This window comes from Candoia aspera, chromosome 1 (assembly GCF_035149785.1).
Source record: "Candoia aspera isolate rCanAsp1 chromosome 1, rCanAsp1.hap2, whole genome shotgun sequence".
NCBI classification, from domain to species: Eukaryota; Metazoa; Chordata; class Lepidosauria; order Squamata; family Boidae; genus Candoia; species Candoia aspera.
Genome location: NC_086153.1, coordinates 17,065,155 through 17,137,243, shown reverse-complemented (window position 1 = coordinate 17,137,243; position 72,089 = coordinate 17,065,155). Strand labels below are relative to the sequence as shown.

The 72,089-nt window shown below is 42.0% G+C and overlaps 2 protein-coding genes across 4 annotated transcripts in view; both read right to left on the bottom strand.

Annotated features, from left to right (window-relative positions):
* The window catches only part of MMP28 (matrix metallopeptidase 28), a 31,050-nt gene extending 3,087 nt beyond the window's left edge, over positions 1–27,963 (bottom strand). Inside the window, exons 1-7 of one of the 2 annotated variants that reach the window (XM_063298333.1) lie at positions 27,797–27,963; positions 19,054–19,130; positions 18,292–18,479; positions 8,292–8,513; positions 7,021–7,266; positions 2,760–2,912; positions 892–1,059 (exon numbers count right to left, since the gene is read on the bottom strand). In XM_063298333.1, the coding sequence (XP_063154403.1) occupies positions 892–1,059; positions 2,760–2,912; positions 7,021–7,266; positions 8,292–8,513; positions 18,292–18,479; positions 19,054–19,130; positions 27,797–27,895 (1,153 nt within the window). In that variant the 5' untranslated portion in view covers positions 27,896–27,963. Of the gene's footprint in view, positions 1–891; positions 1,060–2,759; positions 2,913–7,020; positions 7,267–8,291; positions 8,514–18,291; positions 18,480–19,053; positions 19,131–19,491; positions 20,047–27,796 lie in introns of those variants that run through there. The other variant, XM_063298342.1, reaches the window with a different exon arrangement.
* Positions 27,964–40,003: 12,040 nt separating this feature from the next.
* On the bottom strand, positions 40,004–68,063 carry TAF15 (TATA-box binding protein associated factor 15). Of its 2 annotated transcripts, XM_063298315.1 has the most exons (16): positions 67,922–68,060; positions 63,221–63,257; positions 61,996–62,047; positions 60,074–60,164; positions 59,876–59,987; positions 55,050–55,402; positions 54,315–54,420; positions 48,610–48,644; positions 47,994–48,026; positions 45,918–46,027; positions 43,641–43,770; positions 43,140–43,235; positions 42,803–42,890; positions 41,093–41,181; positions 40,913–41,003; positions 40,004–40,408 (listed from the first exon to the last, which is right to left on the bottom strand). In XM_063298315.1, exons 1-16 carry the CDS (start codon positions 67,929–67,931, stop codon positions 40,369–40,371), a joined length of 1,473 nt encoding a protein of 490 aa, XP_063154385.1. In that variant the 5' UTR covers positions 67,932–68,060; the 3' UTR covers positions 40,004–40,368. The 2 variants fall into 2 exon arrangements, 1 of the variants encoding a protein (XP_063154385.1); XR_010067591.1 differs by lacking the exons at positions 40,004–40,408; positions 42,803–42,890 and having other exon boundaries at positions 67,922–68,063.
* Positions 68,064–72,089: the final 4,026 nt, after the last annotated feature.

Sequence of the window (72,089 nt, the reverse complement as noted above, 5' to 3'; positions counted from 1 at the left end):
CTGGTGTAGGCTTTCACAGCCAGTATCTGTTGGGCAGTGTTGGGCTTTAGACCGGGCTCCTGTCCAAAGACCAATTAGAGGTCAGGACACCTGGCTACAAAGACAGGAGCCAGTCAGTCTCTGCTCAGATGACTGCAGTTTACAGAGCAGACCACCTGGCCTCTGAAGATGCCCCCACAGTTGCTGGTGAAACATCAGGAAATCTGCTGCCTAGACCACGGTCATTAAACTCTGAAGCTCAACACTAACCAAAAGATGGGGCAACCCCTATAGCAGGGATGGAGAATACGTGCCTATCCAGCAGATGTAGCCAGCATGGACAAAGGTGAGAGAATTTCCTCATCATTGGGAGCTGAGTTTAATGACATCAATTTGCCAGCTCTGCTCTGTGTTAAAGATCAGGTCTGTTGTCTTCCACTGATCCTGTACCTGCCATTTTTAAAAAATCCTTCTTCTTCTCCTCCTCCTCCTCCACCACCACCACCACCACCATGACCATGACCAAGGCATGGCACAAATCTTGTATTGAATCTCTCTATGAAATCAGTTTAAACTGAAATCAACTCAGAGTTTAAAAGGACTTTAATTTGGATCAGTTGCAAATGTTGTCTTGTACTTGTGGGGATTGCAATCCCAGATTGCTCACCGAGATTGACCTTTGGGATTCTCCACTCTCATAAAAAATCAACACCATCTTCCATTTATAGAATGTTTTTGAAATATCCCAAGCACCGTCTCAGTAATTCTCAGGACCATTTGGAAAGGTGCATTACTATTTTTACAGCCAAACTGTACATGGAAAGGTGGAAGTTGAAAGGTTATGCTTTATCTATAGCCTCTGGGCAACTCTGCAACTGAAATAAGATCTGATCTATAATCAAACAAAACTACCTTTAAAAAAGTAGAATTTCCCATCTTTCTCTGAGAAGGCTGAGGCGTCAATGGCAGAAGGAAGGCCTGGCCATTTGGCTTGGAGAAGGTATGGACCAGCAGCGGGGTCTCCTTTGGATATAATCCAGTAATACTTGCCTTTAAAGATGTACAGATTGTCTTCCATATCTATATAAAATCAAGTGTATTAAACGCCTTGGATATTTCAGTCAAAGACTTAATAATTACTGATATGGTTGACCCATACAAATGTGCATTGACTAGAATTCTGCCATCTTTTGTAATTTTTTTAATTGAATGTACAACTTGCCATATTTCCCCAGAATGGCATTCAAGGTAACAATAACATAAAAACAAAGACACAACAGAATTATAACAAAACCAGGATTGTAACAAAACCCAATCAATGTTGGACCACAGCTGAAGAAATCCAGGTTTACACCCCCACCCAGCTGATTGGATGATATGAAGCTTTCAATCTAATCTCCCCCCACACACACCCATGTTGTGAAAATAAAAAATGAAAGGTGGGGAGCCACTGTGAGCTTCTGAGAGGAAAAAGAGAAATGCAAATGTATGAATAAGTAAAATCCATTTCTGTAAAACTTTGATAAATAACCATCATTCTATAATAATCATGTTAGTGTTCAGTAGTATAGTATTAAGAGTATTGTAGTCTTTTCACCTGGAAAAACTACAAAACAGCTCAGGAGAAGTGTAGAAGTAATTTATTTCTTTACTTCTGTGTTGCTCAATTCTATGTTGCTCAATTCCTGTAGGATGTGAGTGGCTTATAAAACACCAAAACATGTTAAAACATCTAATCAGGTAAAATGCTTCTAGCAACTTGCCCTAACAGGACCACCCACAGGGGCTGGACAAGCCTCCACATCCCCAAATTTTTCCTAAGGACCCAAATCTTTGTCGAGCCCTTCAGAAGCCCAGCAAGGCAGAAGAGAACCAGATATCTAGGGATAAGCAGTTCCATACATGGGGGGTAATCACTGAAAAGCCCCTCCTTCCCCAGAGTGCCTATAGGTACCATTTCTCAAAGAAGGAAGCCTTGGTAAGTCTTCTGTTCCTGATCTCATGATCAGATTCAGTCTGGAAAAGACAGACCCAAAGGCCTGAAGTCATGTAGGGCTTTAGATAACCAACAATTTGAATTGCACCTGGAGGCTAACTGGTAACCAGTACAGCTCCTGAAGTAATGATGTTACATGGACCAATTTCAGCATCCCCATTACTACTTGGGCAACTGCATGCTGTCCCAGTTGAAACATCAAAATGGCCTTCAAGGACAGCCCCTGTAGAACTAATTACAGTAGTCCAGCTGCAAGATGATGAGGGCATAAGTGACAATGCTCAAAGCTTCCTGATACCTTCTAAAGCAGGGATGGTCAACTTTTTTGGCCAAACATTTCATTTTTCCCTCCATTTTTCAGCTCTCCAAGGCCACAAACTATCCATCTAATGAAATAATGAAGTCACTGGATAGTCAGGGCCCAATGCCGTTTTGGCTTTTTTCTTTTTACTTTATTTCAGGTTCTGAGAGGGGCTTAAAGATTAAAAACAGGTCCATTGATACACATCTTTTTTGGGGGGGAAGCAAAACAATCACACTGCTGAAAATTTATGGCTTTGCTTCCAAAGTTCAGTGGCACAATTGGGGTGGGGGGAGACATATCTCTGCAGGCACCAAAATGGGGGCTGGGAGGCTCACCTGTCCTTCACCAAAAAAGAGTTTAAGAGATTTGTTCCAGCAGACCTGCAGCTAAAGACCAAACCTCTTCAAATATTTTTTTTAAATGCCTGATAGACCTTTCTAGAGAAACTGTGCTACAATACTGAAGTCCATTCATTCTTACCTACAGTTAAGGCATCAAAAAATGACAAGCAGTAATGGAAGTTGAAATTTGCCTCTTGATTCTGCTCCCTGCTTTCAAGGTACTGCTTACTGTCCTGGAAATGAGCAAATGACTTTCCTGGAAGCTGGACCACTGGGCCTTGGGATGGTTTTCCTGTTCAAAAGAAAACACAAAGTTCAAAAAATGAACCAAGAGCTATATTGGTGCTTAACTCACGGAGGAAAGCTCAGTCAACATCTTCATACTGTTATAGTTACACAGAGCCTGTATATTCTGAAGAATTCTAGCTATGTGCTTGAAACTCTACCCTTCTTAAAACAAAAACAGCGCCCTAATTCAGCAATTTGAACGTATTATGCAAGTAGGTTTATTTGGATGCCTTAAATCAAGTATATTGATACAATTCTTCTTTTTCGTAGTAATTTCATTAGATTTTAAACAAGACGAGAACAAAGTCAAAAATGCAGAAAGAAAATAAAGGAAAAAGAAATATAAAGAAATGACTTCCAATTTTCTTTTACAGCAGTTATAAGTATAAATTTAAATTAGCCTTTTACTCTAAACATAACGTTCAGTTTTTCTATTCTCTTTTGTTGTTTATTCGTTTAGTCGCTTCCGACTCTTCGTGACTTCATGGACCAGCCCACGCCAGAGCTTCCTGTTGGTCGTCAACACCCCCAGCTCCCCCAGGGACGAGTCTGTCACCTCTAGAGTATCATCCATCCACCTTGCTCTTCGTCGGCCCCTCTTCCTTTTGCCCTCCACTCTCCCTAGCATCAGCATCTTCTCCAGGGTGTCCTGTCTTCTCATTATGTGGCCAACGTATTTCCGTTTTGCCTTTAATATCATTCCCTCAAGTGAGCAGTCTGGCTTCATTTCCTGGAGGATGGACTGGTTTGATCTCCTTGCAGTCCAAGGCACTCTCGGAATTTTCCTCCAACACCACAGTTCAAAAGCATCGATCTTCCTTCGCTCAGCCTTCCTTATGGTCCAGCTCTCGCAGCCATATGTTACTACGGGGAACACCATTGCTTTAACTATGCGGGCCTTTGTTGTCAGTGTGCTGTCTCTGCTCTTGACTATTTTATTGAGATTTGTCATTGCTCTTCTCCCAAGGATTAAGTGTCTTCTGATTTCCTGACTGCAGTCAGCATCTGCAGTAATCTTCGCACCTAGAAATACAAAGTCTTTCACTGCTTCTACATTTTCTCCCTAGGGTGAGAGTATACAGCCCTGCCGTACTCCTTTCCCAATCTTAAACAAGTCCGTTGTTCCGTGGTCTGTTCTTAGTGTTGCTACTTGGTCATTATACAGATTCTTCAGGAGGCAGACAAGATGACTTGGTATCCCCATACCACTAAGAACTTGCCACAATTTGTTATGGTCCACACAGTCAAAGGCTTTAGAATAGTCAAAAAAACAGAAATAGATGTTTTTCTGAAACTCCCTGGCTTTTTCCATTATCCAGCGGATATTGGCAATTTGGTCCCTAGTTCCTCGGCCTTTTCTAAACCCAGCTTGTCCATCTGGCAATTCTCGCTCCATGAATTGCTGAAGTCTACCTTGCAGGATCTTAAGCATTACCTTACTGGCATGTGAAATGAGTGCCACTGTTTGATAATTTGAACATTCTTTAGTGTTTCCCTTTTTTGGTATGGGGATATAAGTTGATTTTCTCCAGTCGGATGGCCGTTCTTGTGTTTTCCAAATTTGCTGGCATATAGCATGCATTACCTTGACAGCATAGTCTCGCAAGATTTTGAACAGTTCAGCTGGGATACCATGGTCTCCTGCTGCCTTGTTATTAGCAATGCTTCTTAAGGCCCATTCAACTTCATTCTTCATGAGCTCTAGCTCACTGACCACACCGTCAAAGCTATCCCCGATATTGTTATCCTTCCTATACAGGTCTTCTGTATATTCTTGCCAGCTCTTCTTGATCTCTTCTTCTTCTGATAGGTCCTTGCCATCTTTGTTTTTGATCATACCCATTTTGGCCTGGAATTTACCTCCAATGTTTCTAATTTTCTGGAAGAGGTCTCTTGTCCTTCCTATTCTATTGTCTTCTTCCACTTCCATGCATTGTTTGTTTAAAAATAATTCCTTATCTCTTCTGGCTAACCTCTGGAATTTTGCATTTAATTGGGCATATCTCCCCCTATCACTGTTGCCTTTTGCTTTCCTTCTTTCTTGGGCTACTTCTAGTGTCTCAGCAGACAGTCAGTTTGCCTTCTTGGTTTTCGCTTTCTTTGGGATGTATTTTGTTGCCGCCTCCTGAACAATGTTGCGAACTTCTGTCCAGAGTTCTTCTGGGACCCTATCTACTAAGTCCAGTCCCTTAAATCTATTCTTCGCCTCCACTGCATATTCTTTAGGAATATTAGTGAGCTCATATCTAGCTGATCTGTAGGTCTTCCCTAATCTCTTTAGTCTGATCCTAAATTGTGCAAGAAGAAGTTCATGATCTGAACTACAGTCAGCTCCAGGTCTTGTTTTTACCGACTGTATAGATGTCCGCCACCTTTGGCTGCAAAGGATGTAGTCAACCTGATTTCGGTGTTGTCCATCTGGTGAAGTCCACGTATAAAGCCGTCTCTTAGGTTGTCGGAAGAGAGTGTTTGTTATGAACATTGAGTTGTCTTGGCAAAATTCTATCAGCCTATGTCTTGGTTTGTTTTGTTCTCCCAGGCCATGCTTACCTGTAATTCCAGGTCTCATTTGACTGCCCACCTTAGCATTCCAGTCTCCTGTGATGAAAACAACATCTCTTTTAGGCGTGTTGTCCAGTAGGTGCTGCAGATCCTCATAGAACTGCTCTACTTCAGCTTCTTCAGCATTTGTGGTTGGGGCATATATTTGGATCACTGTGATGTTAGATGGCTTGCCCTGAATTCGAATTGAGATCATTCTATCGTTTTTTGGATTGTATCCAAGCACTGCTTTAGCCACTTTACTATTAATTACGAAGGCTACTTCTATTCTCTAATTTTTTTTAATCAGCAAACCCATATAATATTTTTTTTCTGTTTCACGCAAAAAGTCCAAAAGGGGTTTCCAATTGGCATTACACTTAATCAGTGTCTTTTCTCTAATCTAAGCTGTCAATTTTGCCATCTCAGCAAGCTCCATCATCTTCACCATCCACTCTTCTATTGTGGGTAATATCAAATCTTTCCACCATTGTGCATATAAAAGTTTTGCTGGTGTTACCATGTAACGTCCTCTTTTTCTAACTGAAGTTTGTTATCTAGCCCTTACAGGTAAATGTTGCAATATTTCCAAAACAAATTCAGACTTTGAAAAATCCCTAGTAGCTGGCTTTGCCATCAAAATAGGCCTTGACGTTACCATTCCACTTGGTGGGATATGCAGGCAGGTCCTTCTGACACAGCTGTGCCCAGTTCCCCAACTGTGAAGTAATAGAAAGGCTAGAATTATCTGCCATCTAGTGGTTACTAGAATTTTTGCAGTACAAAAGCTGTACCGTAAGATAAGTCAATGGCTGTAATGGTATGTGGGAATGACCTTGGGAGACAGGGAGGAGCCGCAGCCATGGCAACAGTCAGATAAGGGGCAGCTGAGTCCACAAAAGGAATGGGGGCATGGCAAACATCTCAGAAGGGACCCTCCCTAGTTTCTTGGGCTGTAAAGGCAACCGGGGGTAGGGAGATATACTTTCATATTTGCAAGATTCTTTTTTTGTTTTGATATTAGTTTGTATTATCTTTTAGTATTGTTAAAATCCTTAATAAAAAGTATTTTTTAAAAAAGAAGCTGGACTGAAACCAAGAAGACTAAGGTTCACATCAGTTCCCATTTGAGCAGAGAGGTCTTGGGGCGACTCTGGGCCAGTCATTTTCCCATTGCATAAATAAAAGGAAGCGCAGGTGGAAAAGAACAAAACATAAGGTCCCTTTGGTTCTCTGAGGAATGGCATGATATATATACAATAAAAATAAAAAATAAAAATTTCCTAACTTCCCAGTGTGATGGACCTGAACAAGATGACCAAGCAGAACAGCTTTGTGTAAGTCACACATCCCTGAATATTGAGTAGTTGGGTGGGAAAACAGCAAGTAACATTTGTGAAGCAGACGTGAAGTTGCAACAGCGATTTCAACTAGAAAAGCAGCTACTCTGAAAGGGTTAAGCAATTCCTCTACTCCAACTGGTTCCAAAGCTGCAATCCATATTTGAAGATGTGGTCATGCAATCTTTACCTTGAGCAAGTTTTACTCTTGAGAAATTAAGTTCTGTTTACCGTATAAATTCTGGATGGCAAGAACATCATCCCAGTTCAGGACAAAACCCTTGCCCAGCTTCTTGTAGTAGGGTGACATGAGAGCACTGGGCACAGGGGAGTGTTCTAGGCCCAGTGTATGACCAATTTCATGTGCCATCACCACAAAGAGGTTGCGGCCTTTCCCACTGTCCAGTGACCACCTCTCATCATTGTCAAAATGGGCCTCGCCACGGCGTGGGAAGAAGGCATGTGCCAGAGCACCCCCTAAGGAGAGAGAAAGGGAAATCAGATCCCAGATCAGTTTGAACACTATTTGTATCAACTGCATCCATCAGAGCATTCCATACCACCAGTGCTTCTCTTTTCCAATCCTTCATTGCTGCCAACTTTGCAATTTTGAGAGCAGGAGAATCACTGCCTGGCCCTGAATTGCTGCAGGTCATGGAGAAACAAAAAAACCCCATCCTCACTCCATGCCAAAGAGACATAAAATAAATTGCTTTCACCCCCACTGTCATATTCTTACTTAATACTGTGTGCTTTTTTGGGGTCATATGGAAAAAAAAATCCAAATAATTATAATGGGAAGGAAGTGGAAAAGCCCCCAAGCCACCTTTCCCCTTAAAAGATCTGCTGGGGTGGTTGAAGCCCAGGAAGAAGCGGGGTGTGTGTGAGGCAGGAGTTCTTAAAAATAGGGAAATGACCTGCTACAGAACTTCAGCACTGCAAATGTTAAGATAATTTTTGAGAAATACATTACTCAGCTGCCAAACACAGATGAGGAGGAGGAATTCTGTACACAAGTGCAGAGCTCATTCTGAAGGGTGCACGGAGCCATGTTGAAGGATCTCAGAAGCTCCTCAAACTCTTTCACAGACTGCAGTTCCAAGATTAGGGATTCTGTAGACTAGGGTCAGAATCCCTAGTCTTCAACCAGGTCGACTATAAATATTTTATTTACAACATTGATCAAACACTCCAATAAGTGAGAGTCTGGGCAGCATACAGCAAAACCAGATTATCAAGGAAATGGTGTTTTCTACCTATTTGGAAAACTTCAGGATGGGCAAAGCTAACTTCTGCCCTACCAGCCTTCTCTCTGCCTCTCTCCAAGCCCAGGACTCTTGGCCACTTATTTATTTCTCTATAAAACCTGACTCGTTTGGGGATGACTTCAGAGACAATAGGAACTTGGACCATGGCAGAAGATGCATGAAATCACAGCCATGGGCCAATTGTGGTCCTACAGCCAAAGAGTGCTTATGAGAAAAGGCAGAACAAATCAGCACCTGGACCATCAAAGGCATTCTCAACTCCATCGTTGTGATCCCCATGGAAGAATGTCAGGCGAATGTCCGCAGGCTCTTCAACCACTTCCCAAAAAATCAAGGAAGAGACGTTGCTCCAGAGCTCAAAAGCTGCTTTCACTGCCAGGCGGACCTGCTGCTGTGGCAGGTACCAAGGCCAGTTGATTAGGCGGTAAGTCAAGTGTCGTTTGTACCACTTGCCACCTACAAAAATTAGTGGAGGAAAGATCAGAAAAAACCTTCCTGAATCAGACATAGGATTATTAAGTCCAGCACCCTATTCCTTGTTAAAAGCACATCAACAATAACAACAACAGTATATTCCCAGCAGCTTCCAACTGGATGTTTTAAAGAAACGCACAAGCAATAGCGTGCTCACCAGAGTCAAAGGAGGGCAGAAATTGAAGATTGGAAAGTGCAACTGAAATTCATTCTCCCACAACAGTAACTCGTGTGTGTGTGTGAATTGATTCTGAAATCCTGTGATGTTCTGCAGGAAACCACTGGGTGAAATTCAAGTGAAAATGAAAAATGTTATTAATTAGAGCCCACATCCATTTACAAAGAAGATGAAGTCACAAGGGACTAAGTGCATGAATTATGCTTATGGTCTTATTCATTAATATGGTGTTCATATGTGCAGTTTGGATAGTCAGAGACACCAAAATCCAAACTGTCCCCAAACCACAATTTCCTCACAAAGTTCCTACCACTCCAGCCCCCTACAGTCAAATAAATTTCTTCCGTAACATCAGGAAACCTTCCTTCTCTTTTGGAGAACCCACACCATCATTTTCACCACATATGACAGTCCAAAGGTCAGGCTGAGATGGGCTTGGTAACTTCCCCCTCCAATCCTCACTGAGACATGACAATATTCATGAATTATCACTGAATCAGCAGAGCAGTTAGTGTCACCTGTTCCCAGTAAAAGCCCTGAATATCATACTCCTGAGGAAATGTGAAGTCATCAATATATTGATTCTGAATTAATTCTTCAGATTTAATCTTGATAAGGTCTACTTTGAATTAAACTCAACTCCTAGCAATTTGATGGACATATCCATGTAGTTTCCTTGGCAAATATATAGAAGCGTTTCACCACATATGACACTGACTTAGAGCAGTGTTTCTCAACCTCAGCAACCTTAAGATGTCTGGACTTCATCTCCCAGAATTCCCTCAGCCACCATACTGACTGGGGGAATTCTGTGAGTTGACGTCCACACATCTTAAAGCTGCTGAGGATGAGAAACACTGGTTTAGAGAAAGTGAGGGGATGCAAAAAGCTTGCTTGTTCCCAGGAATCTAGTAGGATTCTAGAGCTCCAAGAGAGCGAACTTGACTTCAGATTGACATTCCCTATCACTCAAAGACCTCCAAATTCGGCAGCCAAGTACCCTACTTTGATTCTCACCGTACACAAAAGGACAAAGACTGCTTCCTTCAGCCATTAGACCAGTGCTTCTCAACCGTGGGAACTTTAAGATGTGTGAACTTCAACTTCCAGAATTCTCTAGCCAGCATGGCTGGCTGGAGAATTCTGGGAGTTGAAGTCCACACATCTTAAAGTTCCCAAGATCGAGAAACACTACATTAGACTTTCAGAAAGCATTTCCTTTGTAAGGAAAAAGACAGCTCCATTCCCCAAGGAGCTGCTTCCTGCTTTGGGCACAGGAAAAAAACAGTGAGCTTATCCTAATGATCAAGGGAGCCTTGCACACCATCTTTTGTGGGCCAAGATGTCTACTCTGGACCTGTTCCAGGAGGGAAGCAGTGTCGATCTTCCCCCCTCCAATTACTCTAATATATTATCCAGTACTACATCTGCCAAATACAACAAGCCCCTGGAGAGAAGATTAAATACTCTACAAACCGCAAAATGGCTTGGAATATAAATTTTGATCAGGGTAAAAAAGCAGTGTGGTTGGAAGAAATCTTTAACAAACTGCTTTGTTTTAGAATCTGCCTGTATGCCTATGAAAACACCCTTCCAAAATCTCATGCTGTCTGGAAGTTTGGGACTACAGCTCCTATCATCCCTTGCCAGCATTCAGGTAATGAGGGCTACAGACTAAGCTCCAACAATTCTTGTTCAACTAATGCCTCTACGAGACCATCTGCTCTCTCCCCCCCGCCCCGCCCAATTAAATTGAGCAGACTCCTTGTGGGTTCCCTCTCTTAACAAACATCATCTACAGGGTTCTCAGAGGTGGCTCTTTCTCCATTGGGCCACCACCCCCTCTCTGGAATAGCATCCCTCCCCCAGGAGGTTCATCTTGACCCAATTGACTGAGGAAAGCAATTAAAACCTCAGGTTATTTCCCTGGTTATTTCAACATTTGAGTGGGAGATGATTTGAGAGGGATTCCTCCTGTGGTCACATTTTTACCATAGATGGGCAACTTCAAAGCTCCTACTCTCCTTCCTTATAATTAATTATAAGAACTTGATTTGCTCCAGAAAGGCCTTCCTATCAATAAAGGATACCTACAGACAGAGGACAGCTCTGACCAGCCTTCAAACAGAGGATCATCCTCTGTAAATAGGGATACACAGCTGCCCTGCAGCCATTGCCATTCAGTTCTGGACCTGGACTTGCCAAAGCTGTACACTCTCCAAGATCCGACAGCCAGATTTGCTCTGGGGCAGCCACCAATTGCGTTTTCCATGGCAATCTTACTCTTAGGCTGTGTTCATATAAAACCTTTGGAACCTGGCTTGGAAGAAAACATGTCTTCACACAGCATGCTAAAAGTGGTTAGTTAAGCATGTTGGCTCATTTGTGGCTTAATGTGCTTTGAAACCAACTTGAATTGTGCAAATGCAGGAAATGGGTTATTTCAGCCATCAGGTTGAGTGGAAATACAGGCTTGGATAATTTAAGCATGGTTTACTTTATTCCAGTTTTCTAGACCTACAGAATACACTGAACCATAAACTAATCTCACAGATTGTTTCTAGACAAAATGTTAGGCTAAAATGGGATAGACGTGTTTGTGATTTGTGAAGAGAGCCACTCTTTCTGAGGCTCAAGTACAGAAGTTTCAAAAACTCTAACAAAAGCCTGTTCTAACAGGCGTCAACTGATAACTGGATCAACTGTTTTACAAGAGCCTAACTTCTGACATTCATCTCCTGGAAATGAAACACACCTCCCAGTTTCAACAGGCCTGAAGAAGCATGCCTAACTTTGGGATGGGTGCAAACCTGTTTGTTTCCCCACAAAGTGATAGCCACAAATGACAGCTGCAATTAAGATTCCATCCTTGATACATGACTCAGACCTTTTAGAGTGAGCCTCAGGGATCTCAGACTCAAATTACAGATATGTTCCTCAAAGGAAGGCAAAAACCATTTACACAGGGGCAAAGTTGTCTTGCAATATTGTTTTTCATGGCAAAAAGCAGCCACTGTTTAGAATCAGTCCCAACCCCAATTGCCACCATCTGTCTGTAAAACCTATCTAAGGCTTCCTACATCATTTTTTGTTTGCTTTTTGTTCATTAGATTGCTACCAAATCTGGTTCTTCTTAGCCCTACTGTCCAGTCTTCCATCGTTCTAAAGGGAGATTATTTCACAAAGTTTATTTAAACTACATTCCTTAGATTTTGAGATCTTTGTTAATAGTTTATAGCATCACCCAAACTGCCTGATGGTCTTTGTTTTACCTCCCATCTCCATGACGATGCCCTAATCTCATCCCCAATCCATGATTTATACAGCCTTATTCTGATGTCTTCAACCCCCAGTGATGCTGACGGAGGGAGATGTTTGTACAGCTACTTGCCCACTGGAGTGCAAAGAGATCAGAGACTTATATATCTCTTCTCAAGGGTTCTGACTTTAGGCTTCTTTCTCCTGCCCTTCCCAATTAATGGATACTTGGGAGGTCTTTGGTGGCCTTGAGATGTAGTTACATATCAACTGACTCTAAGGTGGGAACCGCTAGTTCCTGCCTCACCAGCCTCAGCTCTTGCACCAAGATAATTATGACATTTCCTTCCAAAACCAGAGCTATAAATCAGTCACCACACAGGTTTGTGAGCTTTCATAACATGTAAGAGGATACACTGGGTTTGGTTGCCTACAAAGTTTGAAAGTAAACATAAAACCCTCGAGCTAAGCTTGATACTTGGAAACTACATGGACGCATCCTTGTTGTTTTCTTAGAAATCATTATTCTGGGGGATTTCTTCAACTCTGCATGTTTGTCTATAGCCCTGGGATCTTCTGGGGGTCTCCCATCCAAGGACACCCCAAGCCCAACCCTACTTAGCTTCTTCAAGACCAGAGAAGCTGTCACCTGCTATGACTTAATAGAAGTGTCATTTTAAATAATAGAAAATGGTAGTTCCATTCTATTCTGCATTTGTTAGACCTCAGCATAACTACAGTGTCCAGTTCTGGTTACCACACCTTAAGAAGGATTCACTTTCTGACAAACTGGAGCAAAAGCAAAAGAAGGCAATGAGGATGATTGGGGGACTGAAAGCTAAGTCCTGTAAAGAGAGGTTGAAGGAGCTGGGTATGTGTCACTTGGGACAAGAAGATGGAGTAGAAATAGGACAGCCTCTTCAAACCACCAAAAAGAATCCCACGTGCAGACACAGAGAGGGAAAGAACGTACATTCTTCTTTGCTGCATTATCGTGTTTTCTCTGGATGTGCATTATCTTCTCTATTATTTCACTGTTCTTCATGTTTCTTTAAAGTGTAAGCTGCCCAGAGTCATTGGGAGTCAGGCATGTTGGTGTCGCATTATTCTAGGGAGTAAGCCACAATTTGTTGTTGTTTATTCATTTAGTTGCTTCCGACTCTTCGTGACTTCATGGACCAGCCCACGCCAGAACTTCCTGTCGGTCATCAACACCCCCAGCTCCCCCAGGGACGAGTCCGTCACCTCTAGAATATCATCCATCCATCTTGCCCTTGGTCGGCCCCTCTTCCTTTTGCCCTCCACTCTCCCCAGCATCAGCATCTTCTCCAGGGTGTCCTGTCTTCTCATTATGTGGCCAAAGTACTTCAGTTTTGCCTCTAATATCATTCCCTCAAGTGAGCAGTCTGGCTTCATTTCCTGGAGGATGGACTGGTTTGATCTTCTTGCAGTCCAAGGCACTCTCGGAATTTTCCTCCAACACCACAGTTCAAAAGCATCAATCTTCCTTCGCTCAGCCTTCCTTATGGTCCAGCTCTCGCAGCCATATGTTACTACGGGGAACACCATTGCTTTAACTATGCGGACCTTTGTTGACAGTGTGATGTCTCTGCTCTTGACTATTTTATCGAGATTTGTCATTGCTCTTCTCCCAAGGATTACGCGTCTTCTGATTTCCTGACTGCAGTCAGCATCTGCAGTAATCTTCGCACCTAGAAATACAAAGTCTTTCACTGCTTCTACATTTTCTCCCTCTATTTGCCAGTTATCAATCAGCTGGTTGCCATAATCTTGGTTTTTTTGAGGTTTAGCTGCAAGCCAGCTTTTGCACTTTCTTCTTTCACCTTCATCATAAGGCTCCTCAGTTCCTCTTCGCTTTCAGCCATCAAAGTGGTATCATCTGCATATCTGAGATTGTTAATGTTTCTTCCAGAGATTTTAACTCCAGCCTTGGATTCCTCAAGCCCAGCATGTCGCATGATGTGTTCTGCGTACAAGTTGAATAGGTAGGGTGAGAGTATACAGCCCTGCCGTACTCCTTTCCCAATCTTAAACCAGTCCGTTGTTCCGTGGTCTGTTCTTACTGTTGCTACTTGGTCGTTATACAGATTTCTCAGGAGGCAGACCAAATGACTTGGTATCCCCATACCACTAAGAACTTGCCACAATTTGTTACGGTCCACACAGTCAAAGGCTTTAGAATAGTCAATAAAACAGAAATAGATGTGTTTCTGAAACTCCCTGGCTTTTTCCATTATCCAGCGGATATTGGCAATTTGGTCCCTAGTTCCTCAGCCTTTTCTAAACCCAGCTTGTCCATCTGGCAATTCTCGCTCCATGAATTGCTGAAGTCTACCTTGCAGGATCTTGAGCATTACCTTACTGGCATGTGAAATGAGTGCCACTGTTCGATAGTTTGAACGTTCTTTAGTGTTTCCCTTTTTTGGTAGGGGATATAAGTTGATTTTTTTCCATCTGATGGCCATTCTTGTGTTTTCCAAATTTGCTGGCATATAGCATGCATTACCTTGACAGCATCATCTCGCAAGATTTTGAACAGTTCAGCTGGGATGCCGTCGTCTCCTGCTGCCTTGTTATTAGCCATTCAACCTCACTCTTCAGGATGTCTGGCTCTAGCTCACTGACCACACCGTCAAAGCTATCCCTGATATTGTAATCCTTCCTATACAGGTCTTCCGTATATTCTTGCCATCTTTTCTTGATCTCTTCTTCTTCTGATAGGTCCTTGCCATCTTTGTTTTTGATCATACCCATTTTTGCCTGGAATTTACCTCCAATGTTTCTAATTTTCTGGAAGAGGTCTCTTGCCCTTCCTATTCTATTGTCTTCTTCCACTTCCGCGCATTGCTTGTTTAAAAATAATTCCTTATCTCTTCTGGCTAACCTCTGGAATTTTGCATTTAATTGGGCATATCTCCCCCTATCACTGTTGCCTTTTGCTTTCCTTCTTTCTTGGGCTACTTCTAGTGTCACAGCAGACAGCCATTTTGCCTTCTTGGTTTTCTCTTTCTTTGGGATGTATTTTGTTGCTGCCTCCTGAACAATGTTGCGAACTTCTGTCCATAGTTCTTCCGGAACCCTATCTACTAAATCCAGTCCCTTAAATCGATCCTTAGGAATATTAGTGAGCTCATATCTAGCTGATCTGTGGGTCTTCCCTAATCTCTTTAGTCTGATCCTAAATTGTGCAAGAAGAAGTTCGTGATCTGAAATACAGTCAGCTCCAGGTCTTGTTTTTACCAACTGTATAGGTGTCTGTCACCTTTGGCTGCAAAGGATGTAGTCAATCTGATTTCGGTGTTGTCCATCTGGTGAAGTCCACGTATAAAGCTGTCTCTTAGGTTGTTGGAAGAGAGTGTTTGTTATGCAGAGTGAGTTGTCTTGGCAAAATTCTATCAGCCTATGTCCTGCTTCGTTTTGTTCTCCCAGGCCATGCTTACCTGTAATTCCAGGTCTCATTTGACTGCCCACCTTAGCATTCCAGTCTCCCGTGATGAAAATAACATCTCTTTTAGGTATGTTGTCCAGTAGGTGCTGCAGATCCTCATAGAACTGCTCTACTTCAGCTTCTTCAGCATCTGTGGTTGGGGCGTATATTTGGATCACTGTGATGTTAGATGGCTTGCCCTGAATTCGAATTGAGATCATTCCATCATTCTTTGGATTGTATCCAAGCACTGCTTTAGCCACTTTACTATTAATTATGAAGGCTACTCCATTTCTTCTGTGGTCCTCTTGTCCACAGTAGTAGATCTGGTGGTCATTTGATATGAAGTGGCCCGTTCCAGTCCACTTCAGTTCACTGACGCCCAAAATGTCTATCTTTAATCTTGACATCTCACCAATAACCACATCCAATTTGCCCTGGCTCATAGACCTTACATTCCAGGTTCCAATGGTCTGTTGATCCTTAGAACATCGGATTCACCGTTCACCACCGGCACCGTCGGCCGCTAGCCGTCCTTTCGGTTTTGAGCTAGTTGCATCATCACATCTGGGGCTAATTGAACTCATCCTCTGTTCCACCCCAGTAGCATTTTGACCATCTTCCAACCTGGGGGTCTCATCTTCCGATGGTCTACCGACATATCTCTGGTTGTACTGATCCATTTAGTTTTCACGGCAAGAATACTGGGGTGGGTTGCCATTACCTTCCCCAGGGATCGCATTTAGTCTGACCTCTCTGTCATGACCTTCCCGTCTTGGGTGGCCCTTCACGGTTTAGCTCATGGCATCATTGAGGTGCTCAAGCTCCAGCACCACGGCAGGTAACGATCCTTTGCTGAAGGTAAGCCACAAGGCACCAGGTAATTAGCACTGGCAGAGTCAAAAGGTCAGGCATCAATTGTTCTCAGGCTAAAATGTGAAGAGATCAAAAGGTTAAGTATTGGACGACCATATAAGGGAAGTTGCCTTTTGAAACTTGCTTGGTTGCTTGCATTTTGAAACCAGCCTGCCAGCCTGCTCAGCCATGACAGTGAGACTGTAACTATGCTTTTGTATATAGAAGATTTTTGAGCACTTCCAGAGATCTGGAAGAAGAATTGTTTATATTCTCTGTTTGCTTGAATACAGCTATATTTCCTCTAATGCCTGGTGTCATTACTCGTCTCTCGTGCCAAACGCTTTCTGGCACTCTGCACATGCACCAGAACACACACACCAACAAGGCAGCCTCCAAATTCCATAGATAGATAGATCCAGCTACATATCCTTGGGCACAAATGCAGGAGGCCAAGAAGACCAGGCATTTGTGCCAAAGGACAGGCCTGCTTCATGTCAGAGAAGACATGAAAACCTTAGTGGGGGTGTTTTTGGCCTCCTACCTGGTGCTCCGACTCAGATGCAGACCCAGTTAGAAACCTTGCCTGCATGAGCAATTACCTAATCCTTCCACTAAATCAGTTTCTCAACCTTGGCAACTTTAAGATATGTGGACTTCAGCTCCCAGAATTCGCCAGCCATGCTGGCTGGGGAATTCTGGAAGCTGAAGTCTACATATCTTAAAGTTGCCAAGGTTGAGAAACACTGCACTAAATATTTCCTGGGTTTTGCCTTCAAAACAGCTGCCCTCTCAGCTTTTCTGACTTCTGCTGTCTAGGAAAGCTATTAAGCCAATGGAGCTGGTAAGTAGACAAAGACAGCCTAATTCCTGGCACTTGACACTCCCAATATGAATAAGTGGTTCAGAGCTTATTTAGTCAGCACTATTTTTTTCCCAGCTTTCTGGAATGTGTCCAGCAAGGAGAGAGAGACTGGAAATTGTCCTAACTATCCCTCCTAACTGTCTCATCTCCAGGTGACCATGCTTTGGAAGACTGGGTGTTCAGGACTCTTGCCTATGTTATTCCTGAACTATGGGGGTGTCCAAGGGACTGGCCTCCATACTTCTCTAATTGCCAGATAGAAAATGTCTATTGCATTTTCCTCTACTGGTTCTTATTCACTCTGATGAAAGAACATTTGCTTTATAGAGAAAATAATTTCTAGTGGGTAGCGTTCTTTCACTTAATTAGGATGGAGCCAAGAATTCTGTATGTGTGTGTACAAGTAGTCCTTGCTTAACAACCATTCATTTAGCGATGGTTTGGACTTACAACGGTGCTGGAAAAACCAACTTACAGCTGGTCCTCACACTTACAACAGTTGCATCATCCCCATGGTCATGTGATCACAATTCGGGTGCTTGGCAACCAGTTCACATTTACAACTGTTGCAGCATCCTGCGGTATGTGATCACCAGCAAAATCAATTTTGCTTAATGACCACATGGTTCACTTAATAATCATGTGATCCGCTTAATGACCACGGCAAAAAAGGTCTTAAAATCGTTAAGTGAGGATTACCGCCCAGAGTCCCTCTTTGGGGGGAGATAGGCAGTGATGAAATTTGATAAATTACCTGCATGTTCATGACCGTCTTTCATTCTACATTCCACTCTCCTTTGGTCTGCAACCATCCTGGGCTTCCCCACATTTTCACTAAACCCCAAGAGAGGACCTCATGAAGGTACTCTTTCCATAGGACTTCAGGAGTAATGCTGCTAAGGAGGAGCCCTCTCCATCAGAAAAAGCCTCCTTCCCCTGGAGAAATTACCAATCCAATTATTCTTCCCAGAAATTTCCAAAGGCCCTTTGTGCCCAGATCTAACATCTGTACTAGCGGTAGAGTAGATGCTCAAAGACCCCACTGGGCTGCTGGACATCTCTCTGGGGTTCTTGAGTTCCCACCTTAAAAAAATGGTTGGAAATTACAACCTGGCCCTGAAGGAGGAAACATATTTCCAAACTCAAGCAGGCTTACTTTGATGCAAGTATCGTTTCCTGCGCCTCTTCCTGGCTTTCCCTCCTGAGAACAGGGCATCCATGCGCTCCTTCCATGCTGTGTGGCTCTCTGCATCGTTGACGCCACAGCGAGGGAGACTCATGTGACGGAGAGTGACAGTATCCAGGGTGCCACTGAGGGGCAGGTGAGAGATCCACTGAAATTCCCTGGAAGAGCAAAGGAAGTGGGGAGGACCCTGCATGATGCTCCTTGGTTTAAACCAGTGTTTTTCAACCTTGGCAACTTTAAGATGTATGGACCTCAACTCCCAGAATTCCGCAGCCTGCATGGCTGGCTGGGGAATTCTGGGAGTTGCGGTCCATACGTCTTAATGTTACCGAGGTTGAGAAACAGTGATCTAGGCCTTGGTTTTGCATGCAAGCATCTCCCACTATAGCCCTATGAAACTTGATGCTGGTAGCAGGGGAAGGAAATAAAGGATTTTAAAAAGAAAGCAACCCAGAGGGAGTGCTGGAAGATGGCCCAAGGCCAGAAGGCAGCAATGGCATTTGAGGAATCTACCAGCTGGGCCAAAACTGCTGCATTTGTAGAGTTCTTATTCTCCAAAGGAAACCAGGTCCATACAAGGGAAACCACTGAGGGGAACCCAGTGCCAATGAAAGCTGGCCAGCTGCATGGTCTAAGCTAGCAACAGATTGAATAGAAATGCATGGGATTTAGGGATCAACTAGATACTGAGTGGAGATGGAAGGCTGGAAAAGAAGAGAGTCACAGACTTACTTTATGGCATCTGAGAATCCTGCTGGGTCTGGTCCTTGGTGCGCAGACTCAAAATAGCCATATTTCTCCAGAAACCTCTAAAATCAAATCCAAATCCAAAAGGGAGTAAAAACATGGTTATGCCACCTGGCCTGGGATGGGAGGGGCAATAGCTATTCATAGGGGTGGTTGGTCCTGTAAGGGTGCCAGGTTGAGATCTTATTTCCCATCTTGAATTTTGTATTTTATATTCTGTATTTGTACTTGTATCTATATGCTTTTATATTTATAGTTATACAGACTGCTTTTAGTGATCTGCCATTTTTATTCTTTGTAGGCCGCCCAGAGTCACTGTGCACAAGATGGGCAGTGGAGAAATTTATTAAATAAATAAATCGCTGAGATGCTAGACGTTGTATGAAAAAAAAAAAACCACACACAACACCCCGGCATTCATACTTCTATTATTTCCTTGTGAGCCCAACCTTTCTATCCAGTGTGTATGCAAAGCCTTTACACACATTTGATTCTGGACATTCTTGGTCAGTTTTAGAAATTGTTGGTAGCTCCCAAATCTCTTTTAAATGCTGTACCCAACCTCAAAGAATATCCCCTGTAGCTCCATGCCTCCCAGAATGATAACATCACATCAATCTCCATTTGTGCCTGCCAAGAAGCAATTTAATTCCCAGTTGCAAGCTTTGTCTTGCAGTTATTATATCTGCCAGCCAAACTTCTTCATTCCAAAGTTTGTGTCTCTATCAGCTCTGCTTTTCCTGGCACTCCCTTTCCCTTATCAGCTTTGATTCCTAAAACAAATTCATCCCAGAAAGAGCAGAACAAAAGAGCACAGGCAGAGAACTTCCTTTTTCAGCCACATAATTTCTCCAGAGACCAGATAATCATCAGAGACACTACAACTACGCAAGATCTGATAATACAATATCTGTTATAGGTACAGTGACCCTATTTTCTTGGAAAAAATAAAAGACAAACCTGAAAAAGGAGCAAATCTGAAAGAGGTTCATAAGGTTAAAAAATCTTAATTATGTCTATAACTTTGCTTTACAAAGGAAAATGCAAGAGCAATACCAAGAAAAACTTCACAGAAATGCATATTCTAATAAAAATATCTAAAATCAAACAGTATATGTAAATTTATTTTAAAAAGACAATTCAATTTCCATACTTTTTGCATGAATGTGAAAGACTGTGCATTAAATGGTACCATTTGTACGGTAAAAGTTAAATAACCACAATAAAGGACAAAAGTGAGTTTTTGAAACATAAATCTAAAGGACAGCTTTCTAAGATAAAGGACAGTCCTTTATAAAAAAGGACGCATGGTCACTGTGGTTACAGGGCATCCTTAGAGGGGGGGGGGAAAGGTTCAAAATGTTAGGGAGATAAAATAATTGGTTGCTGCTGTTAATTTAAACTTTGTGAAAGAATTTAGACTAATGACCAATCCCTTTTTTTTAATATGATATGAAATCAAAGCTGTGGGAAGATTCTGCAATGCCCAAGTTTTGTTACACTGTTTTTACCTTGCTGTTAAGCATTGTCAGCCACCCAGAGTCATATATTTGAGATGGACAGCCCTATAAATGGAATAAATAAATAAATAAATACAGCTCTGCATATGAGCTATTACTATGTCAAATAGAGAGATACGCAAACACCAAGAACTCCATGCAGGGAATTTCTAGTGATGCCCTTCAAAAGACACGGTGGACTTATTTCATCTTTCCCAACTTTGTGCATTTTCTTTGATGAGCAAAATAAAAACTAAATCAGAGAAAGCGGGGGAGGGGGAATACAGTGGGGAGGGGGAGATTTCCAAATGGAAGATACTAGTTTCTGTCTTCATCAGAAAATTTAATGTATGAAATAGCGAAACTCCATAATAAAAAAACCTAATCTCTTTGCTTGCAGGATTGTGTTCAAAATACCCTTTTCAAAGCTAAAAAAAGGATCAAAGCCTCCTACCAGAGTTTTCTCAACTGGCTTGGTTTTTAAATGTAGTTTGCCAGTTAGGAAAAATCCACGGACAGGACCATATGTGGTCATTGAAGGCTAATGACTTCACCAATGACTTTTGGTGACACAGCATACTTAACCTGATTATTAACTCATTTTCTGAGTTTGTGCTGTGGATTCTTTCTCCTTTTCCACACCTGTGGGAAGCTGCAATAGGGCAGCTTCCATGATGGTCAACTTCTCTCATGAAAATACTGTAAGAGCATTTTCACATGTGGATTCTATGCCAGTTCGAAAGGAGCTTGCAAGCTCTGTATTCCCATGACATCAGCAGTGTTGGAGAACTGAACTTATCTATCTCAGACTCAGTTGTGGTAGAGGTGAAATTGCTGCAACACTTCTTTTTAAGGCAATGTGACTCCATTTCTCCATTGAAGGGAACTTGACCTTGCCTTTCCTTCTAGCTCTTGAGCTTCAAGTTTTGGGAGAGAAATGCTAGCTTGATGGCTTTGCAGCTCCTTCCCAGGAGCCCAGACATACAGGTAGTTCTCACAACCATTCATGTAGTGATGGTTCGGACTTGCGACGGTGCTGAAAAAAAATGACTTGTGACTGGTCCTCACACGACCATCACAGTGTCCCCATGGTCATGTGATCATGATTTTGGCACTTGGCAACTGGTTTGCATTTATGACTGTTGCAGTGTCCTGTGATCCCATGATTGCCATTTTTGAGCTTCCCGGCCAGCTTTTGGCAAGCAAAATTAATGGGGAACCACATGATTCGCTTAACGACCACGTGGTTTGCTTAATGCCCATGGTGATTTGCTTAACAATTGCCACAAAAAAGGTTGTAAAATCAGTTTGGATTTGGTTCATGACTGCTTCACTTAGCAACCAAAATTTCAGTCCCAATTGTGGTTGTTAAGCAAGGACTACCTGTAGGTATAAAATGACATGAGTTTTGTCAATTTCATCCTTCTTTTCAGCACAGCAGAAAGTGCCAAATTACAGGTGCCTCCCCATACACATTTTCCTTCGCTCCCTTTTGTGTGGAATGAGAGAGAGAGAATTTTGGCTGCTGCATAAACAGCAACACCTTGGGAAGGCAGTGACTTTTGTTCCATGTTTTCAGCTTTTCTGAGCAGAAGGGAAAGCTATCAAAACCACCATCAAATGCTTCTAAAGAGTTTGGAGAGTAAACAACGATAGCCGTATGAAGGGGCCTGAAAAACACTGAAAGAGGAGGAGAAAAAATGCCATTTTCATAGACCCTGAAGTGCAGAGAGGAACTAGTGTTACTGACACTCTATTCCTGTCAATTTCAAAGTGAAATTGACAAGGCTTTTGCCACTTTGTCAATTTCCCTGGGATCCAGAACAAGGGATGAGAGGAGATGGGAGCCAAATAGAACACACAGTTAATTCTGTTTCCCTCCCCCTTTTCTTTCCTTCCTGGAATGGTTACAGGAGACAATAGGGATGGATGGAGGGATGGATATAACAGGGGCAGGCAACTGGTGTGCTTGTATAATTTGTCAAAAGATGTGTTTGTACAGTATGTGTATGACTTTGAGTCAATGTTGACTCCTGGCGACTGCCTGGACTGTTGTACAACAACAAAATTGTAAACCGGAGGATTTCCCTTCATCTTTGCAATGTGAAAACAGCTGATGAGGATTCCTTCCGCCAGGGAAGCTAGTTATACAAATTCATCAGCATTTCAGGAAATTGCTACAAGATCACCATGGACACAACTGTAATGATGTCGAGAAATTACTAATAACAATGGTGACCACTAGCAGATTTGTATCATTATGGGAAACTATAAACAGTGCTAGGAAGCCATTTTCCTGACTGGTAATTAGCAGACTTCCATGTGTAGCTTCAGCTGTAATTGGGAGGAAAGCGCAAAAGATCCTTGTAGAAAATCAAGGTATTATTTTATTGGAATCATGCATATGCATGCAAGAGACAGTGTGGTGTAATGGTTAAGGTTCTGTTAGCAGGGAGACCCAGGTTTTAGTCCTCCCTTAGACATAGAAGCTGACTGGGTGACTTTGAGCCATTCACTCTCTCCCAGCTCCAGACTGGAAAGTCAAAAAACATCTTTCTGCCAACCTGCATTGGACCAGCATAGTAGGGTCTTCCAAAGAAAAGGCCCTCATCCTGCAATGGATTTGGCTGATTATTATTTTTTTATATGTAGGTATATGTGTGTGCATAAAGATAGAGAGAGAGAGAGAGAGAGAGAGATAGCCCATTCAATCGTGTACAATTCTTGGAGACTGCCTGGACAAGTCCTTGCGGTTTTCTTGGTAAGGTTTTTCAGAAGTGATTTGCCATTGCCCCCTTCCTAGGGCTGAGAGAGAGTGACTGGCCTAAAGTCACCCACCTGGCTTTGTGGCCAAGGTGGAACTAGAACTCACGGTCTCCCGGTTTCTAGCCTGATGCCTTAACCCCTACACCAAACTGATTCTCAATTATATATTAATTATTCTATTATTTTTATCTCTCCCCCACTTTCCCACAGCACAGATTTTCTCTATTTTGTAAGCAGAGCTGAAAGGCTATATGTACATCTTGACAGAAATACAAATAAAATAACTGCATTGTGCAGCCACAGCATCGAATTTAATCAGGGGGAGAGGAATGTCCAGGCTGAGCCACAGAAACAGCGAAGTCACTATAGAGAGAAAATGGCACTGTTCTTCTTCAGATGATTTATAAAGAATCATTATATTTAACAGAAGTAGGCAGAAGAGTTCAAAGCAATCATGAAAGGAATTTAAATGAGGTGTGTGATATTAAGCCTATACAGGCTAAAAAATAAACTTTTCAAGGAGTGAAGTCGATCTAGCTTTAATTGGGAACGTCTGCTTTTGTAAGGCTGGGAAAGAGACCAAATGTGTTTATAAAACATACACTGAGTTCCCCTCTCTTTCTGCACACCAGTTCCAAATTGGAACATTCATGACGCTCATCAGAAAAAAAATAATGCTATAAGCTGGTCAGATAACATCAGGATTAAAGGCTGCCTCATAAGGCAATTCAAACCAGGGCACTCAACTCTGCTTCAAAACAGCTTTTTTAGCAGCTCTACTCTTGACCCTGAAGCCATAAGCAACTGGCTGCCAAGTGTCGATAAAGGGGGACAGATTCCCCCCCCCTCATTTCCCCAAGGAGGAAATTCCATTTTCTATAGAATATTCTGAAGCAGCAGGAAGTAAACAACTGAGCATCATGGGAAAACACACTGTAAAACATGCCCTATAGGGATACCTCTCTCACTTGTTCTATGCAACGGGGAGGGAAAGAGAAAGGAAACACTCACAAACGCAGGCAACCCACTCGCCTCATTAATTTCTCTCTGCGCTTAAGACCAGAGGCTGCCCCCAGAAAGCCACAAATCAAGGCCTGTCAAGACTGACTTCTGTGTGGATGACAAGTAGCCCCACGAGGACCAGAATTTTAGAAAGGGCGGGAGAGAGAAGCTTTGTTCCCTCCAGTCAGCGGAGGAGCAAGAATTGGACTGCACGTTCTTGTTAGGACATGCAATAGCAATGCCAAAGAAACAGGGCTGGGAAATACATTCTAAGCAGCTGCTCTTTGCAATTGGGAGGGGTGCTCCAGAGACTGGGCCCCAAGGCTTAAGAAAGGGGAAAGGGGGCCAAGGGGTGGCAAATGACAAAACAGTGCACTGTCATGATGCAAGGTCCACCCCTTTTTCACCCGTGCTGTAATGTTGCAAGCATGTGCAGAAGTGGGAAAGCTTGCATTGCATTGGCACGGCGCTAGTTTTGTCATTTCAACAAAAGCCTCGGGTCCTGCGGACACATCTGCAGGGTCTATTCCACCGGTAGATAAGCTGCCTCAGGCAGGGCTGTAACTAGGGTCTGTGTCACCCAGGGCAAACATGGATTCTGCACCCAATTTGGTGCCCCTCGCAGCGCTCATTTTGGCGCCTCCCCCCAGCACAGCACCCAGGGCACATGCCCCGCTTGCCCTCCCCTATTTGCAGCCCTGGCCTCAGATGGCAGATTCTTTGGCAACTGTCTCAAAGCAAAAGCACGTCTTTTCCCAGCACCATTTTCCCAGAGTTTCTTTTTTTATTGAAGGGAATAGATGGAGTTACAAGACTTCCAGCAACTGAACTCTTTTCACTTTAGAGCCAATATCTCCCCATGTAGATAGTAGTAGAGACTTTCTGATTTTCTTCCAAACAGCTTTCCCACAGCAGATGTCTTCACTGGTAATAGGAAATCTTGCAGCTGATTGTTTACATAATAGTCTCCTGCATTCTTATCAGTCTGGGAACCAACTATTATACTGATGCTGAAGAGCGGAGAAGAGTGACAAAAGAGTGGGAACATGGAGTTGTTTGTTCTGTAACACAGCCTGTCTCCCCAGGCTGGGGAATTCTGGGAATTGAAGTCCACACATCTTAAAGTTGCCAAGGTTGAGAAACACTGCCCTAAGTTGTCCTAATTTCACTGCTTGTCTGGCTTCTTTTCCAGCTGAATCCTATATGCCAGCCCATGCCATGACTTCCATAGCCACTGGTCTAGTCAGACAGATGTGGTAGGTGACTTCCATAGCCACTGGTCTAGTCAGACAGATGTGGTAGGTGACTTCCATAGCCACTGGTACTTAACTTCTTATCTTAATCCAGATGCTTATTCCCCCTGCCCAATGAATGCCTTCATTTTAGTCAGGACTTAGCCACAAAGCCCTTCTCAATTCCAAAATTCACATACAGGTAGTATAGTTAGTAAAGAAGATTACCTTGATGGAGGTATGCAGGAGGCAAAAGGGGCTGAGACATTTGTTAAGTCCAGAACAGCCAGATAACATTCAGAATCAGCTCAGACAGAGGCCTCCTAATTCACTGAACTATAAGGAGGAGGAGGAGGTACAGCATAGTCAGAATTGCAAGATTTTGTTATTATAACCAATCTCAATAAAAGAAGCTTTAGCCTTCCTGTGGAGTTGATTTCATGGTCTGGCCTATCTAGTGGGGCTGACATCCTTATTTATGAAGAACCACGCTTCCATGCTTCTTTTGAGATATGTTCCCCCTGAATGAATCTTCCAACAGTTTATATTAGGGGAATATTCCAGGAACCATGTCTTGTTTACAAAACTGTATAAAGTATCATGTATACTGAGCAGAACCGCCTCTATCAGAATACAGCAAATGCAACAGGGAACTGCTTTGGGCTGTCATAAATGGACAAAAGAAAATTTGCTCTTCAATCTGTTATGATATTTTGAAGTTAAGGATTAGGAGAATTTTCAGACTGAGATCCAAAGATAATTTTACCAGCCTTGGCTCAATTGAAATATACAGAACAGCCCAGATTATCAACCGGCTAACTGAGCCCCTGCTCTGAAAATCCAAAGCTTGAGAATTGTTAGGAGATTCTGTTTAAAATTTCAGCAAAAGGGGGATGCCTCTCCCTCACTTGAGGTGCTCAGGCAGAGACCAGCTATCTGTTAGAAGAACTTCAGCTCTAGATTTGCTGCACTGAATAGATGGCTGGCTTGGTCCTCATCAATGCTGAATTCTAGGTGTCCTGAGGCAACTTAAAGGCATATTTTAATCTCAATTCCATGATAGAATGTAGACATGGGGAAAATACTTGGAATGATACAGCAACAACATGAAACAAATACAATCCATGGCAGTTGGGGCCAATGTTAAGCCAGCCTTCTCTAAATTGGTGCTCTCTAAATGTGTTGGACTACAACTCCTATCATTCCCAGCCAGCAATGCTGTCTTAGGTGTAGGTGATGGGAGTTGAACAGCCAACTGCAACCTCTCACCTGGCAGATGTGCTGAGACTGAAATGCACACATGGCCCACATAAAAAGGGAATAGGGCTTTCAGTTGGCGGTTGTGGCTGCCATCTTGGTTTTTTTGACACACCTCCTCCCACAGATGCCTCTGTGCAGTCCCAGCTTTGGCCATAAGTTGGGAGGGGTGCCTTTGAGTCAGCCCTGTAGTTTTCTTGGCAAGGTTTTTCGGAAGTGATTTGCCATTGCCTGCTTCCTAGGGCTGAGGGAGGGGGACTGGCCCAGGGTCACCCAGCTGGCTTCATGGCTCAGGTGGGACTAGAACTCAAAGTCTTCCGGTTTCTAGCCCGATGCCTTAACCCAGTGTTTCTAGGCCTTGGCAACTTTAAGACCTGTGGACTTCATGGCTGGCTGGGGAATTCTGGGAGATGAAGTCCACACGTCTTAAAGTTGCCCAGGTTGTGAAACACTGCCTTAACCACTACACCAACTGGCCACAGTCTGGGTACCAGTTTAAATGGCTTTAAAAGGATTTAGGAAAAGTCATGGCAAAGAATAGTCCTACTAACAATTATTTAGGTAGACTGTTAACAGAGCCTCCCTCCACGAAGGAAGCATATCTGACATCAGGAACACACCACTGGGGAGAGCCAGCCTGGGGCTCCAAACTAGCTTAATTTCGAGTTCCATATTCTCTAGGGAGGAGGAGACTCAGACCCATACATCTGGAAAACTTCGGTACAGTAACAATGGCATTGTCTGCCTTTAGAATCACAGCCTCACCCAAGTAACTTTCAATCCTCCTTCACTCTTTATGGTAAAAGCCGCCGCTTAGCTGGTCTCGTTCCTAAGGGGCGGTAGGCCGAAATCTAATGCGGACCGTGTCTCTGGGCATGTACAAAGAGCTCTCTCCCGTCCCGGCCGACTAACCCCTGCTCGGTCCCGAGCCCCAGCATCCACTGGGCCCGCCCGCCCGCCCGCCTGCCTCACCTGGGCCGCTCCCGGCTGGCTTCTTCCGCGGGCGCCGGAGCTCGGCTGGGCGAAGAGAAGCCCGAGCAGCGCCGCGATCAGGACAGCAGCCGCGGCCATCGCCTCGCTGCCGCTCCGCCTCCCGTCCCGCCGAGAGCTGATCGACGCAGCCGGGAAGCCCAGCCGCGCTCAGCCCCCCGGCCTCGGCCTCTCCTCCCATCCGGCTGGGCTGGCTGAGCACGCCCAGGTCTGTAGGCAGGGCGCCTGCTGGCCCAGAAGAAGCCCTCCGCCGTCCTCTCGGGCTCGACCTGCAAGGTAGCCTCGCCTCGCCACGCCTCGCGACTCGGCCGCGCCTCCCGGGGCTTCGGAGTAGCCAGAAGCCCAACCGGGAAAGAAAAGGACCAAAGTACAGTACAACCCCGGGGAGGATTTTCCCGCCCGAAACCTGAGCGCCTCTGAACGTGGGAAGAGCCTGAATCCGCTCCCCGAGGGGCCCCGACCCTTTCCCTTGCGGGGCGGGAACGCGCGCCCGCTGTTCCTGAAGAAGGCGTCGGCGTTAGCAGCCGCAGTGGCTTTCTCAGCCACGGGTTCTCAGGCGCCGCTGCTTCTGCACCCAAAGACCCCCTTCCTAATATTTTGGGGCTGGAGTTCGATGGGATTCTGCCGGCGTTCTCCAGCAGAAAAGTAGAGTTGCTACGGGGAAGTGGGAATTGCGAGGAAGGAAGGAAAGACGCGCCGGCGATTAACGAGATTGGCTGATCTGCTCCATCCTGTAACGTAGCGCTGCAAACGGTAGTCAGAAGCGCAAGTCGCGGTCACCTCATTCGCGCGCCAGAGCAAGACAGGTCCACCGATCCCCCAAGCAAGTTGGCCGATGACGTCACTCGCCGCTCCTTCTCCCGGGGAGATTTTAGCTGGTGCTCCCCGCGGATTTCAAGTCATGCATGGCTACCCACCTCACAATTCCCTTTTGGGGAAAGCCAGCGATGCTCTGCAAAGTGCAGAAGAGGAGAAAAATGCTAAGCCAAAAGAAATATAACTGGTATTTATCTAATATTTAATTGCACCGATCAGCCCATGAAAATGGACTTCAGGCACCCAACATGGCTTTGGTCAATTGAGGCTTTCACATCAGGGGTTTTGGCAAGATCAAGAAAGTGTCGGCTAGGTCCGTTTTGGCACATTTTGGGTGGTTTGCTATCAAGGCCACCAAAGCCCCATCTTACTCCAAGCCTGCTGACACTGTGCTATGCAACCTAAGATCTCTAATCTAGAGATTGCCTTGCAAGCCAACATGCAGCTGCCCAGTATGTTGGAGGCACATATTTCAAATCTAATTATCACTTAGTATACTGTGGTTTTTAAAACCAGAGCTCAAATGCAAGGATGGAAGAGGCAGATCTTGCTGGAGCACTGCATCTGAGCTCTTCTTAGGTACCTCTTGTGACAGTGACAATAATTTTAAAAAGTTTTAATTCATCAGGATATTTGATGAATGAAATATCTACAAAGAATGAATAGCCTTTACAGCAGTCACTGAGCTGACTGTATACAGTTTTGCAATTAAAACTGTAGATCCCTGATAAAAATACAGAAAGAATTTCTATAAAATGACAGTAAATAAAGGTATAGTGAAACAATGCTTATAGTGAGACAGTAAGAACACACACAAAGGAAACAAAAATTAAAATGCTTATGGTTAAGGTCCGAAAAAGCTGGTCTAGGTTGATAAAGATTATTTAAAGTTAAAATCTACTGATTGATAAGACACTATATCATATTTCTTTTTAAAACTGTAAATTAGTGCCAAGAGCCTGTTTGGTGTAGGGGTTAAGGCTCTAGGCTAGAAACTGGGAGACTGTGAGTTCTAGTTCCACCTTAGGCATGAAGCCAGTAGTGACTAGCTACCACACCTGCAGAAATTCTGCTTAATCTTTCTACCTGCTCATTTCTTAGTCTTCATTCCAAGATATATTTGGCATGGGCCTATCCCATTCCCCAAATCCTGGGGGAAAACCCATCTTGCCCCATTTTCTGCTCTACCCTAACTTTCCAGGCTGCATGGAAGGAGTTCACCAATATCAGTGGGGCCAAGTCTTGTGGAAGGAAATTCAACCTAGCCAGACATTACATATTCTCACCCAAACTGGTAACAGCCTTGGGCAAAATGTTGCATTAGGTACACAGCATACCACTTGAATGACTTTCCTTAAAAACTTGGGTTGGATAGACTCATGCAGAGAGGAACGACAGAGCCCTAATCCCGCTCCATAAAGATGTTCAGCTAGAGATTTGGCCGCAAAGTGCTGAATGGCAGCTGGAATATATTGTGTTTCTCTTATAAAGAAGAATGATGGATTGGCTATACTACTTTTTTGAACTTTGGGGGAGACATATAAGAAGTGAGCTTTCTGACTCCCACTTAATGGAAAAGTCATCCCAAGGGAGTTCAGCTACCTGGTCAAATTTCTGCCATTGACAGCCCAGTTCAGACTAATAGATCTGAATCTTTGTTGCAGTTCAGTTGTACGTGGTGATCAAACAGAACAGGAATAAAGAACAAAAGGCCTCTTTAATCCAACAGGGGCTGTGATAAAATCACTCTGATCTGTAAAGAGTAGCACTATCTGCCTGCTTGCAGTGTTTGATGAGTGGTGTTTTCCTTTTGTCAAACAATATCAGCCCTTCAAGGTAGCCCAGGTCAGGAAACAGATACCACAAGGATTGCAGGAATGTTACTTTATTGTTACGAAGTTAAATAACAGAATCTTGAAAGAATTCTTTCTGCCCCATCTTATACCAAAGAGAATCAAGGCCATTATTCCGAGTTTCTTTCTCATGCCATCTACTTTCCCAGGACTGAATTCCCATTCTACCTCCCTTAATGGTTCCTCCACTGCAAGGTCATCTCTACATTCCTTTACAGACAATCAATGATGGAATTTATATTGGATGTGAATGACAAGGGGGTAATACTGCAGCCTTCTTCAACACAACGAGGGACAGCTCAGAGAATTACCCTGCTGCATTACGTCTTAGCTTCAGTTTGGCATTTTTGTGCATTTTGTAAGTGAGGGAAAGCAGATGTTGGTTAACTGATGTATCTCTGAACTTTTGCTTTTTTGTTTATTTCTGGAGGTACTATTGAAGGCTTGCTTAATGTCAATAAATGCAGCAGAGCTTGGTTTCACACTGTATTTATTCACTAAGTGACTCAACACCAATCCTTGCTCTCCTGGGCTTCTGTTTTTCCTGAAGCCTGCCTGCTCAAAAACAAGAATATTTTCTGTCTCCATAGACCAGTCTGGGAGTTTCCAGTATAAACATTTTGCATGTAGCTTGCTTATTATGCTAAATAAATTAATTACTGTAGGTTAAATTTTTCAGCTTCAGCAAAGGATCGTTACCTTGTCGTGGTGCTGGAGCTTGAGCACCTCAATGATGCCATGAGCTAAACCGTGAAGGGCCACCCAAGACGGGAAGGTCATGACAGAGAGGTCAGACTAAATGCGATCCCTGGGGAAGGTAATGGCAACCCACCCCAGTATTCTTGCCGTGAAAACTAAATGGATCAGTACAACCAGAGATATGTCAGTATACCATCGGAAGATTAGACCCCCAGGTCGAAAGATGGTCAAAATGCTACTGGGGAGGAACAGAGGATGAGTTCAACTAGCCCCAGACGTGATGACGCAGCTAGCTCAAAGCCGAAAGGACGGCTAGCGGCCGACGGTGCTGGTGGTGAACGGCGAATCCGATGTTCTAAGGATCAACACACCATTGGAACCTGGAATGTAAGATCTATGAGCCAGGGCAAATTGGATGTGGTGATTGGTGAGATGTCAAGATTAAAGATAGACATTCTGGACGTCAGTGAACTGAAATGGACTGGAATGGGTCACTTCACATCAAATGACCACCAGATCTACTACTGTGGACAAGAGGACCACAGAAGAAATGGAGTAGCCTTCATAATTAATAGTAAAGTGGCTAAAGGAGTGCTTGGATACAACCCAAAAAACGACAGAATGATCTCAATTCGAATTCAGGGCAAGACATCTAACATCACAGTGATCCAAATATACGCCCCAACCACAGATGCTGAAGAAGCTGAAGTAGAGCAGTTCTATGAGGATCTGCAGCACCTACTGGACAACACGCCTAAAAGAGATGTTATGGAATGTACTGGATGTACTGGAATGCTAAGGTGGGCAGTCAAATGACACCTTGAATTACAGGTAAGTATGGCCTGGGAGAACAAAATGAAGCAGGACATAGGCTGATAGAATTTTGCCAAGACAATTCACTCTGCATAACAAACACTCTCTTCCAACAACCTAAGAGACGGCTTTATACATGGACTTCACCAGATGGACAACACCGAAATCAGATTGATTACATCCTTTGCAGCCAAAGGTGGCGGACATCTGTACAGTCGGTAAAAACAAGGCCTGGAGCTGACTGTATTTCAGATCACGAACTTCTTCTTGCACAATTTAGGATCAGACTAAAGAGATTAGGGAAGACCCACAGATCAGCTAGATATGAGCTCACTAATATTCCTAAGGAATATGCAGTGGAGGTGATTTAAGGGAGTGGACTTAGTAGATAGGGTCCCAGAAGAACTCTGGACAGAAGTTGGCAGCATTGTTCAGGAGGCGGCAACAAAATACATCACAAAGAGAGAAAACCAAGAAGGCAAAATGGCTGTCTGCTGAGACACTAGAAGTAGCCCAAGAAAGAAGGAAAGCAAAAGGCAACAGTGATAGGGGGAGATATGCCCAATTAAATGCAAAATTCCAGAGGTTAGCCAGAAGAGATAAGGAATTATTTTTAAACAAGCAATGTGTGGAAGTGGAAGAAGACAATAGAATAGGAAGGACAAGAGACCTCTTCCAGAAAATTAGAAACATTGGAGGTAAATTCCAGGCCAAAATGGGTATGATCAAAAACAAAGATGGCAAGGACCTAACAGAAGAAGAAGAGATCAAGAAAAGGTGGCAAGAATATACAGAAGACCTGTATAGGAAGGATAACAATATCGGGGATAGCTTTGACAGTGTGGTCAGTGAGCTAGAGCCAGACATCCTGAAGAGTGAGGTTGAGTGGGCCTTAAGAAGCATTGCTAATAACAAGGCAGCAGGAGACGACAGCATCCCAGCTGAACTGTTCAAAATCTTGCAAGATGATGCTGTCAAGGTAATGCATGCTATATGCCAGCAAATTTGGAAAACACAAGAATGGCCATCAGATGGGAAAAAATCAACTTATATCCCCATACCAAAAAAGGGAAACACTAAAGAACGTTCAAACTATCGAACAGTGGCACTCATTTCACATGCCAGTAAGGTAATGCTGAAGATCCTGCAAGGTAGACTTCAGCAGTTCATGGAGCGAGAATTGCCAGATGTACAAGCTGGGTTTAGAAAAGGCAGAGGAACTAGGGACCAAATTGCCAATATCCGCTGGATAATGGAAAAAGCCAGGGAGTTTCAGAAAAACATCTATTTCTGTTTTATCGACTATTCTAAAGCCTTTGACTGTGTGGACCATAACAAATTGTGGCAAGTTCTTAGTGGTAGGGGGATACCATGTCATCTTGTCTGCCTCCTGAAGAATCTGTATAATGACCAATTAGCAACAGTAAGAACAGACCACGGAACAACGGACAGGTTTAAGATTGGGAAAGGAGTACAGCAGGGCTGTATACTCTCACCCCACCTATTCAACTTGTACGCAGAACACATCATGCGACATGCTGGGCTTGAGGAATCCAAGGCTGGAGTTAAAATCGCTGGAAGAAACATTAACAATCTCAGATATGCAGATGATACCACTTTGATGGCTGAAAGCGAAGAGGAACTGAGGAGCCTTATGATGAAGGTGAAAGAAGAAAGTGCAAAAGCTGGCTTGCAGCTAAACCTCAAAAAAACCAAGATTATGGCAACCAGCTTGATTGATAACTGGCAAATAGAGGGAGAAAATGTAGAAGCAGTGAAAGACTTTGTATTCCTAGGTGCAAAGATTACTGCAGATGCTGACTGCAGTCAGGAAATCAGAAGACGCTTAATCCCTGGGAGAAGAGCAATGACCAATCTCAATAAAATAGTCAAGAGCAGAGACAGCACACTGACAACAAAGGTCCGCATAGTTAAAGCAATGGTGTTCCCCGTAGTAACATATGGCTGTGAGAGCTGGACCATAAGGAAGGCTGAGCGAAGGAAGATCGATGCTTTTGAACTGTGGTGTTGGAGGAAAATTCTGAGAGTGCCTTGGACTGCCAGAAGATCAAACCAGTCCATCCTCCAGGAAATAAAGCTAGTCTGCTCACTTGAAGGAATGATATTAAAGGCAAAACGGAAATACTTTGGCCACATAATGAGAAGACAGGACACCCTGGAGGAGATGCTGATGCTAGGGAGAGTGGAGGGCAAAAAGAAGAGGGGCCGACCAAGGGCAAGGTGGATGGATGATATTCTAGAGATGACGGACTCGTCCCTGGGGGAGCTGGGGGTGTTGATGACCGACAGGAAGCTCTGGCGTGGGCTGGTCCATGAAGTCACGAAGAGTCGGAAGTGACTAAACGAATAAACAACAACAGAAACAAATTTTTCAGGGAGATCTTCCCTTCCCGTCTTGACAATTGGCATGATTATGGCCAAACCCCAGTCTTTCGTTATTTGGTCTCTAGAAGTAAATAGTGAGGCCAGGACTGGCACCCACCATTCCCAATTGTTCTTTTTTTTTTAAATCAACTCTGGAAGACACATCTATTCCTGGTGCCTTTCTGCCTTTTGGCCACTTCTGAGACCTGCAGCTAGCATGGGAGAGAATAAAAATCCTTCTTGGGAACTGGAGGAGGCCTTATCAGCCTCTTCCACATAGCACTCATGGAATAACTTGTTATGGGAATATGAGAATCAAGGTGCACAGGCTCCAAGTGCCTGCAAGCAGATACTTGTCCCCATTAAGTGAAGGCATATTAGATTTCACTGCTGCTATCAGCTAATTCCACCCATCCATTACAGCATCCCTCTTTTTTTTATGGGAACAGCTATTTAAAAAAGTATTTGTATTATAAGACCAGATGGATGGGCACCTGCAAAGGTTCACCTTGTAAGAATGAGAAGCAGCTACCAGCTCTCCCTTAGCCTTGATGCAATCCTATCAAACCAGAATTTTCATTAGGGACACCCTAACCAAGGCCGTGTAATGTGCCAATGTGTTTGCACTAAGTTGTTTCTCTGTAATAAGTGACTTGATCAAGGTGAGCTCATCTGAAGCTCCCTCTCATAAGGACACTAATTTTCTCTAACCACCTCAGTCACGGGGTCCTGACATCTACTTTTCTTCCAAGTTTTTATTTTATGTTATGATGCTCAGCTGCCACATGTTTTTATATTATGTGTTTTGTTTTGTCCATTTTATTGTAGGCTGCCCAGAGTCACGTATGTGAGATGGATGGCTGTATAAATTTAATGTTAAGTTGTTATCTGGGTGTTGGCTGCTAGAGAGGATGTGTTCTGGTCTTTTTTCCTTCTTAACTTTTTTTGTCTCTTTTGAATGGTGTGTAAATGTGGTTTACCTCTCTGTGTCTATTGATGGCTGATTTGTCTGAATGCCAGGCTTCCAGGAATTCTCTGGTGTTTTTGGATTTGGCTTGGTCTAGGATGCTCAGTTTCCCAGTTAAAACTGTGGCTGAGTCTGTCCATGTGCTGTGAGATGAAGGAGTTTTCATCGTGTCTTCTGACTGCCAGTGGGTGTTTGTGGATGCGCTCTGCTAGTCTTCTGCCCGTCTGTCCTACATAGTGGCTGTTACAGTCCTTGCACTGTATGTTGTAAATAACTCCTGTTTTTTCTTCTTGGGCTACTGGGTCTTTTGGTTTACTCAAGATGTTTTGGAGGGCCTTGGTTGTTTTGCGTGCTAAGGAGATGCCATGCGATTGTAACAGTCTGTTGGTGGTTTCTGAGATGTTTCTGAGGTATGGCAGTGTTATCCCCTTCATAGCTTGTGTTGGTTTTGCTGTTGTGCATTGAGTGGTCAGGCACTTTTTGATAAAGTTGCATGGGTATCCATTTTGCTGGAAGATGTAGTCTGTTTCCTTTTTCTGGTGTTCTGGGTTGCTGCAGTGCATTTGTACTTGTTGTAATGTATTTAAAGCATGCAATTTGAAGTAGATGTTGGGGCTTCCAACAAAGAACTTGTCTACATTAACACATCACCACAACTGGTGATGCAGGAACCAAGGAAGTTGTTCTTCTGAGTGTCCGTCTTGCTTGGCCACAAGGTCGACTTGTTTATGTTGCCCTTACCCAGTTCCCATAGCAAAGCCATTGATGCACCATGTGGCAAGCTTGCTCTTCAGCTGGCTTGTTGTACACCTCGGTGCGGTTTAGGGGCTGAGAGTTGGCTTACACGCCTAAGGGAGGAGGAGAACTGGTCCAGCACCTTAACCACTATACCACACTGCCTGTCAAAGGAGTAGGAGACTTTAAGATATGCAGGTCCCAAACTCTTCAGGGTCTTTAAAGATTAAAACCACTTTGAATTAGCTTTTAAAATGTACTGGATGTTCTTGTGATTGACACATTGTAATACGTAATTCATGTTTTCTAGCACCTGGATGGTCATATTTTATTTGGCACCAATTAAAGCAAACCATCGCTGGAAATAGTTACTGATGTAGTCTTTTCTACTGTCAGTTTCATTTGGTAAAATTGAACTTTAGACTTATGAGAAAGGGGGGGAAATTTATTTATTTTTTATTTATCGTATTTTTATCACTGCCCATTTCCCCCACGCGGGGGACCCTGGGTGGTTCCTTGTCCTTCTGGTCATAAAAACACTACAAGGACTGCAGATTGTGGCATCGGTTATTTAAAGAATGAGGAGTGGCAACTGAGTAGCACCAAACAGCAGCTGACATACTGTCTGGAACCAGGTGAAAGCTCCATGCTCAGCAAGCCATAGGCATGAATCATGCTTGACAAGGCATTGTGAAGCTTTTAAGAAGATGGAACACTGCTCCAATTAGGGGACAAGTGGTTTCCCTGATCTTGACCACTACTGTCCAGACAAGGCATCCTTGGGTGGCCAACTTACACCCTGAAGGAACCACCTCGCTCTGGAGATGATGCATCAGCCATCCTCTAATCATCCATTCCCAGGTTTGGTGAAGTGGTTTGTCCACTGTACCTGCATTGCAGCAACAGCCCAGAACAGAAAATGCTGTGAAGCATCAATTCAATGTATTTTTCTTGACCCCTTCCTGTGATTGTCAGTCATCATGGAACAAGACCAAGGATCCATTTAAACCAGCTTCCTCTTCCCACAGAGGCCAATCAACTAACATAACAACACTTCTCCAGTGGCAACCAACCAACCTGAATGCTGGCATTCAGAGAGATAGTCTTTGAATACAGAAATTCCATTTTACACTGCCTATCTCTATCAATGAGAGCCAATTTGATGTGGTGGTTAAGGCACCAGGCTAGAAACCGGAAGACTGTGAGTTCTAGTCCCGCTTTAAGCACAAAGCCAGCTGGGTGACCTTGGGCCAGCCCCTCTCTCTCAGCCCTTGGAAACAGGCAATGGCAAATCACTTCTGAACTCTTGCCAAGAAAATCACAGGGACTTGCCCAGGCGGTCACTAGGAGTCAATACTGACTCAAAAGCACACACAAACACAAACCCATTGAATATTTCTTCCTCAGGTATGGGTTGAATACACACCACTCACCACCTCTCCCATATTAATTTTTTAAAAAGTAATTACCAAAATATCCTAGCCAAGTTCAGCATGATTTGTGTCCACCCATGAGATCTGATAAACATTTCAGCTATTTTTACTTTGAAAAATCATCAAAAAACTTTGGTGCCTATATAACACAAAACTGCATGTTCCCCCTGAAAAGATGGCAGACCCAGTTTAAAGTATATATACTGTATACAGACGTGCACATATACCCAAGTTATATAAAGCTTTAATTTGACCTGAACCTACTGCCATTGATGCTTATTGAAGGATGATCAAGTTCTCCTGAGAAGAGATTTTCATTCCCCACCAGTACTCCACATTGAGTATGATTTTAAACCCTTTTATTCCTCCCACGTAATTTCCCCCTCAAGCCAATGCCCTCTAAATGCAGGTTTCCCTTCTAAGGGATATGATCCTTCCTATGTACCCCTGCCCAGTCATCTCAATTGTCTTTTCTATATTGCCCAAGTCTCTGAAATAACAGTACAGTATTTCAAATATGGCTGCATACCCTAATCTGTATAGCACAATGGTTTATCAGTGTTTTATTCTCAATCCCTTTTCTATTCATTCCAAATCTAGAATTTGCCTCTTTCCCCCCTTCAGCTCCACAAGCTGAATCCTTCACAGAAATGAGAAATCTTTCATTCTGCAAGTTCTGTTTAAGCCATTCATTTGATTTTTCATGGAAGCAAAGAGCACCACCTGCAGTTCCATTTGCTAAAGGACAAGTCCCGGTACTTGTCAGGAAACACACTCACACTCATTCTGAACATCCAGGTGTTGAAATCTACTGACAATTTCCAGCATCCTGAATGCTACGGCTTGCAAATGATCATGGATCAGGACTTTCAAATCTCTGTAGTTCAGCTTTTGTGAAAGAATGAAAAAATGTAGGGACTAGCTTTGCGTTGGCTCTCAGGACAAGACTAAGAACTGCTAGGCAATTGGAATGGATACCAGAAGAGTGGGTAGCTAATGTGGAGAAGCTCCCCGCCTCCCAAAAAGAGGATGGATATGCAAGAATCACTGGACTGAGAAGTAACTAGACCTATCAAAAGAGGAAACATGAAAGAAAAAAGCCACTAGGGAACGAGGGGGCTAATCTATGAAACACATTTGTAAAACATGTTTAACTTGGCGAGTCTTGAACCATAAACTATCCTAATAGGCTGAATTGGTACAACACACTAAGCTACAACTCTCCCCAACTCCCCGAAACCAGTGGTAATTCCAATACACTTTATGCAAATGCAGCCATTACAGGTGCTACTATCCTGCCTAAACATGTTGTGGGAAAGCAGCAAGACAAAATCTGATGCTGTGGATCTGAACAATTTAGCATCCTGTTTTCTTCTTCAGTAATACAACAGGAAGGCAATACCCATCATTGGCTGTTGTTCCCAGCAACTGGTGTATTATCCATGGGGTGGGGGAGTAAACCTTCACTGGTGTGAAGGTCAGATTAAGCTTTCCTTATGACTGCAGCATTATGATACAGCAAACTTAACCTGGGCAAAACAAGGCCCAAAATACAAGGACTCCCCTTTATATATAGAAGAACCTGCCAAGTTAGGGGTAGCAGGCTCCCAGAAACTTTTTGAAAGTGGATGGTATCAGGCTCTAGCTGGATGGCTGCCCCGCTTCTCATTCTAGATGTGAGTGGATACAGGCATTCAGTGATGGGAGCTTTGCTCAGAAAGCCATTTCCATTAATTAGCTCATGGTTTCCAGTATGAGCCCTAACCAAATTAAACCCACATATGATGCTTTCTTATCCAAATGGAGCCTGGCTGAATGCACCGATTCTCCCTTTGCACAGGTATAGACGGGGACAGCTAAACTCTGGGAGTCAATGAAGACCACCTTCCCTTCAATTTTTACCCTCCCAGTGTTAAGAGCAACATGAAAATATAAGACTAGAAAGTCAAATTCTATGAATAGTGCCATGGGTGTATGCATACAATTACATTTTAAAAATACTGAAACACCGTGTTCCTGTTTGTTTCTCAATAATCTTGACTTTCAGTTCAGTGCAGCTTTTTCTCTCCCCAGAATACACATATTTCTGCACAAATACACAATGTTCCTTTGGGTAGATGGACAGTTATATAAAAGTGTAAGAATGGATAGATGGATGGATGGATGGATGGATGGATAATCCTTAATATTAGTTTGTGTGGATGTGGACAATACCTATTAAAACTCTCAAGCTCAAAAGACTTCCAATAATCTTGGCTATGCATAGCCTAATTTCTCTTCCCAGTCAACTAGTGACAAATAAGTTAATATATGCCGATTTGCATAATTTTATGATCCACAGAACACAAATGGTTTCACTCCAGAATTGCTCATTTTAGAACAATCCAGATCATCACCAGTTAAGGTCCATGCACAAGTGTGCCTCAGAGCTGAAATACAGAAAAAATAAATCCTTGAAATAACAACGGCCAAATAAGCAACCAAGATGTCACAAATAAACAATCAGCTTTTATTTTTTGTATTATAAAACATGTCAGATTTTTGGCAAATATTTTACAATTTAATTCCATCCTTTTTTTAAGAGCCTGTGAACAAGTGTAATTGGTAGCTGGGGAAAAAAATGGGGGAATGTTGGAAATAGAAAGATGAAATTTTGATGGACTTGAAAAAAAAAAAAAAGGAAAGGAAAAAAAAGGGAAAGGGTATCCCAGTCCCTCCCACAAAATTAAAAGTCCAGTTTTTACATTTAATTCCACTATCCAAGAGACCATGGGATATAAAGCAGCAGGCAAAACTCAGCAATTTTGCTGTGAAAAGCCATTAAAAAGAGGAAGGGGCATTCTCTGCTTTTTTTTAGTAGGGTCTGTTACGTTGATCATTTCTGAAGTCATTTCTGGAAAAGAGGAAAAAGATTATTTAATTCCCACACTTATCTGCCTTGTATGTACAAAGCCCACAAAACTAGTTGCTACAGGTGATTCCTAACAAGGATAAGCTAAGTCAGCAAACACGAAGCCCCACTTTTTATCCTATGCAGCAGCTTAACCTAACCAAACGAATTACCCAGTGAGTTTCAGGAACCCAACTTGCTTCTAACCGCTGCCCCATTCTGGCTTCTGATAGAAGCACATTTTATCCCAAAGGTTTCTGGTGTGACTAAAACCAGAAGTGCCACCAATCTCTCCCAGAAAATCTGGTCCCTTGTTTCATCGTGAATCACTCTTCTGGGCCTGTCTCCTGACAGGCAGGTTGCCATTCTAGAATGAACCAGGCAGCTTCCACTGTGGGTGGGTCTTGGGAGCCCACCTACCCCTCTTCATTACTGAATACAGCATGCTGCCAGTTCTCTGCATCATTTGGAGAAATACACACTTCGTTCTGAAAATTCGGCACCAACCTTCCTCCCATTTTGCCACCGAAACCACTGCCCCGGCCACCACGGCCTCTGAACCCCCGATCGCCTCCAAAACCACCTCTGCCACGGAAATCTGTGAAGAAGGAAGATAAAACGGGAAGTTCTCAATGTCACTCCAGCCTACAACATCCCTCCATTTTGAACGGTGGGGCTTTCACACACCTCCTCCAGAGGGACGCCCATCATCTGGCCTGGGCTCATTACACTGATTGCAGGAATTCCGGCGAGCAAAGTTCATGTTTCCACAGCTCCTGAAAGAGAGCAGGAAACATCTCTTAGCAATTGCCTTGAAAAGAGGCTAAGAATGAAGGTAAGGGCTATATAACCAATAGATGTTATACAGCTCTTATTTAGAAACATTCTGAGTTTTGCCTCCGCATCTAACTTTATTTAGACTCCAACTCCCATTAAGCCATAATGGTATTGGTATAACTGCTGAGTCCTGATGATGGACATAATCAATCAAAACACAGGAAGAAAAGTGCCACTGCTCAGTAGCAAAACATTTACAGGTAGTCCTTGCTTAACAACCATTCGTTTAGTGACCGTTCAGCCTTACAATGGTGCTGAAAAAACCAATTACAACTGGTCCTCACATTTATGACTCTGGCAGCGTCCCCGCGGTCACGTGATCACAATCTGGGTGCTTGGCAACTGGTTTGTATTTATGACTTTTGCAGCATCCCATGGTCACACGATCGCCATTTTCAACCTTCTCGGCCAGCTTCTGGCAAGCAAAATCAGTGGGGAACCGCGTGATGTGCTTAATGACCACATGGTTTGCTTAATGCCTGTGATTTGCTTAATCACCACCGCAAAAAAGGTAGTAAAATTGGATCAGATTTGCTTAATGACCGCTTTGCTTAGGAACCAAAATTCTGGTCCCAGTTGTGGTCATTAAGTGAGGACTACCTGTATTTGAGTTGCTAAATAGTTATCTGAGTGAAATGTACAGTATGTGGCAGGATCTAGCCAACTGGTCTACTACTGAAAAACAAACCCAAGGTCAGATCTGCTTAATACTTGATTGAGAAACCATTAGGGAACTGCAGGACTGCACACCAGATTGGGAATTTGGAAAAAAAAATCTTTGAAGAGGGCAATGGCAAACCAGTTCCATGTTGTTGTCTTAAAAATTACATGGATGTGACCATGAAGTCAGCAGGAAGGGAGCTCAAATAGTGGGAAACTACCAATCTCTGAGTGAAAGGTCAAACCCTTCTAGTTAAAGATACCAGATTACAGTGGCTTCAACCTGCACTTTTCCAGCAACCCTGAAAAGCTGCTGCCTATCATATGAGGTAGGCAATTTGATGCCTGAGGTGTTCCTCTGGTAGTGCAAATGCCTTCCTTGGTTACTGTCAGATTCCCTGTTCCATTTAAATTATTTAAAAATTGTTTTCACTGGGAAAAAAAAAAGTTAGCATGCTGCAAAACATCTAGCATCATTTTTATTTCCAAGAATGAACCCAGTTTCCAAGAATGAACCCAGCCCCACATAAGAATTATAATCATCCTTAGAAAATAAATTTATCTCTGGGTAGTTGCAGCCAAGTGCTTTGTTTGGAATCCTGCATATAATAAAGACATAGATAAACCAGATGGTTTAAGCAACCTTACTAGTTTATATTCTGGATATTTTTCCCCTTGTGGTTGACGAACCTCCCACCCACAGCAGCCATTTCGTGAACAGATAAGCCTTTCAGGGCAGCCATTTTGCTGGAGTTTCCATGCTATGGTCTCAAAATTCCAACTGTACTCACTGCCCCAAACAATCTACTTTTGGAGTAGGCAGTTCTAGGCAACCTTGGTATAAGACTCTATGTTTCTATACGTCAAATGATTTCCTTAAGACCAAGGAAAGTGACTTACGGGTTAGGACAAACCCAATCACCACTTTTGGGTTCTCCACCCCGGCCCTGGAAGCCCCCTCCTCTTCCAAAGCCCCCTCCACGTGAACCTGCAGGCACAATGATATTACAATTAAAGCAAGGAAATGTGTATGTGGCCCTTATGGCAAAGACTTACAATGTTGCCATCTGACATCAAAACTGGCCAATATGTACCTGCTGTTCGGTCAGAGATTATCGTGAAAAGCAGGTTGGGCTGAAGTGTTGCTCCCATTCTCAGGGAGACACTCAGATGAACAAGCATAAAAGGAACCGTACCACTGGACTACCACGTAAAAAGGACCCGGGTCTATAACTACCTCGGCGTCCACCACCTCCTCCACCACCTCCTCGCATGAATTCTGGCCGTCTGGTTGCGAAGGAAACCCTGATAACGCTGCCATTGAATTCCTTTCCTGTAGAAGGAAGAATAAGAGATCAAGGAATAAATCTACTAATGGCCAGCTACAACAAGGAAATGAAACGTTTAAATACCAAAACCCAACCAACTATACTTCAAGCAAAAATGGTAACAGTACAGAGTTCTTTTTGTTCAGTCACTCTCATTTTATTTATATTTATATATAAAAAAATCCCTAAGGCAATCTTCCCTAACCTGGTGGCCCATCGAATGGACTGGACTTTAGTGCTGGCCAGGGAAAGCATGTCCCACCCATGCTTCCCATTTCCACAGGATCACCTTTATTATAGCAGCAAGAACCTTCATCATTGGCTCAGCTATTTTACCACCTTTGCCTATAATGTGACATTTCAGTGCTCATGCACTACTTGGTTGGCATACACTAATGGGACAATCTTACCATCAAACCAGTCAATGGCTGCCTTAGCAGATGGAGGATCGTCAAAAGACACAGTTGCTTCTCCCTTTGGCTTGCCAGTATCCTTGTCTGTATACAGATTTATCATAAGTTTACCTGTCTTTTTGTTTGTCTGGGAAAAAAGAGAGAAAAAACAAACTGCTTTTCACCATCCATGTAATTGTCCTAACAATATAATAATGGCGAATCCTGCCACCAACAGGAAGGTCGCTCCTCCAATTTCACCATCCTTCGCTGTCCAAAATCTGTTCCTTCGAAAGATCATCCTGTCCCTCCTGTTGCACTGTACTGCTTGGCACTGCCTGCTAGAACACTTGTGCAATGCTATCTTTTTCTTCATTTAAATCCCTCCTCAAGGCCCACCTTTTCCATGAAGGTTAAAACGCATGCCCACTGTAGCTCAGATGAAAAAGCTTTCCTTTTCACACCGTCTCCATTTGCCTCTCCTTGTTCAGTGACCAATTTTAGACTCAATGTTCACTGAAGTGCGGATCCATCCTTGTAAGCACTGTAAAGCACCATATGTGCCGATGGAACGTATGAACAAATAGAACACTACAGTTTATTTTCAAGTCTCAGCCCTCAAATATCCTGGGTGATCAAGAACTGTAACAATAGAGAAAGGAAACAGCCCAGAAAATGGTCCGTAAGAGTAAGGCAGAGACCTAATAAGTCTTTTGCAGCTCTCCATTTGGGTAGTAATGTAATCTATAGGTAGTCCTCAGGTTACGATGGCAATTGGGACCAGAATTTCCACTGCAAAGCAATGCAGTTGTAAAGTGAAACATCACATGACCGTGTCACTTAGCAACAGCAATTCTGGTTGCCATTGTTAAGCAAGGACCATGGGGTTTTTAAGCGAGGACGTCACGTGATCGTGACTTCCAACTTCCTGCCAGCTTCCTTGTTGAATTTGCTTGTAGGAAGCTGGCAGGGAACATTGGAAATGATGATCATGTGACTGTGGCTCACTGTGACGCCATAATTGCAGGCCAGGCGCCAAGTGCCCAGATCTCAATCACTTGACCATGGGGTCGCTGTGATGGCCAGAACTCTGAGGACCAGTCATAAGCACCTTTCATTCAGTGCCGATGTAATTTTGAATGGTCACTGAATGAATGGTCGTAACCCGAGGACTACCTGAGGTAGTTCTCGACCTATAACCATTTGTTCAACAACTGAATGAAAGGTGCTTACGACTGATCCTTGAGAGTTCCAGCCAACCCAGCACCCTCACTGTCACAAGATTGCAATCTGGGTGCATGGCAACTGGTTCGCACTTACAACCGGTTGCAGCACACCGTGATCACATTATCGCCATTTGCAACCTTCCCTGTTGGCTTCCCCAGAAAGTCAATGGGGAAGCCAGAAGGGGAGGTCACAAGTCACTGGGTAAGTATCCCCCACCTGCGCACCCTCCCCCAGCCCCTCTGCACTCACACCGGTCACTCACGCACTCTCCCCGACTCTTGCTGTCTCCCTTGCACTCTTGCGCACTCCCTCACATCCTCCCTGACCCGTGTCTCTTGCACACACCCTTTCCGATCTGCACTGTGCCTCTCGTGCACCCTCTTGCACCCCCTCCCTGATCCGTATGTCTACTGAGCATCCCCTACACCCTCCCCACACCCTGCATACCGCCCTCTCCTTCCCCCACCTGGCAGCAGCCACTTACCTGCCTGCTAGCTTGGGATTTCACCTTCTTGCTGGCCTCCCCACTGACTTTGGTTGTGGGAAGCCAGCAGGAAGTTGCCTCACCTAACAACCGTGGGATTGGGTTAACAACAGCAACTGGGACTGCGGGATTGCAGTTGCTAAGTGATATGGTTGCGTTTTGTGACATCACTTAGCAATGAAAATTCCAGTCCCAATTGTTGTCATAGATCGAGGACTACCTGTATACCATTACTAACTCAGACCCAATGGAAGAAACCACCTATACTTTACGCTCATTCAAATATTCAGAAAGAACTGATAGCAAGATGGAGTATGTGGATAATGGCTATTTCACAGGACTGGAGATCTGCTAAATCCAGCTTTAAGCATCTTTCATCAGAAACACTAAACGCCTTTTTATTCAAGCTCACATTCTGATGGTCCACCTAGTTTGGGTGTGTCTTAATAGTTTTTATCTGTTTAAATATTTTGTTCTGCACTGATACATGCTTATTTTTTTTAACCCTTATTCCTCCTTGTTCCTCTATTAGCCCATATTCTTAGCTGATCTGCCCCTTTTTTAAGTGTTACCACCTTACATACCTTAATAACACCTATTTGCTTGAAGTAATCAGCCACCTGATCTGGTGAAACATCTTCTCCGAGTCCTTGTACAAAGATGGTGTTGTTATCAGAATTGTCAGACTCTGAATCTACATTGAAGAGAGCATTGTATTATTTTTAAAATAAAGTGTGTAGCAGAAGCTGTGCAAAATATCACAGGCCTTTTCAAAATGTCCAAGACAGTTAATTTGCTATATCCACAAGCAAGCCTTTATACTTTGGCCCCTCTGTATACTCACGAGAATTAAATCAATACATTTAAACTGCATCAAGTTGAGGAAATGCGTGTAAACTATGGATGCACAGAAACCAAAGGAAAAGAACTACCCATGTTTCTCTTAGAGAAAAGCATTATGAATAATCCACTCTCAGTGCAATTATTAATCAGAAACAATGAAGTTTGCTAAAAGGTGTATTACTGTACAAAGACATTTTTCCCCTCCCAATGCTACCAGTGACAGTGAACAACTAATTGTCCAGAATATGACAATGATTCTAAATACAGCAGTTGGACTGTTAAATGGATAATGCTTTTTGCAATGTTTCTGATCACAGTTGTAAACCTTGGTGTTGACCATTAAACTCCTAAATAAATTTGGACCAAGGCATGTAAAGGTTTATCTTCTCCTCTGTGAGACTGATTAATCATCTACTTCAGAGGTGATGTACATAAATCCCAGAAAAGCACCAACATTAAAAAAAAAAATCCTGTCACTGAAATTCCTTTCCACAAACTGATAGCATGTATGTGTTGTGGTTGTTAATTCAGGAGTCAGCTAGATGGAAGTCATTTTGCAAAGAACTGAAATTTATTTATGTCCTTGCCATAACATTTGATTTTTACTTGCGGTAGTTTGTTTTCATGAATTGTTAATCTTTTAATATACATATATACTGCTTTGGAGACTTTTTTTCACTTAAGCACTTTGCTATTTGGTTCAAAATACAAAACAAATAAATAGATGAAAAGTTACCATTTGCCCTGAACAAAGAATCACTGTGCTATTATGCAGTTAAGGCGTCTGTTCAAATAAACCCCTCCACTGGAATCAAAAACGCCAGAAAGAGTTTGGTATGTAAGCCTGCTACTCAACAGTAAGACCAAGTAGGCCATTCTAATGCACCTCCTTGGATTCTGTACAAAATTTAGGAAGCCTGTATTTTACCCACGGAACATGTGCAATATCCATTAAGACTCGAAAAGAAAAGCCACCCCACGCCACCCTCACCAAATAGCCCCGAAACACCCTTGCTGGATTCAGGAGCTATATATCTGGCATCCCTTTCCCCCAGTAAATCAAATGGCTCTAGAAAGTTTGCAAGGAGGGCTAGAACACAGCAGCCATTACGGGTGCATCCCTGAATGTAGTCTTTCCTTCTCCTTGAATTTGTTGATTTTTGTCTTAAAGCCAGCTAAGCCACTGCATTTTATGAAAAGTAAACTCTTCTCTTTCGTTTTTCCTGATTCGGTTGCCTATTGATTTTGACGGGGAACAAAGATTTTTCTCTATCCATTCTCCATATCATTTATGGTATTTCTACCAAAGGCAACTACCAGTCCCTCTAGCTCAGAATTGTCTTTGTTGATTGAGATTACACACTGTGCTAAGTCATGGTTTAATAAACCATTATATACATACTACAATTGTCAGGTTTAAACAGTGGGTTTATTTGACTTTGGTTTGGTGTAGTCCTCCAGAATTCCAGAATAATTTTGTTGCTGGCATCTCCAGATAGGGCTGGGAAAGGCTTCTGTTACTAAATAAATTCCTAGCAGTGAATGTTCAATGATTATCCCAAGTTGCCTTAGTTTTATTCCAGTCTCATTAAAGGAGGATTAACATTGGTGCCAGGAAAACAGAGTGGCATCATGAAGGAGATGGCTCAGTTGACTGCAATTTTGTCCTTTCCATGAACCAGCCTGCCCAAGTCTGCCACAAATTCTGGGAACTACCTCAAGGCATCTGGAGGGCACCAGGCTGGGGAAGCCTACCTCGTATAAAACTAAAGGAGACAATCATGAAACTGTGTATCATATATGGCTCCTACATTTACCTGCATCTGGCTTTGGCCCATAATCCCTTTGACCTGTGAAACAGGAGAGAAAAAGCAAAGGGTGTCTAAGCAACACCGATCTTGTTTAAATTAATATTAGCAAAAAGATACGTAACACTGAAACCAAGGCAAGGTTTACAAGAAATTGCAGCTGAGAATGACACAAGATTATGCCCAAGTAGAAAACCGATTATGGTCTCTAAACTGCAGATTGTGGCATTTGCCACACAGGTTTATGCTGGTGGTTGTCTCGTAGATGCTGCTGGTCCACATAACCAAGCTCCCTGCCACATAATTCTCCCACACTGTGCTTAGAAGATTTTTGTAGATGCCATCTGAAGCCAACTATGAGTTGCCAGAAAAATCATTTCATGCAATTTGGAAATAAAAAACAAAACCAGGAATCTCATTTTTAAAAATGTATTATAAGCACTTAAAAAAAAGTTAAGCACACACACACCAGCCTCAGCCCAAACAGGAAAAAAAATCAAATGCTTCTAATGGATAGAAACATGGAAACATGGTATTTGGTGGCTCGTTAGGGGTTTGGGGGGTTTTTTGGCGCATTTTAATATAGAGTTTCCACTGAAATATTTTTTCGATGCTCAGCACTTACCACCAAAATTTTTGAAGCCACCTCGGTCACCACCACTGCAGAGGAAAAATTGAAGAAATGATTTCTTCTTTAGGTCTTGACATGCTGAGCACAAGGCTCAATAGCTGCACTTACTGAAAGTTATCCTGTATCTGCTAAATGCATCTTCTAAGAACCTTTACCCACTTCTTGGCACAATTCAATAACAGCCTGAGCTTCATAAATCAGCCAAGACTGCTGCCATTAAAAACTGGGATATTATATTTATGCCAAGACTAGAACTCTAGTCTGTAACAATTAAAGAAAAGTGAATGTTTTTTTATTTACTGCATGTTCTATAAAAGTAGTCTAATTTGCACTATATACCCTTTTGCACCACACAGATTGAACTAAGAAAATAACTTTCTGCTCATAATTATACTGTACTTAAGGACATGACTATAGAAGGTGCAAATGTTTTTTTTAAAAAACAACAACATCCTAGTGAGCATTTCACTGTTGAATTCCTCCTGTTCACTTAGTGTAAAACTTCCCAATGGTGTGGTGAGACAACAGATAGTTAATTTGCATTTTAATTGAATGCTTGTTTTATGTGGTTTTTACAAGTTAAGTTTCTATCTCTGCAAGCAATTATAAGGGGGAATATGTTTATTTCACTGTATTTCTGAACTAAAAGCATCCAAGGCAATAGTATTCAGAATGATTGACTGGGAATAGATATACCTGGATTCAAATCCCCGCTCATCCTCAATTAGGGACCTCAGAGCACTGACTCTCTCTCAGCCTCACCTACCTCAAAAATCTGTTGACAGGATTCAATTTAAAACAGTGCATACCATTTTGAGAAAGGGGGAGGAGATAAGCCCTCAGTACTTATTTAAGAAAGACTAGTAAAAAAAAAGCAAAAAATATCTAAAATTTAAGGAGAAAAAAAATGTTGAGCTCTAGATTCCCACCCAGGCCCTTTATTATGTTTATGTATTAGCAGAGACATGTAAAAGATTATCAGATAATGTGCAATCACTAATAAATTCATTTCATTACTTACTTGAGGGTATTTCACATACATAGAGAACAAGGCAAAAATATCTTAAGGCCAACTCTAGCATCCTCACATTAAAGTACTCCTATTACAAAATGTGTCTACATCAAATAAACTGAGTAATATGGATAGAATCAGGTATAGAAAAGCCATTTTAGTCTGGGGAATTTTATGCATGAATGTTTGGTTCTGTGGTATTAAGAACAGGATTAGGACTATCAGAAAACAACAGGGAGTAAGTCTGGATACAATGAATTCCAGTTATTATACACAAACATGTAACTGTTCTCAAAGGCAAAATAAGGTTGTCTAAAATGGCAGTGTTGTTCATTCAACATTACAAAATGGTTAAATTTAGCTAGCAACACAGAACGTAAAATTACATCCTGTTATAAATTGCTATTTTAACACTCATGGCCTACTATGTTTCTACCACTCCATTTGAGTATCTCCTCCTCCTTCCATCCAAATTATAGCTAAATGTTGTTCTCCTCTTGGGCTGCTGTTACTCTCCACCTCCTGATCTGGCAACATGTACTCTCTATCTCAAACAATAGCTATTACTTCTCTTTAGCTGTGCTTTGTACTGGTAAGAGATTGCTGGAACTCCACCAAATTCCGTAGCTGGATAAGTGATTGTCATAAAAGCTTTCCATCTGTATGGTTTAGAGAGAGATGTCTATCCTGGATATTAGCATATAGGGCACATATGCAAACAGATTACAAGAGGTGAAGTGCAGCACATCTAGAATGATGTGGATTTTAAGAGACCTTAATATTAAGAGACCTTAATATAGCAGAATCAAACTTTTAAATCAGGATTGAGCTCCCTACAATCCCACAGGTATTCAATTTGAAGCCCCAAGATTGGGTAAGCTGAACATTTCAGACCTTTTATTATTATTTTTTCCATGTAGGGGTAGTTAAAGGGACAAAATGGAAGACTTAACCTCTGCAACATTTCTGGGAAAATTTGGCCCTGTCATTCCACCCATCCTCCTCCCAAATCTTAAAATTTTAGTTCTGTCTTTCACGTGATAACACAGCATCATTAGTCAGACCCACAGCAGCCCTACACAGGGCAGAAATACAAAGTGTGGCCCTCAAGCCAAATAACATACCCCACGCCTGTTTTAGGTACCTCTTCATGTCCAAGTCTATTTGCTTTTGCCAATTCTAAAAAATCAATTTAATTCTGCACATTTGGGGGTAGCTTGTACCTTCCGTAAAATAATTTCTGGGAAGTCTTAGCTACTCTCATTTCAGGTCAGAGTTGCATCTAGGTGAGAATACAGTGCCAGTTCAGGCAATTAAAGAAAACAGTGAACAATTGCTGCATTAATTTTCTCTATTATTTTCAAATATCCACTATGAAAAAAATGAAGTTTCACAAGAAAAGTCAACTGTGTTTTTAGGTATGTATATTCAAGAACGGTTTTTGTCATTTAGTGTAAAAGATGGAGTGCCTATCTGGTTTACTATTACTGAACACTGATGTTTTAGTGCTACAGTGGCTGGCTGAGATTCATGGCAAACAAAAGCTAACATTTTGTTTTTGGTCTAGACATATTCTCAAATTATACTTCTTGAATTCTGTTATCTGATTCTCAGTTCGACTTATTTTGTTCCCTAGGATATTACCACCCACATTTAGGTAAAGCTTGCACTTTTTCAAGCCACTTCATAAATTCACTTTTGTAGGCAAAACTATAAAATCACTGGACTTGTTGATCTTTAGAAAAAAAATTACATTAATTATTATTTATTCTAAGATATTATAAAGACTGCTGGTGGGGAAAAAGCAACGTGTTTTTTTTTAAAAAACTATTACCAATATTACTACACTTGCCATCAAACATGTAAATGTTGCTCAAGTTTCTCCGGTTCAAAGTGCAAAGGCAAAGCAAAAAAAAAATATATATATTATAGTCTTTTTTGGCACTTCTATATAAAACATCTGGCTTGCATCAAAGTTATATCCCTAATACAGCTAGTACTATTTAGTCTGTTTAGTCAAAGCTCCTGACATCTTTACACAGCAGTGCTAGGAGTTGGGGATTTTCAGCATGCAAAATATGCACTTTCATCACTGAGCTATGACCTCACACTAATTTTAAGAGGCATCATAATGTCAACTATATTAAGCAAATCAGTTAGACAAAGTCAAGAAAAGAATTTGACTGGCAGATTACTAAAGAAAGAAAAAAATAGATGGAGCAAGTAAACACCCCCCCCCAACAACATCTAGATAAAATGCTGCTTTCCTGAATCCAATTTAATAACTCAGCAATTAAGAGTTGTTTCTTTGTTCACAACATTCTGTAAGACATGTGCCATTTAAAACTATTTTTGGTAAATAGTAATCAATGGTTGGATAAAAGCAAGAGATTAACAGACTGCGGAAGAGGAGGACTTGTTAACAATAGATGTTTTTGCAGCCACTGCAGGGTCAACAAGCATATTTACCTTACACCTGATAAAAATACAATACAAGTGATCCTGCTCCAGTTTCTGCCACTTTGCTTCTTCTCTATATGCAGGTATCAATAGATTCGTTCAGTACTTATCTGTCCTATATCAACACACATGTTGAGCATGGCCTGCCCAGGTTCAAGCTTCTAATTTATTTTGAGAAATAGCTCTCATCCATTTCTGTTTAACAATACAAATGAGGGAATATTTAATATTTTCAAATGCAATTTTTCCATACCACTCTTATATCCACTGCTTTACTTCTGAGGCAGTTTCCAAAGCTTGGATGAGTCCTGTTATATCCAGAATGCCAAATAACAAGGCTGCATTTGCTACGTCCTGATTTGAAATCCCCCGGCCAAAATACTGAGATACAATTTAATAAAATCAGACAGTGCCTAGAATAGGTATTAGCATCAGTTTCAGACTTAATAGCTTGTTTTTTCTTTGTAGGAATAGCAGTCTTAATCTTCAGGTCTGGTAAGACCATCCCAAGAGGGCCTGCTCTGATTCCTTCCACATACAGAAGGTTAGGGGGACACGGCTTTCTGGCAGAGACCCTTGTGCTCTTTAGCCTTGGAGGTTTGTGTTGCCCCTTCCCTCTCAGCATTTCAGAAAGAGTTTGGTTTCAGCATGCTTTTAATGAGAGTTGACTGTTTTGTACTGTACATGTTAGGGAGTGGTTCTCCTTTTGTTAGGGTTTTAGTTTTGCATTTTTCTATATTTGTATTTTTATTATTCTGTTATACACCACCCAGAGTCTACAGATTGGGGCAGGCTATAAACATTGCAAACCAACACAAACATACAGCACAGGAGAAAAATAGGTCACTCAATAAAAGCAGACTTTCTCTTGGTCAGTGCAGAAAATTCTGAACTCATTCAGCTGTATACACCTCTCTTCCGAACTCATTCCATTCCTAACTTTGTTCCATCAGGTTCAAAGGCAATGATCCAAGTTAAGGCAGCTTAGATTTCAATTATCGGTAACTGCACACACTGAGAATCTACCTTTTCAACACAAAATCAAGTACAGTGCAATGATGCCACCCATTGATAAATAAATAATTATTCTATTTTCAGATCTCTCTAAAAATAATGCTAAAACAGAACTGTAAATTCAAAATAGGACACAGCCACTGCTTTACACCTCCTTCCAAACTCAGCCATAAATATAACTGTACACACTTGTTGGCTCATCCTCAAATAGGGGCAGCTGACAAGTAGTGTGTAGCTTGGTAGTTTAAGCTTAGTGTGACATTCCAATATGGGACTGGTTCATCCACAGGGAAAAAACTAGGGAACAAAGTTAAAAAGCAAACCACGGCATTGTTCTCTGGTTACTTGTAGGTGGACAAAGCCCAAATCTGACTTGGCTTACCAACATGCAGAAATATGGCCAGCTGTACCTGATAACTGAACAATCACTGCTAAGCCAATCTTATGGTTTAGCAGGACAAGGCCTGTGAACAAATCGTTTCTTGGTCTGCCTTATTCCTGGGCCTGTAACAGCTGCACAATCTGAAAAAATCAGATTAAATTTTGCATGGCATGAACAAATATTATGTCAAGCTGCTGTTAAAGGCTCAGGAACAGTGGACAACAAAACCTTCAGCAATCCCTTCTCGGATGAGGAAAAGTAGTTGCCTATGTATGCCAAGGATATTTGCATAAATGAATAAATGCATAATTGGCCAAGCCTGGCATTGAATAGAACAGAATCCCAAGTAACCTTTATTATCTCTTATAAAAATACATTTTGATTTTAAGTTACAAAATTTAGTGTTTTATGCATTCCTGACAAATCCTTTATATGGGGTGAGTATAGGCTAAGCTACGATTATACTAAACAATGACCCTTTAACATAAATAGGCTACAATACCTGGACGCTATGCCATATGCTATAGGTAGATTCTAGCCTCGAAGGCTAGTGTTACATACCATGCTAAGCCAAGGCTAAACATACCATATATGGCTTAGTAGGTGCATGAATCAACCAGAGAAATATCCTAGATTAGTTGCCAAGGCATACAGTATCACAATCATTTTGGAACCTGAATTTTAATGCAGATCATTTATACTAGCATTTCAGGGGGGAAAATACTCCTTCAAATAGTTTGTAAGAGCATTCATCCAAGCAAGCAAGCAAGAAAAACAATGGACTAAACAGGTATAGTAAAGCATCTCTAGCTCCTAGGATGAATCCTTTACCTCAAGCCAGGCATGGAATTCCTACTGTCAGAATCGAATCTGCTTCCACCTCGTGGGCCACCATAGCCTCGGTTATCATCTCCATATCTATTTTTTTCATGATCATCTAAGAAATTTCAAAGCAATTATTCTTGAGTAGCATAAAATAACTGCCTTCTTTCTTACATTTTAGTTTAGAAAGGTTATACGTAGAGGCAAACACAGTAAATTATACTATTAGGTCCTGAAGAAGAAATCAAAGTCAACATTTTTTAATAATTTAAACAAATGCCTTTCGATCAACGACACTGATAGGTAAATACTGAAATACTTGTGGAGGGGGAGAAATGCTCATTGGGCTTTGGATGTTACCTATGTGCCACAGCAGGCACGATCACAGAACAGGCATTTCAGTCTAGGTGAGAATAACAAGGCCATACCTCCTCTAATGTAAAAAAACTAGCAAGAACAGGAACGAATACAATTTAATTAATTCTTATCACAGTGCATGCTTTAGAAATAAACTGGAAGGAAGCAACTCAGCAGAGACTGTCAATACTATTTCTTCACTCCATGCCCAAACCACACACAAGTTAATGTGGCAACAAGATGCAGCTGGCCCATAGCTATTTAAGAGCTCTGCTGTTATATGCTCTTTGCAACATCTTGGGTACAAAAATCCTCCAGTTCCTACAAGGTGTGCCACAATGCTTTGTTTTGCAAAATGTTCCTGCGTGGACTCCGTGCCATGCCTACCTTGTGTGCTGTGCCCATAGCCTTCCTTCTGCTGTGCCTGGTAGGACTGTTGGTTCTGGCCATAAGAGCCTTGTGGCTGGCCGTAGTTTGACTTCTGGCTGTAGGAGCTTTGTTGCTGCCCATAGCTCTCCTGTGGTTGCTGGTCATACGAGCCTCGATTCTGGCTGTATCCTGACTGCTGGTCGTATGAGCTTTGCTGTCCCTGCTGGTTGTAACCTGACTGCTGATCAAGTGATCTTTGCTGCTGACTGTAACCTGGTTGTTGGTCATAGGATCCTGGCTGCTGGTTGTAGCTTGGAGACTGGTTGTATGAACCTGGTTGCCCATAACTGGATTTCTGGTCATAGGAAGACCTTATATTGAAGCAAACGAGAAATTAATTGCACTCTCTTTTTTATGCAGAAGTGCATAAAAATGATACAGAGACAACTTTCCTGGCCTTATTCATTCAAAGCAACAAAGAGTGTCAAAACCTTCAGATACAATTAAATAGAATAATAGAGACATTTAGGCCATTAAGTTCAATTTCCTTCTCAGTATAGGAACTTGAATTAAAACACCCTTATCAAATCTCCATTCAACTTCTGCTTGGAGAACCAGCAAAGGAGAGCCCACCATCTCCTTAGGTAACTATTTCACAGGTGACTATGCATGAATCTTTGCCCACAACCAAGCTTACATGTGCTGCTGATGACTGCAAAAATCTAGCACCTGAACTGGATCTGTACGCTAAGTCACACTGTAAGAATGTGAGCAATCTAACTACAAAGCTATAGTCTTTTCTACATTTTCTTCCTTTCCAAGTTCCCTGAAGCACTGACTGCACAAATGTGTATTAGCCTAAATTCTGTCGCAAAATACTGAAGTCCTGACTTGGGTGGAAGGCACAACAGAGGGAGAAAAAGCACACAGTTCCCCCAGACATTTTCTCTCCTCCCCACTCAAGTTTTGAAAATAATTGCTGGAAGCCACAAATAACGTATGGTATCAACTGATAATCCAATCAAGCAGGAAGTGGGAAGAATTAATATAATTTTGTTCCAATAAAAACAGAAAAGTGCTGTTTAATTTTGTTTATACTATTTTCTATATAAAAATACTTCTAAGTAGTTTAGAAAATATAAAAACCCAGGTTTGTAACACTGAAAGCAATTTATCCTCAACTTACGATGGCGACTGGGACCAGAATTTCTATCACTAAGTGATGTGGTCATAAAGCATGACTGCATTGCTTAGCGACAGCAAGCCCTGCAGTCCCAGTTGCCACCGTTAACTGAATCCCACAGTTAAGTGAGGCAACTTCCTGCCGGCTTCCCACAACAAAATTCAGTGGGGAAGCCAGCAGGAACTTCCAAGTCCCATGCTGGCAGGCAGGTAAGTGGCTGCTGCTGGTTGGGGGAGGAAGGAGGCGCATGGGGGGGTGTGAGAGGCGCAGTGCAGGTTGGGTATGCAAGAGGTGCAGCAGAGATCAGGGAGGGTGCATGAGGGTGAGTGAGAGGTGCAGGTTGGGAAGGGTGTGTGAGGATGTGCATGAGAGGCACGGTGCAGAATGGGGAGGGTGCATGAGGAACAGGGAGGGTGCACAAGTGGGGGAGACTTACCCCAGCAACTTGCGACCTTCCCTGCCAGCTTCCCCATTGACTTTCTGGAGAAGTATGGAGGGAAGGTTGCAAATTGCAACCACATGATTGCAGGGTGCTGCAACTGGTCATAAGTATGAGCCGGTTACCAAACATCCAGATCATGATCACGTGACCATGGGGTGCTGGGACAGCCAGAACTCCGAGGAGTGGTCATAACCACCATTTGTTCAGCGCCTTTGTAACTTTGAACAGTCGCTGAACAAATGGTCCTAAGTCAAGGACTACCAATTTATTTTTTTAAAATACATATATTGGCTGCCTGATTTAGCTAGTATTTGCATTAGTGTGTGATGATGTGCCCGCTCTTCCAGATGCATTCAGGACCTCAGCTAGAACATACACAGCAGAAACTATGTCCGCTAGCTACTCCAGGCAGCTGGTAATAATAAAGCAAATAAAATGCTACTGAACTCTTGGACCATCTTATGAGTGCTTCTTAAACATTCTATTTTTCTGGGAGTGTTTTCTCCATATATTTTTCCAGGGGGAAAAAAAAATGGAATAGTCATACCAACCAGAGGTAAAAGAAATATAAATTGACTTATATGTGTTCCTGCCACTGTTATCTCCAACCCAACCCACAGAAATCAATCAATTGCTAAACAATTAAAACGCTTTTCCACCTCTCTCTTTTCTCGCTTAACAAATGAGTTTTTACAGCAGTCACAGTTCAGTACATGACTCGATGACTTCCAGTGAGGATTCATGGCGAACTAGACATCTCCGAGGGAGCGGAGATGGCACTGCGGCGAGATTGGCAACCATATGGTGTTTTCTGGCCAGCCAAGTCTCTCCGGATAAAGGAGAGATCATGAGGTCACCCACTTACATCCCAGACAGCTGCTCCCTGTGAGTAAACTGCAGGAACTGAGGTTTCTGCGGTCAGCTCATGAGTTGAGTGGTTGGGAGCTGAGGGATTTCCACCAAGCTCACAGCTGCAATGTAGCCTTATGGACACAAAATTCTGCTGAGCCACATTTCTTAATCACTTTTGGAAATTGCTTAATTGCTTTTTAACTATTAAGAACCTTTCGATCAACAAGTCTTATAATGGGTGAGTTTCCCTTAATCCTTAATGAAAGAAGTTTTAAAGATAAGTTTAAAGACATTTAAAAAAAAAACCTCTTTTGGGGGGGAATAAACAGCAAAAGGGTAATTAGAATGTTATAAACGGACTAAGGGTTCAGATGGATTTGAAATAAGATTTTGAAATTAATCGTAAGAATCCTTCCTGTGGGAAAATGCTGTTGTTCTGAATTCTTAAAAGAAAACATGATAGGATGGGAATTTGAACGTTGGACACTAGAGGAACCGGAAGTAACTAAAGATCACAATTAAAGGAGAACAACACTTAAATTTGAATGGAGCAAAATATTTTAACACTGGACGTATCAAAGGATATTTGTGGGCAATGGATCCAGAAGTTAATCTTACAAGTGCCTGCCATTATAGATAGATGGCTTTTAAAAGATGTTATGGAAAAGGAACAAGTTTTACCAGACAAGACTGAGAATGATCTGAAAGTGGATTTAAAAATGACAGACTACAAGAATGATATGGCAAAAGATGGTACACTGGATATACAAATAAAACTGGCTGGGACATCCACGCTTCCAGCCCCCGGATCGCTTGCGGGGTTCCATCGACTTCTGACGCCGTTCCACTGGAACCCGGGCTCAGTACTCTCACTTGCATGTCCACGGGTTGGGGAGCTCCCCCTTCCGTCCCCTTCGTGCTCGAAGTCGAGGGCCCCATCAGCGGTTCTCCCACTCTCACGTCTGGAGTTTGGGGACCTGCCACAAAATTGAGGGTGAGGAGTGTGCTCTCCAACTCTGTTGTGCTCAGTTGGGGTTCAGCTTCTCCACCACCTTCCCCGCTTTTGGGGCTCTCTGCCATCTCAATCCTTTCTTCCTCCACTTTGGCGTACAGTAGTCTGCTCAGTATCAGTGGAGGGCGAGGGCTCCTTCGCCTTGAATTTTCCGTGTTTTGGCATTTTTCGTTAACTCTCAACTGGGTTACGATATCCAGGAAGAGTTCCCGATGAAAAAAGGATCTGCAGCTTAACGTAAGCACTGGCACATTCAAGCATTCACCCAATGACAGTCAAGAGGCCAAGCTCTGGTTACTGTTTTAATGAAGCGAAATGTCCAGCACAAAAGAAAAGCTGCGAATGGAGAATTCCTGCTCAAACCTACATTTAAAACTACATTCACTTAATTACCCTTTACCCCTTTTTCCCACTAGCATATGTCGCCCCCCTTCCCAATCCAGGTGGTGTCTCTGATGTATCTCCTCTCCCTGGCCTTGATGTGTTAATGCCATAAATTCCTAGTCATAACAATGCAGTTCACACTCCCGCCTGGCACCCCCTCCCATCTGGCGACAGGGAGTCTGTAAGCAGTGATAGGGACATATTGGCAGATGCCCCGATAAGGGGTTCTGTGAACCTTTTGATTGGAGCGGTCTGACATACAGTACGATAGATGCAAGAGTCCAGGATTTGTTTTACTTAAAAGGGACATACAAATGGCAAACCAAAAAAGCGACTTGGATAACTTTCTTATATTGGATTTACAAAAGAGATCTGTTAAAGTTCTGAAGGATTTTGTGAGAAAGGACCAAGAAAAAATGAAAAGAGAACAAGCTCTAGGACATTATTTGAAGAGATTAAAGATCAAGATTGTTAAAAGTAAAAGGAAGGGTTTATTTGATCACGGTTAAAATAGGTATGTTGTTATTTCTGGTAACCCTTAGTGGGCTCTTGCTGACCAGCACTGAATGACAAGGTTGTAAGGATCTGTTTATGGATAAGAGATGAAAAATGGGATGAAGAGATTGTTTGTTGAATTTTAAGATTGTTTTAAAATTGTTTATACTTGTTGTGACAAAGGGGGAAGTCACTTCCTTAGATATTTATAAGTTACTTCCTTATATATCTCTTTTCTTTTTCTTTGCTACATTTTTCTTTTTTTATTTTTCTAGCTACATTATTTTTTTTCTCTGCACTTTCTATTTTTTCTTTTTTCTTTTTTTATTTTCTGTAGTTTATATTAGTTTTTATCTGTTTAACTATAATGTTTAATAACATTATTATACAAAAACATGGCTACATCAGTAATATCATCTTTTCAGTTTTAAACAATTAGTTAATGCAAAAAAGAAAAAGAAAAAAAGATTCCTTACTTGCCCGACAAATCTTTCTGCTGCCCATGATTGCCGTAAGATTCCTGGTTATATGGGCTCTGGTTCTGATTTTCATATCCCCCATATCCTTGTTGGCCACCTTGCCCATAACCTGAAGATCCAATAGGGAATGCTTTAGGTAAACTGCCGCCCTTGAACGGTGCAAATGTACAAAAATATCAGCATGCTCAAGCAAACCTGTCTGGGTCTGTCCATAGTTCCCTTGATAGTTTCCATAACTTTGCCCATAAGATGAACTCTCTCCACTCTGCTCATAGCCAGGATAACCCTGCAACGAATGAGAATGTAATAAAAGAGAAATAAGGCTGTGCTTATTGAGTCTAGCTACTTAAATTAGAAAAACATTATACTTATGTAGTAGACAGCAATTCGATAAACCAGCATCTCTTGGTCTAGAATGTTTCTGGATAGGCTTTTTAAAATTTTTGCCTTTAATTAATCTTTCTTTTTCTGTTTTGTTTAAACAATGAAAAAGAACAAAACCAAGCCAACAAAATTACACATGTGAAAGCTTCTCATACATGCATATATGTACACAAAATTTTATACAACAGTTCAATACATGATTATATTTCATCATAATTGTACTTTAGAGGGTTACTGTGAAGATTACCGAGGAAGCTGATATCATCATTTTTCTCAACTGCCTGAATTGCTTTATCTGCTGTTTTATTTATTTGTTTTATTCAGGATAAGAATACTACGAAACTAGCCTTCCACTATGAGGCATCCTTCTGGTATGTAGGGACCAGAACACCCAGTATACCTCAGATCTGCTGTCTCAAGTCAACTGGAGGGTGAAAAGTTAGATTGCATTAAACAAATAAACCACTCCAGCTATGTATTTCTGAGTGAACTAAGAAAGGATGGATTATTTTACAGTAAATTCTTGATTTAATGGATCTAATCTGCTGAATGGGTATATGGTGTGTAGAACATTGGTGGTCACAGTTGAGAGGAGCAGGAAATGTACGGCCATGGGAAGATGTGAGTGGGCCAGATAGGCATGCCAGTGGAATATGCTGTATTGAAATACTGGTAAGGGTAGCTGAGGGGTAGACAGAGACAATGTGCTGGGAAGGGTATGGAGGAGGGTGGGATGCTGCGTTGGGACACTGGTAGTAGGTAAGAGAAGGGAAGGCACTGGGAAAATTTGGGATGGGCAGGCAGGTAGGAGAGGCCATATTAGCACATCAGCAGCAGCTGAGGGGAAGGAGGGAAAAGGTGGTCCTAGGAAGATCAGCAGGCAGTTAGGTGGGAAATGCCACATTAAAAGCCTATTCTTTACTGAGACTCCTTCTCAAAGGAACAGACACACAGGCCAATCACCATTATCTGAGGGGAAACTAGAAGTAAGAAAAGGTGCTGAGATCTGGAGGTGCGCCAGTGGGATATCAAGAGGAAAAGGGGGCATTCCCTTACTCTACTCACTGTTATTAGGGTAAATCCTCCATTTAATTGACATTGACTTTTAACAATCACTCTTTTCCCCCATTAAATCAAGGGTTTAATTAAAAGTACTTTAGCTCCAGATAGAAATGCATTTAAGAAGGGTGATATCATTGACAGCACCTACCTCCCAACTAGATCATTATACATGTAGTAATTGTTGCTTGGTAAAACAATAATTACAGCAGGAGATACCCATGATGACTGAATTCACACTTATATTATTTTTTCCTGCCTTTTTAAATATACAAGGCAGCGAACACACCTAATACTCCTGCCTCATATTTTCCCCACAACAACAACCCTGTGAGGTTAGTTGGGCTGAGCGTGTGTGACTGGCCCAAGGTCACCCAGCCGGCTTTCACTTTATAAATTAATAAATTAAGGCCTTCAATAAATTAAGGTGCATACAATTAAAGCAAGAGGAATCTACTCATAAGTAATCTCAGTGTGACTGTCTTCTGTCATCTCAGAGATAATTTTTTACCCTTTCCCCCAAAATGTGGTCTCACTACTCCTCTACAGAAGAACAAGGTATTATTTACTCTGCCACAATCCCAGAAGCATGTTGGGGAATACAATCATTATCTTGATCATAAAGAAAGACACCACTACATTTAAAGAAGCAATGGCACAACTGCTCAGCCTACCTGTGGCATATGTCCATAATTCTGATTTCCTTGATTGCCATACCCTGCATAGCTGGAAGAAAAGTTTAGGAGGTTTAAAAGAAGTGCAATTACCACCCACTGTCAGGGCAAAACAAGTATTGAAGCAAGGCACTTTATTTATTTATTTAATTAATTAATATCACCGCCCATCTCCCCCAATGGGGGAGTCTGGGCGGTTTACAATAAAATAACACTAAAAACATAACCACCTAAAATTACCATTAAAATATAAATAAAAACAAATGACATCTTTATGACATCTTTAAAACAAATTACACATTATCTTTAGTAGGTCGATCCACCCACCCACCCACCCACCCACAGAGAGGAGAGAGAGAAAGTACAGGAAAAAAAAGTAAAGATGACAGTAAATGGAGAGGAGAGATGTTACTATGCAGCAAGATCAGAAGATCCAACCTTGCAAAGGAGAATTAATACAAAGTCAAGTGCAAAACAAATCTACCATTATTTTATACATTTCTGAGTTTGGCAATAAATAATTATTAAGTAGCTAAAATAAGAGTAGAAAGAACCCATTCTGTATCTAAAGAAGTTCAACACAGAGTGACAGTCACTCTTTTACTATGTCAAGGCCCTACTGGTGCTATATAGTAAGAGCTCTTTGAATTTTGCTAGCTGCCTAGCCGTTGTGGCCAAATATACCCCCAATAATGCATCCTCCATTGGGAAAGATCTAAGAGATAGGTACTGTACTCCCCTTTAGGAGAAGTGTCTTCTAGGAAGAGTAGTTTGAGACCTCTTCCACACATAAGAAGCCATCTTGAATTGGTGCTACTGGTATCAATTGATATAAATTCTGTTAACGTAGGCTTTGGGAGTATTTCTGCAGCCCAGTCAATTAACATGTGGCACAGTAACTACTCCAGTGAAATGGTAACACTGAAGACGCTAACAGACAGAACCAGACTGCTTCAAAGAATTGGAAAGTGAAGCTGCTGACTGTATGGAAGAGCCTTGAACTGCATCAGTGAAGACAAAACAGGGAAACCACAATGGCATGGCATTTCATAGTAGCTTACATATGGGATCTGAAGTAAAAAGGTTTTCAAAGAAAATAAGTACTTTGTGATAAAAAGCCAACCAAACATATATCATAGACTGGTGACACTGCACTATATTGATCATACCTCATTCCCATTCGCCCATTAACATCTTTGTATATAACATGATCAAGGACACATACCTTTGCTGATCCCCAGATTGGCTGAAATTTCCAGAATCTTAAAAATAAATAAATACATGTAAATAAAATGCAACTAGGCATGTAACCAAGTTACATATTTACATCTAAAGATTTTGAAATACTATAATGGTAAGTTGTGATGAAGCCCTTAAGATGTATTTTAAATCTCTTAGGAAATCCTTTATTCAGAGGGATTCTAGATTCTGTTTGCAGCATCTTATGTTTAACTTCTTCTGTTACATTTTTAGAAGAAGGGACTCTTACTTTTCAATCTTGAAATCTGTGTGATTAATATGCAAATGAAAGTAAATAGGAAAGGGTAATCTCACTTGGAAAGCAGATCTTCACTTCTACAGAGCATAAGACTGGTTAAGATCAGCAAAGAAAACATGGTGCACACTTGATTAAAATTAACCAGGATGCATGCTAGTTAATACAGCATACATCCTGGTTAATTATAAATACAGCAAATGATATGCTTGAAGGTCCCCAAGATAGGAATCAGGGACACTGGCACACCAAAAATTGGCAAGTTTAACTGTTTCAACACTGCATTATAATAATCAGTATTAAAAACACAAGACATATTGCATCAGTTTCTGGTTCTATCAAGGGGAAAAGTATATGTAGAAAGAGCTTGTTTGATTATGCAAACTATTAAGTGATATGAAACATGCAAAGTAGGGGTTGGGAATAGGTTAAAGAGGAGGTTAGCCTCTCACTTTGGAAACATGGTTTTCGATGAATTGGAAAACCAACAAACCAACTTATAAATGTGTGAATCCACTGTAAAAAAGGCCAACAGCATATTAGGGATAATTGAAGACCTGGCTATGTGCCCAGGCCTGGGTTCCTGAGTGTGTGAAAGACCCTGTTTCCTGGTTGTGCTGACACTGACAGATTGTGTATCTCTTGGCTGCTGTTTAGTATTTAATTTCTTTTTGTACTGTTTTAATTAACTGTTTTTATGATTGTTAGCTGCTCAGAGTCACTGGTTTGAGATGGGCAGCTATATAAATTGAATGAATGAATGAATGAGAAATGGTATTGAAAATAGAGGTGCCCAGATCATAATGCCCTTATATAAATTAATGGTGACACTGTATCTAGAATATTGTGTGCAGTTTTGGTTGCTGCACCTCAAAAAAGATACAGTGGAGCTAGAAAAAGATCAGAGGAGGGCAACTAGATCAAGGGGCTGGAGCAGTTTCCCTATGAGGAAAGGTTGAGACATTTGGGGCTTTTTGGTCTGGATAGGAGGTGAATGAGAGGGGAGAAGACTGAGGTGTATAAAATTATGCATGGTGGGGATACAGTGGACAAGGAGAAGCTATTTTCCCCTTCCCAAAATACTAGAAACAGAGGCTACCTAATGAAATGGAATCCTGGAAGACTCAGGATAAAAGGAATTATTTTTTTACACAACATGTAATTCAACTTTGGAATTGATTATAATGAGGTGGTGCTGGCGACCAGCTTGTCTGACTTCAAAAAATGGTTGGATGAATTCATGGAAGTCACAGGGATCAATGATTATTAGCCCTGGGCAATGTGACTGCCTCTGAAGGCCATCTGCTGTGAGACTTGTTGGCTTTCTTGTGCAGTTAGATGGCCACCGTGGGAACAGGATGCTGGACTAGATGGGCCTGGGGCTCGATCCAGCAGGGGAATGTTTATGTTCTCATGTACCACAAGAAGAAATGAGCCGAAACGAAGGAGTTTCTCTAATGTAATTAAAAAAAAAAGTCTTTGCATGTGATTTTTTAGAACATATTAGAAAGATCTGTGAAGCTTCCTCTAAAACCAATTTTGGATTAGCATCCAGTTGTCAAGAACAGGACACACATAAGAATTTCAGTGTAATCAAGTACAAAGCAGATTATAGTAATGACAGGAAGAACACAAGGTACAAGAAGTTCAGATAGAAAGCCAACGTTCAAAGTATTTGTTAATTCATTGACTGAAGATAATTTTTATTTCCCAGTCAGTAACTGGAGATGGATTGGTGCTTGGATCAAGTGTGATTTTTAGACACAGTGAATGAGGCATGCTGTATCTATTACTATAAATAGTTCCTCTGGGACAGTACTTGCTATTTAATACTAGTCAGCCACCACCAACACAATCAAATGTTTATATCACACAAGTGAATCCTGTCTAAAGGGATCTGGGTATGGTGGAAACATGTACTTTATTTCTAAAACCAGTTTAAATTTTTACCTCCCTTTCACGAGAAATTTACTTTATTTCAAAGCCTGATTATAAAATAACATTCTACAATCATGCAGAAGGGGCCACACTTCCACCATATAGACATATTCATGCTGCAGGTGCTTCCTTTCATTCCTCAACCTCTTCTGCAATTAGCACTGAAAGCATTTTTCTTATGTTATTTTTTGAATCCTTACAATAACTTTGCAAGGCAAGACAATATTATTCCCAAATCTCAAATAAGAGGGCTGACACAACTTTAGAACAGCAAGATTTGCCATAACTTTACTCATATATTAAAGCCACTACATAAGCTCACAAAGCATAAAATCAGCAACACACCCATTATGGAAAATGCAGTCCATTAGCCACCAAAACCTGAGATGAACTTGAAGGAGACTTTACCTTTAGCTGGTGAACTCAACTACAACTCAAAAGAGAGCAAGTAAGCTAAGGATTCTTTAGATGAAATAATGCAATGGAAGGCAAACCATAGAAGAAGAACAAGAATGTGCAAGAAAACTGATTGCAGAAGACAAGTGGTCACAAGTATACCTGTTTCTTAAAAAAAAGGTGCCTCTAGATCTTTTGCTAATCTATTCTAAATCCTTAATTGCGGAACTTATACAGGATAAAGATGCAAGTGCTTATTCCTCCTTAATTAATATGGCCTCTTACCTTTATTATAATTTTATCAGAAAGCATTGTGTAGCTGAAAATACACATATAAAATACATATGGAAGCCTTCTGCTAAAAAAGGAAGAGAGGCTCTGCTTAAATTCTTTATTTTATACTAACCATTTAAGTATTATGTCTTAGAATGCTGCTATCTTGCTGATTGTTTTGTTACAAATCATTCCTCCAGTGCCTAAAAGTCCTTTTTGAGGATACTCCATATTGTCAGATATGGAGAATCAGGCCTTTCTTTCACTGTCAAACAGTGTAGTGCTTAACATACTGAACTAGGAACAGGGAGATCCAGATTCAAGTTCCACTCAGTTATGGAAGCTCACTGGGCAATTTGGAGCTAGTGTTATCTGTCAGTCCACAAGACTGTTGTTATTGAGAAAAACTGCAGGATGTAATATTACATCACTTACTTGCTCCAGGAGGAAAGATGGGATAGTCCCCCTAATAAATCAGTCTAGTAAGTAATATCCTCCCCATTTGTTACAGACAGGCAATCTCTGTCACTTACCTACTTCAACAATATGCTGTGGATAGCCTTATAAAATAGCTGACATAGGGAGCCTGCCTGTTGTACTTCCAGTCACAAAACACCCATTTATCACAAAACAACCCCCCCTTCCCTATTTTATTAAACATCTGGGGTGGGGAAGATATTTGTCATCTTAACATATCATCTTAAAGACTACACTGCACCTGTTGGCCTGAGAGGTATTTTTAATTTACAGTAAGGCTGGCATTTCTTTTGGAAGCATGCCCATTTCCCATTTTTTTATTATTAAAAAGAAACTTAAAATCAGAAGCAGAGCTTGGCAGACTTAATATGGTTTCTGTGCTTCACATGCTTACACTTGTAACCCTCTGCATTTTCCCATACTGTACACTTACTTTGTTCAGAATAATCTGTATCCTGTCACTTTTCTTACCCCGTCAAGGAGTGATTTTTTTTCTAAGATTACTATTATTCACAGCCCTACAAGGTCACCCTTTCTATAGAACCTGACAGTTGTTCTTGTACTTTTTATTAGTTATATATGCAATAAAGAAATCTAGAGAAATTAACTACCTTCAGAGCAACTCTACAAGGTACGTCAGGCTGAGAAACTGACTGGCCCAAGAGCACCCAAGATCTTCATGACTGAATTTATTGTTTGAATTCAGTTCTTCCCATCCTAAATTAACTACAGTACAGTTTTGTTTTGAGAGAAAGTACAATAACTAAGAACAAAACCTTCATATAAACGAACAGTACATCTGCAAGGACTGGGGGGCGGGGGGTGAAGAGACGCACAGGATTGAAGACTTATTCCGTTCATGTTCTGCCTGCGAGCTTCCCAGCCATGTCAGACTGGCCTTTGTACGAACCAGGTTACTGGAGAAGGTAAGCTTTTGGTCTGCCCCAGCTGGGCTCTTTATATATTCTTAAAACTACATGTATTAACTAACTTAAAAAATAAGATTACACAGCATTCTTTTGTAAATTTAATACACGGGCACGGATTCCAGTTCGGGAAAAAAGGACGAACGATACAAAAAATGAGTCGGCCACGCCCAGATCGGTCAAGCCTAACTTGAATAGGACAGCCCTGGGCAGACTTCGAACTTGTGCGAGGGTTCGGTGGTGGACCGAGCGCGCAGGCGCACTAGCATCTAAGATGGCGACGGCCAGAACGGTCCCGCTAGGCTCTCCCGCCTCCTGCATACGCCACGCCCTCTCCCGCCTCTCTTCAGCCCCTCTAGTGACAGGCCTCAGTTTTCCTCTTTCGCCCAACAAGGGGAGAAGGGGGAGGAAATAAACCTACCCGACGCCATCCCGGTCACCAACCCCAGCGGGCAAACCAGCGAGGGGGAAAGCAAAAGCCCCCCGAGCAACCCACTGTATCTGCCGCCTCCTTCGCCAGCAGGCTGACTGACTCTGGCAGCGGCAGCGTTGTCGACGCCGCCGTCGCTTCGACTGCGGGGCGACGCAGCCAATCAGAGCAGGCGGCATATACCAACTTGAACAACTCCTGCAGAAAAAAGGGGGAGAGATAGAGGCGGAAATGGAATAATCCGACTGAGTTGCTGGATGCGGGGAGAGAGAGGAATAATATCAACAGTAGAAAAGAGTCCCGTGGCCTGTACCACCGTTGCCGCTAAAGAGGAGGGCGAGGTCAACGGGCGGTGAGGGAATGTCCCATCGTAGCCTAAATAATGATCTGCTTTCGGGCAAAATGTACTTATTTATTTATTACATTTATATCGTGCCTTTCATCCAAGGAATTTAACGTAGTAAACAAGGCTCTCTCCGCCGAATATTGATCCTCACAACAACACTGCGGGATCGCCTAGACCAGTGTTTCTCAATCTCAAAGCCTTTATGATGTGTGGACTTCAACTCCCAGAATTCCCCAGCCAGCATTCTGGGAGTTGAAGTCCACTCATTTTAAAGGCTCTGAGATTGAGAAACAGTGGTTTAAGCTTTTTTTTTTTTTTTTGGCAAAGAAGGGATTTGAGCCTGTCTGAATCTGCGATAGTCCAAACCAACACTTTACCTGTCACCCTGCTGGCTTTCACTAACAGGACAATTTTGCTCTACAGATTTAGCTTTCCTGTGCCAGACTAACAGGGAAAGCAGGAATAAGAGCTTGTCTCTGAGAATATGCAGATTGTGTGCAGTTGAGTAATCCCAGATATTTCTCATCTAACCCAGAAATAAAGAATGAGCCTTTTGTAAGGCTGCTGCCTCTCTTTTCTCTGCAGCAAGATTCTCCAGCCTTTTAACAGCCAAATGAAAACACCAAAAGTGCACCTTACCTATCCATCACTGCAACTTCAGTGTTGTGAGAAAAATAAAGGGTGGGACACGGAGTCAGTACACTTCCGATGGCATATATGGGTGGGGTATGAACTGAGTTACAGTGGCGATGGGAGCACCATTGGAAGACCTGAAGGTCCAGGTTGGGGACAGACCATCATGGAGAAAAATCTATGTGGTCACTAAGAATTGACACTGACTTGACAGTGCATAATGAATCAGTTGAGTGGTTGTGTTAGACCAGAGAGACTTTGGGCCAGTCAACTACTACAAGTTCTTGTGAGGATAAAATGGGTGAGTGGGGAGAAGCATGTGTACCATCCCAAGCTCCTTGGAGGAAGACAGGATAAAAATGCACTGTCATTTTAAAAAGATCATCCAACATTTAGCAGGTGATCTGCAATCTTATGTTGCAACCAATAGCACCTGTAACATTTTTGTCTCTTAATCAATTATTACAGACACAACAAAACAGAGACCTCCTGTTTCTCCCATTGCTCAATTATGGGGGGCAGAAAATGTCCTGTTTTATCCGCTTCCTATCGAACACCATAGGAATTTCAAATGCTTGGGAGGGAGGTGGGGGCGATATACCCTTTTCCAGATTTTGCAGAGAAAGACATGGGATTCCTATCCAGAAACTTTAGTTACCAAATCCAAGATTTTTTTTTATCCCACCTTTATTGTTTTTATAAATAACTCAAGGTGGGAACATACCTAATACTCCTTCCTCCTCCTATTTTCCCCACAACAACCCTGTGAGGTGAGTAGGGTTGAGAGAGAGTGACTGGCCCAAAGTCACCCGGCTGGCTTTCATGCCTAAGGCTAGACTAGAACTCATGGTCTCCGGGTTTCTAGCCTGGTGCCTTTATATTTTGCAATGTAAGGAACTTGGGATTCAAGGGGAAGGCTGTTCTTTTAAAAAATAGCCAGTTATTTATGCAATTTATATGGCTGCCCATCTTACCATAGTGACTCTGGGCATCTAACAAGTTAAAAACAAAAGCAACAATACAATAAAAGATACCAGATCACATGATATTTAGATATGAGATTGTAGTTTTTCTTTTCATCCAGTTCCAGGAAAACTCAAGCTCTGAATCAGTGCCTGGACCCATAAATAGAGTAGATAAAGACTAAGAAATAAAGGTGGTGCATTGTGATATGCAACATCTTCCCAGGGCAGAGTTCAACAACAAATTGCCTGTAGTTGCTAATGTGATTATAGCTCTTTGGCTCTTGCCAAACTTTCCAACATTTCTGATAGTTTAAAAACAACAGCAACAAAAGGCTCTGGTTTTTGCCTGCCGGTGAGTTTTGTACACCAATCAATTACATCTGCTTATTTTGACTCTCTTGTGCTTTTTTTCCCACTAAATGGCTGAGTTATGGATCGATGGTTGACAGTTACCTCTAATTTATGTACCCATGCCATAATCACAACAATTACACCAATTGCTTATGTCCATGGTGGGCAAAAGTTTTTCAGACATGAGAGTTTAACACTAGTGGTGGGTAGAGAGAGGGAGAGAGAATGCATGCCATATTAAAATATTGTTATAATTTAAATCTCCATCCTCTAACACCACCATTATAAGGATGCCTTTGAGCTTCACATGGGCTCCAGGGACAATCTTAGAATATTGGAAATGATGGATAGTCCTTTACTTTGAAGTTAATTCACCTGCCCTGAAAAAAATAAAGAAATAACAGTAATAAATAGAATTGTGGAGGGGAATTAGACTGGGTATCCTAAATCATTATTTTGTTACCAGCCATGCCCATGTGGCAGCCATTTTGGGAATTGGCACCCTTCTTATGCCTTCTTTTAAGAGAGGCCACAATCAATTCCCAAAATTCCAAACATGCCTCTTACTGGGAATACCAGAGTTTGAGAAGTGATCTTTTTCCAGCCCTGAGTTAAGATGTCAGGACTGAACCAGGGAGAGTCTGTGTTTGAAGCAGGTACTCAGTTTCGAATCACTGAACACACACACGCGCGCACAGACACAAAAGAGCAGATAATAAATGCAGGGCAAACAATAAAGAATCACAAAAATTACAATTGTATGTAAACCAAGTGCAGGAACTTAAACGTTACATAAAATAGTGACAGGTTGTTTATTCTCTATTTTAGTCTCAGTTTACATGCTTATCTCTATACCTATTGAAGTAAAAATATACACCTGTGACATAACTGACCATTCTTCATTCTTGAACAAGAATCCTCTCACCCAAAATATTCTGTAACCAGGGATTGATTTTTATATCAAAGGACTAAGAACTTCATGCATTTCCAGCGCTCCAAACAAATCCCTTGATTCAGGGATCAGTTTTAAACATACATGTTTCGTATCACGTTTGATGGATCCTAGAAACAAACAAAATCCCATCAGCCTAAAATCTGCCCATCCCTGCCAAAAATAATCTAATATTCTTGACCTGCATGTCTTCTCAGAAGTAAACGTTTTTTAAATCCATGAGTTTTATTCCCCCAAAAGCAAGCGGGTTGGCTGCTGCCTTGCTAAAGAACTAATAGTCCAATCAGGAATGCTTCAGAAATTACAGAACAGCCTAAATGTTTGAGTTTGAAAAGAAGGCATGGTCCAACAAAGAAAGAAATGCCAGTTAGGAGAAAAACAAATCTAACTGGGGCGTAGTTATCCTCTCTTTTGTCAGCAGACTGTTCTGATCAGTTGTCCAAGAGACAGTGAAAGTTGGTTGGTTCTAAGGATCAGCCACTGGAGAAAGTAAAATTGTGAGTACAGTTTTTTTTCAGAGTTAAATGGTAAACAGATGATATGAGTGAGAGTCAAAAACAAGATGATTTAATCACATCTAAAAGGCAGAGCAACAGATCAGTAATGAATAAAGCAATAAAAAATGTTTTTTTAACATGTAGTGGGACCTGTTTTTCTTTTCCCGTGTGTGGCATTTTCTTAGAACGAAGTCCTCCAAGCTGTTATGACTCATATTCTTTCAGAACAAGAAGATCCTGCAACAAAATGTTGATGCGTATCCCGGCCTCCTAGTAGGAGAGCCATTCAGGTTCCCAACGAATTCTGCTGCTTCTAGACTGTTTTTCCAGCCAATATGTTTTTCTTTTCCGAAGTTCAACGTTCCATGGCTACTGAACACTTTCAATTGCTAGGAGTATTTTATTTAATGGTGGA

What these genes read in the sequence shown, in the direction of transcription:
- TAF15 (XM_063298315.1), bottom strand. An exon ending in TGGGCCAAAGCCAGATGCAG is followed by an intron (nt 46,028 to 47,993) that starts GTAAATGTAGGA and finishes TCTTCAATGTAG; the next exon opens with ATTCAGAGTCTGACAATTCT. An exon ending in AGCCATTGACTGGTTTGATG is followed by an intron (nt 43,236 to 43,640) that starts GTAAGATTGTCC and finishes TTCCTTCTACAG; the next exon opens with GAAAGGAATTCAATGGCAGC.